This window comes from Spea bombifrons, chromosome 3 (assembly GCF_027358695.1).
Source record: "Spea bombifrons isolate aSpeBom1 chromosome 3, aSpeBom1.2.pri, whole genome shotgun sequence".
Classification (NCBI taxonomy): domain Eukaryota; kingdom Metazoa; phylum Chordata; class Amphibia; order Anura; family Pelobatidae; genus Spea; species Spea bombifrons.
In genome coordinates, this window is record NC_071089.1 from 85,374,242 (window position 1) to 85,446,330 (window position 72,089).

General features: G+C 39.1%; 1 protein-coding gene across 6 annotated transcripts; it reads left to right on the forward strand.

Annotated features, from left to right (window-relative positions):
• Nucleotides 1-3,316: 3,316 nt before the first annotated feature.
• Nucleotides 3,317-41,025, forward strand: OPA1 (OPA1 mitochondrial dynamin like GTPase). 6 transcript variants are annotated; one of them, XM_053458866.1, is made up of 31 exons: nt 3,317-3,449; nt 4,189-4,501; nt 4,805-4,901; nt 5,356-5,463; nt 6,061-6,114; nt 7,086-7,159; nt 10,914-11,024; nt 13,477-13,530; nt 13,629-13,733; nt 14,203-14,289; nt 14,716-14,829; nt 15,095-15,175; nt 15,396-15,470; nt 15,563-15,634; nt 15,949-16,048; nt 16,540-16,670; nt 17,299-17,371; nt 18,519-18,591; nt 19,040-19,155; nt 24,268-24,332; nt 26,340-26,416; nt 26,811-26,976; nt 27,309-27,458; nt 27,697-27,805; nt 28,271-28,350; nt 28,438-28,578; nt 28,980-29,096; nt 31,162-31,255; nt 31,541-31,651; nt 40,833-40,914; nt 41,014-41,025. In XM_053458866.1, the coding sequence occupies exons 1-30, from the start codon at nt 3,433-3,435 to the stop codon at nt 40,895-40,897; spliced, it is 3,030 nt and encodes a 1,009-aa protein (XP_053314841.1). In that variant the 5' UTR covers nt 3,317-3,432; the 3' UTR covers nt 40,898-40,914; nt 41,014-41,025. The 6 variants fall into 6 exon arrangements, with proteins under 6 accessions (XP_053314841.1, XP_053314843.1, XP_053314845.1 ...); XM_053458868.1 differs by having other exon boundaries at nt 4,817-4,901; XM_053458870.1 differs by lacking the exon at nt 10,914-11,024.
• The last annotated feature ends 31,064 nt before the right edge of the window (nt 41,026-72,089 follow it).

The window sequence follows — 72,089 nt, forward strand, 5'->3', positions numbered from 1 at the left end:
GGATTGTGTTTTAATGAAGGAGGCATGCAACAGAAACCTGGGAACAGGAAAGGACCACATTGGCACCAGACTAATCTCTCACATTCAACAATGGCAAATACAGGTGAAGAGATTGGGAAAGTAATACTTGACAGTGAGTCAATCTGAATTCACATAGAATTGGAAACTATGGTGAAAGTACAAAGTATTACAATTTAACCCCTTTAAAAGTAATTGTTAAATTGTAGTCACAATAGTTTTCATATAATGGGTTACAGCATCCATTACAAAGCAATTTATAATGGAGATACACTCTTTGTAAATGAGGTAGCTTTGTAATGGGTGAAATATTTTTGCAGTAAGGCATGCATCCAACAATTGAGGCAACATTCATATGCGTCAGTGTATCAGTGTGACAAACTTACAATAGGTGACGTATCCCATAGTATATGAAGTTGTTGGAATGATAGTATTATTTAAATAACTGAGAAACCTTTGCAGTAAAGGGGTACATAGAGCCATATAATGAAAGGTGAAGTTGTCCTGTCCCCTTAGCAGAAAAACACCCCCAAAGCATAATGTTTCCACCTCCATGTTTGATGGTGGGGATGGTGTTCTTGGGGTCATAGGCAGCATTCCTCCTCCTCCAAATACGGCGAGTTGAGTTGATGCCAAATAGCTCAATTTTGGTCTCAACTGACCACAACCCAGTTCTCCTCTGAATCATACAGATGTTCACTATGCCTTATGGACAAACATCTCCACTCTGTCTTGTCTGTCCAAAGGACATTGTTCCAGAAGTCTTGTGGTTTGTTCAGATGCAATTTTGCAAACCTAAGATGTGCTGACAAGTTCTTTTTAGAGAGAAGATGTTTTCTCCTGGCAACACTTCCAGACAAATCATACTTGTTCAGTCTTTTTTTCTAATTGTCATGAACCTTAACATTTAACATGCTAACTGAGGCCTGTAAAGTCTGATGTGTGACTCTTGGGTTTTCTGCAATATGTCTGAGCTTTGCATGGTCTGACCTTGGGGTGAATTTGCTGGGACATCCACTCAGGAAGATTGGCAGCTGTCTTGAATGCTTTCCACTTTTGAAAAATCTTTCTCACTGTAGAATGATGGACTTTAAATTGCTTGGGAATGGCCTTATACCCCTCCCCAGGTTGATGGGCAGAAACAATTGCTTCTACCCAGAATCATTGCTGATGCGGCAATCGATCCTTGACATTGTGTTAACATACACCTGAACACTCCAGCAAACTGCTAACATTTCAGCTTTTATAGTGGTAGTTACACTTGCTGATGATCAATTAATCAACAGCATTTGATGAGCAGCACCTGTCTGCTACTTAGCATCTTCATTCCTATGGAAGCAGTAAGGGTGTACTATTTTTTTTACACATAGCTTCTCCATTTTGGCTTTATCTTTGTTGAATAAATCGTGACATAGTATAGTATCTCGTGTTGTTCTTCATCTGAGGTTGTTTTTGCCTAATTTTTAGACATGCTAAGGAACAAATGATTATCCTGATATATAAAACCATATACTTCAATGAGGGTGTACTTCTCATTTTTTCACGCATATACATATATATGTGTTTTACTACATTTCTTTGATGAGAAACCACTTGTCTTTTTCCTTTTGAATGCATTGCACTAACAGAGATAGAAATAAATTGAGTCACCTATGCTAATAATTTGTGCTGAAAAATACATACTACTAAACTTTGGGCCCTATTCACTAAAGGAGAAGTTGTTACGAGAATCTGCAGAAGAGTTGTAGTTTTTAACTCCTGATAAGAGGGGCTGAACTGACTCTGTATAATGCATAATTGAATGGGTTAAATAATAAGTATACATTACACATGTATGATACCACAACTCTAACTCAACAATCATGTATACACACGTTTTAAACACCCATCACCTAAGGCAGTTGTTCCCCGAATGAGTTTCTTAAAAACCTTAAATGGTATATTGTTCCTCCATTGCGACACTAGGGCATGTAACAAATAAGCACACAAATAAATCACATTGTTTTCCTTATCTTACTCATCGCGTAAGACATTTACAGGCTGCCAGGGAGGAGGATCCACGTCCCCTGCAGCACTGCGATGGATCCTCCTTTCTGGCAGACAGTGAATGTCTGCGCCATGCGTATGCCATGCATAAACCTCCGCTGCTGCTGGCACTTCCACTGGGGCTTCTATGATGGAGCACCGGAAGTTCATGTTACGTCGGCGCTCCGTCATAGAAGCCCCCAGAGGAAGTGTCGGCAGCAGCGGAGGTTACCAGAGAAGAGGATCCAGGTGTCCTGATTATAAGACGATGGGTTTTTTCAGAGCATTTGCCTCATTGCCTGAAACCTCATTCTGTCCCTGGTCTTGTCTTATATTTAGAATAGCCTTTTCCCTATCCTATGCATGTTTAAATTTCTTCACTGTATTAACCTTTACCACTTCTGCTGGAAGGCTTTTCCACCGTTCTACCACACTCTCAATAACATGAAACTTCCTTTTGTTACATCTAAGTCTCTGAGCATCTAGCGTTAGACATGTCCTAACTTCTAGCCTGTTTTGACGACCAGAGAGAGAGAGAGAGAAGCCAGCTTGATTAGGGCATAACACCGGGGTGATGAGAAGGATGGATTACAGATGTTGGACAAGTTGCGTGTGTTTTTGGTATGACAGAAATAGAATCACTGGGCTCAAGACGAAGCTGTTCCAAATCATGTAGAAATTTTCCAAACGGAGACTTAGCATGCATTCTGCCCGGTTCCTGTACGCCAGGTTCTTAGTGCTTGTTTGGTATCCTTTCAGATCATTTCCTGCTCTCCCGAACACAACTGTCTTCATGTTCTGGTGAAAATATGCAAAACCAAGTTCCAGGAACTCCTAGCTGACAAGTCACAACTCGATATGCCATTAGCACTGGGGTATGAGAAAATATTTGAAAGGGGCATTTTACATGCTATTGGACCTATTAATGCCTGCTTATAATGCATTTATAACAAGAGTAATTAATTTATTTTACACAATTTAATGCATAAGCACATTTTATGTAAACAGATCTTTATGGGTTCTAGGTTCTGAGCTCCTACAAAAGAGAGGTATTAGGAGATGAACACGGGAAAGAGCCCAAAACAGGGTCTGTCTCAACTAAAGAGGGACAACCTGGGAGCTATGCTTGTCCGACACAATAACAAATACTATCATATAAAAATGAAGCAAATATAAAAGATCTACTGCGAATTAATTACACCCCAAACGTCCGTTGTACAAGCGGAACGATTCTGCTCCGGAACTTTAGCACTCTAGTGTCTGTTCCCGTGCGAGACCCTTTAGCGGTACTCCTTTCTTTCCCGGAAGTTCTGCTGGTGACAGCTCCTTGTGCCCTTGTTTCGCTGGTTTGATGTTGGGCATATACTGCCTGCGCCCTGGGATTCTAAGATGTTGCGGGCCTCATGGTGAGTGTCTCGACCGAGCGCTCGTTTCCGAAAGGAGAATATTTAACGCAAACGTCGGGACATTAGTATGTTTCCTTACACACAAGGGCTAGAGCCTCTCACAGCCGCATCTCCACACAACACGTTAAACGGTTAATACGGCCAAAATATATATATATATATATATATATATATATATATATATATATATATATATATATATATATATATATATATATATATAACACGAATGAAAAGTACCTGGTGCAACCAGTATCACTTTGCACTAGAATTTGCTTTCATAGTCAAGGCCCAGCTGTTAGTCCAGCTGATGAAAAACCAATACCAGTATTTTAAAGTATTCTAACTTCAGTTGCTGCTCCTGTTCTGTATATTGCAGTGTTTATGGAAAAAAAATGTTTTTCCATACGTTGCTGTCGTCATGGAAACATTGTAACATGCGGAAAGTTGACCCCCCACCATACATTTGTTCATGTTATATATTTAAAATCAGGTAACTGATCTTCCTTATGCCAATCAACGTCATGATTTAGCCACACATAGGCTCATAATATAAGACATTTCTTTGGTAAAGATGGTTTGACAGTGTTTTTCTTGTTTTTTGTATTTTAGTATTGTTGTATCTTTGTCATAATTTGGGATGCTAAATTATTTGCCATTGCTTCTTTCCTTCATTGCAAACAAAACAGTTGATTTTTTTTTTATATACATATGAAAAATAAGCTTTTATTATTTTCAGCATTGTATGTCGGGGTTTGGCAAACAAGCGTTTTAAGGAAGACGCCAAATATTCCTTGCGGAAGATGCATACCCGAAGAATTCACCATTACTGTTTTTCAAGATTGAAAATTCAGAGGCCCTTACCCCAAACCACGATGTGCTGCTATTCGTCTCTCTCACGAGTCCCATTATGGAGAAGCAGACTTTTAGCTCCTGGTTATGGCTACCAGATAAAACGAAACTTTTGGGTGGCCAGGCTGGCCTCTCGGCTTTTAAAACTCCGTTATCTTGTCCTGGGATCTGCTGTTGGTGGTGGATACACAGCCAAAAAGGTTAGCAGGCCGTGGAAATATTTTAAAGTTATGCAGATAGACATAAAATAAATTAAGTAAATATTATTATAATATTATATATATTTGTTATCTGTGTGAGATCAGCTTTCATTTGGGATTGTTTGTGGCTCTCAATTGCTTGTAACTAGAGGTAACTATGAATATCCTATACCTAACATTATCTGTTTCTTTTAGAGTTCTAAGGCCTGATTGTGAGGCATATGTTACAAACTCATTTAGTATCATTGGACCTATATCTTATATTGCACTATTTAATTACCTTATCTATTACCTATTTTTCAGACCTATGATCAGTGGAGGGATATGTTTCCAGACCTTAGTGAATACAAATGGATTGTGCCTGATTTTATTTGGGAATTGGATGAACATATTGATTTTGGTTCGTAGTCATGACCTTTTGTGAAGGCTTTTTGTATTCTAATAGTTTGTGTAGTAGATTATGTATGATCAATATTGCACAGATGTGTGGTTATATGTATGGTGGTGTTATTTGGGTAAAGGGTAGAAATATGTTGTTATCTTGGGACATGGCTAGTTAAGCAATATATATATTTTTTTAAAGTTAAAATATGTACTAATTCTTGTTTTCTTGAATTCCTATATTATTGGGAATTGATAATTTGCATACACTCCAACTTTCATAGTGAACCATGTTTCCATCCAAAAAAGTTATACTATGCTTACTGTTTAATAAGAATACCAAAGGAGTGGTGAAAAGTATCAAAGTAAACCAAGATCCAACACAAACCTAGAAGTATCGTTTGTAGAATTTTTTGTAGAGAATTGCATCTGCTTCGTTGATGGTATGTAAACTAATTCTTTTTCATTCATAGAAAAATTTAGCAAAGCCCTTCCAGATTCTGAAGAGCTGGCAAAACTGCTGCCTGACTTTGATAAACTTGGAGAGCGTTTCAGTTTTTTAAAAGGATGGCTTTCATCAGGTGAGGGTTTTTTTTGTCTTTGCATGAAAAATAACTGTAGTTCTGCAACTAAATTGCAAAACCACAAATTCTTCTCCCATTGGTGGAAATTGTTAGCTAAAAAAACCTTACTGTGATTAAGGATTCCCTTCCACAGTACTCTGCACATTTCCCCAATCGGGCGGAATAAATTTGACTCCGTACACTCACTTAAACAGAAAGTGGAATTTAGTGTGTGCTAAATATACTGTATCACCGTGTATATGTTTAAATATATGGACTGTTATGTCTAAAACCATAATGCTGATCATCACCAGTCTATGTAGTAGGTACTACATGTACATTTACACTGCTGAAAATTGTTACATAGTTGTAGAAATAAGTATTTAGTTGATACCATTGACAAACATTGTTATACGTTTGAACCTATTGATTTAGTAACAACATTAACCAAGAGATACATAATTTAAAACAAAACAATAAGAAGTGTATTGGTTTGTCGTCATTTCACTTTCATTATCTGTAACAGCCGAGTTCTCAGTGGGTTTCCTTTCCAGGTCTGCTGCCATGCTTTGATACTTCACGATATTTTTTCCCCTTTTTGCTGATTTTTCACAGGTCACAATTTGGTTAGTGAAGCCATAGGATCTTCTGATCTGCTTCTGTTGTTAGGTGTGTAATCTTGCTTGCCCTTAACATGACAAATTAACTTTTCCACATCATAGTTTTTAATAATTCTGCAATATCAGACTAGTAATGGTGAGGGGATGGCACAGATACCGTATTTCCTGAAGGTCACACAATCTTCTCAGTTCAGAAAATGTCATTTCTCTTTGAATGTTATATTGGCTATTCCTGGAAAGGAAGCCTCTTTCATCATCATAACAGCGTGTTCTCTTCACTAAAGGGAGAGTTGTGCATTCAACTCCATGACACTGTACATTATGAAGGGCCGGCCCCAGTGAGCTTCTGCTTTAGAACAAACTTAGCTGGCCCCAGGATCTTGGATAGTTACGTCACTGAGATTTCTCCTAAATCTCCTCTCCTTTGAATTATGCATTATACAGGGCAAGCTCAGCTGTTCTTGATGTAGAAACCTGCCAGTGTTGGTCCTTGTTAATAAACAGCAAAGGGAGGGAGTTAAAACTACATCTCATCCTTTAGTGAAGAGTCCCCTTTGTCTGTAATCATTTCATGTCATAAATTCATTGGATAAAGTCTAAATCTGCAGTGTTCAGTTTTCTGTGTTTTTATAGCGGTCCTTATAGCAGTCGCTTAATACCCTGTTGCTTTAATTACTTGATCTAATCAACAGAACTGCAAAAAAATATCAAGTTTTTTTTCTGAAAAAAAGGGAAAGAAATGGTAGAAATCTTCCAAAGTTTCATATCAGTATAATTATAGCTCAAGGATTTATCTAAGTGAGCCAGGTCACGATATCACATCATTGGGAAAAAAATGAGTTATTTTTAAAGCCTTAATGTTTGTTTATGATTAATCACAGATTGTCATTTAGCTTTTCTGATTATCATCGAGCCTTGCACAGATAAAAACGGAAGAAGTGCAATGCAATAAAACCAGCAAGAGGGTAGTGAAAGTACTGAGCATGCTTGTAACTTGTAACATTATGGTCTCTCTGTTAGGTTCAGGAGGGGAAACTGCCTTCAAAGCCACAGACAGCCACGGTTATGATAATTCTGATAAACAGTACAAGAAGGTGAGACAACATAAGCTTACATTTTTTTATTAGCAAAAATTTAGCACCTATCTGTTATGTGTAGTGTATAAAACAAACAACATATTTATTTTTCTTCTTTGCTTGTCTTACTATATAACATAAAAAGTAATTGTTTGGTTGAAAATAAATGAATATTAGTTTTGTTTTTGTTTTTTAATCTCTGACATGATCAAAATAGGCTAATAGCCTTTATCTTATGCAGGACATCGGCATCTATTCACTAAAGAGGCAGTTCACATGATTTTATTTCTGGGGAGGAATCTAGAATTGGTTGTTAGATCACTTTACAGTGGTTGATTATGTATGATGAATGGGACACAGCATAAATGTTTTATAGAGTTACAGATTTATAGACCGTACTCTGTTTATTTCAGTACTTGTGTGTTTTGCTTTGTGTTCCATATAGGTTATTTAAGCCTCTTCTATTTAAAGCAGGTGCATGGATTATGATGTATATTTGTGATCACTAAAGATATTAACATTTGCTTTCTGGTATTTTGAGCATGTGAAGAAGAAAAGTATTGTTTTGTATAATATGTTTGCTTTGTTACGTGCATGGAGTATGTACTCTTTTTTTGGGGGGGTAATCATTTTTGTGTAAACTCACATTAAAAATGGCCTTCTTCTTTAGGAATAACAACCCTTTTTCAAATATTGAAGTATTATTTTAATGGATTTAAATTTAATCGTTTTGACTGTTTACAAATATATGATGATGGGGTTTGGCATACAGTTATCATTGATGTTATGGTTAAAAATATAGCTTAAGCCGCAATGTGTACTTAAAGGGACAGTTTAATGTTCCAGGAAGTGTCACCAAAGAAGAATTAAAGCACCACTGTGTAAATGAGCATTCTTTGAAAGTTAAAAAATATAGAATGTTATGGAGAAACTGCAGCCCCCCCCCTTCAAGCGCCAATGATTTTCACTACTGATTCAAGCTGTGGCAGAAAATGATCACATTTTAATTCGTAGGAGCAATGGGCGATCATGTGAATTAAAGTGCATATGATGGCGGGAGACTCCCTTTAATTCATGCATGCACAAGAATATAACAGCACCAGAATTCTTCATATCTGTGGTCATTTCAGCTCATCATCTTCTCTATCTCTATACACTATAGTGCCAACCATGGCAAGTTTAGCCTATGAGATTGATGGCCCTGGCCTTGCATGATGCATTTTTCAGTCAGTAGGTGACTGAATTCAAGAAATTGTGCTGATTCAGCTATACAGTGCACAGGGATGGCCATGTGCTGTATAATGTAAAATGAAGTTGCTGAGCTGAAACTTCATATTCCTGTTTAGCGAATAAACCCCCTGTATCTTACCTTGTTTTTGTAAGGGGCATGGTAAGTTACTAATGGGTTCTCGCATGTTACCTGGTTCGGGGAAAGTTTTGTTTGAACTGCAGTCATGTGATGTGCCGCTTACTCCTGATTGAAAATGACCACATTTGCATACCACTAATCTTTATAATTCTAGCAGTATTTGTTTGCGTGATACGAAAGGATTTAGAAGACAAAGTAGAAATAGTATTTAAAGCCCTGTCTATCTTTAGAAGTAACTTGTCCTGCGTTTCTGTTCCGGCAGTAAGTATATTTGCATGTTTGTGACAGTTTAAAAAAAAATCACAGGCTAAATTAGGCAGAAAATTATACATAATGGTTGGCTTACATGTGCTTCGTTCAAGTAGGAGAAGCGCTCACACAACATAGATAGCAACAAGTATTCTGTTAAGCACCCTACAATTTGATGGCTGACCCCCCCCCCAGTCAATAGAAGACACTGATTAACTACAATTTAAAACCCCCATGCAATTTAATAATTGCATGGGGCGGCTGCTGCAAGACTCAAACCTTAATCGTTTTAGACTGATTTAGGATTGAGCCTTTACAGCAGAAAAACAGGCAGACTAGACGGGCCAGATTTAGGCCTTCGGTAATCAAGCGGCATCTAATGTAAATACTTTTGAGGGTTAAGATTTTCTTCATAAAAAATAATTTCTATATACCGGGAGCCATTGTTGCTCCAAAAGGCTGCCTTGACCTTTTTAGCAGAATGTATAGAATTTTCTTATTCATGAAAGATAAACATTCAAGTTACTCCTAAATACCTATACAACTTGGTATGGAACATTCAAAAAATGTCATTTTATAGAGTGGACTATTATGTAATACATCTTTTGGGTGGTTACTACAGTTTCCCAAGCAAGAGAGCCTGTCATGGAGTTTTTCTTTTTTTTTTTTTTTTTCTTTATCATTTAAGTCTTCATTTTTGCTGTGCCAGCTTGCCTTGTGTGTTTGAAAAGAAGAAAAAAAAACAACCCTTGTGACATGCAGTAAAGGCAATAATTAACTTTATTACATTAGCAATTTAATTAGATTTTTGCTTCACTTTTGTATACAAAGTTAGAAACACCAATTCAAACTATATGGCATTCTCATTCCAACGCCTTTTTCCTGACCGTCCACGTTTATTCTTTGTAACTGTTAGCGTCAGGAGACTGTGTGTGTGGTAAGCACAGTAGAATGTTTTCTCCCTCAAAAGCTGTAAAAAGTGAAGCGAATGTTTCTTTCAAATAAATAAAATTATCTGTGTGTTCCTATTAGTTTTAGAGGGTTAAACCTGCCTTTTATACCATAGGGCATTGGGTGGGTATGAGCAGTCTTATAAATCGGCAGGAACTGTACTTATTAAATGTTGTTTAATATACAATGTGTTGCCATTCAAAATGCATGCAGTACTTATATGTCATAAAAGCAATGGCAATATATTATTATCCATTCATACCTCCCCCCCACGCTGTATTCCATTGTCTGTCATGCAGTATAGGTAGTCTTATGTTACCAGATGAAGGGATCTTGGCAGGCTACTTAGAGGAACCATATAGTTCTCAACATACCCATTGTACAGCGCTACAGAATTTGATGGCACTATATAAAACAATAAATAATATGTATATTTGTATTTTGCATGTACCCCAGTGCATTTTACCGCTTACAAATTGGCACATACATACTGTATGTCCCTTAGCATGCGCAAGACGTGTAAAAACAAATGCTTCCAGTAGAGGTAGCTGGGGAGGAATTAAATGAGACAGCAGTCTAATTTTCTAACTCAAATAACTAAAAAAATACCGGCATTGAAATACATTGGAGTCTATGCAAAATCTACTCTGGAGTGGGCTCAATAGGGCTTGAGCTGCCTTTATACCTTCTGTATGTGTGTATATATATATATATATGTGTATGTATATATATATATATGTATATATATATATATATAATTTCTGATGCCAACTTGCCTGCTTAGCTTTAGACTCTATGCACCGTGTAAGTTGCTTTACTAACATATTATTTTTTTGTGTTCACTATATAAGCTTTTGCTACGTTGTTCAGGTCATAATAACAACGTTGTCATTGATCCTGTCTAGCTAATAACGCGACTGCTGGGAGTGAGTGTGACATTTAACTTTAGACTCAAATCATTGTGGGTGGGCAAAAACAACCTATACTCATCAGAGAAACCTGAAGTAGTACCCGAGACATACTGTTTGGGATTGTTGGCTGTTCTCGCAATAAATGCCATACTCACATGTTTGTTTCCATTTAAACCCTAAATATTTATCACGTTTGTCTTTTGTTTGCCCCTTTTATTTAATTGTGTTCCCATCATGGTTTTTGTCTTCCACCTTCACCCCTTCTCTCTCTCTTTCTGTAAACTCATGGCAGGGTTTGCTTGGTGAACTTATTCTATTACAAGAGCAGATCAAGCAGCATGAAGAGGAGGCACGCAGGGCGACCGGGAACATTAACACGGGCACCTCACAACAGAAGCGCAAGGTGATGCTTCTTCTTAGTGCACTGCATACATTGGACATATAACCCTCTCAGTGCCTCGGGGGTGACATTAAACACCCTTCTTCGAGTAAAAGTCATGTTTACCAGCTTTTGTGGGGGTGATAAACGAGGAATTTTGCTCGTTAAGTGTTGGCAACCAAATTAGGTTATGTATCCATACCATTTATATAAAATACAGGTAAGTCTGTCTGCTTATAGTATTCATTCTATCATAAAAAGAAGGATCTCTGAAGTTAAAGACTGCATATAACAGGTGATTGCCCTAGTACAAGTGTAGAAATTGTAAAAAACCTGGGTTCACCGTTCATTGTGGCCTGCACATTAGTAGTTTTACTTCTTAATGTGACTATTTTGCATGCTTAATACATTTTAAATCCTTTTTTTTTTTAATCTATACGTTTACTTTAGATAATGCCTTGGCCGTCCTATGTTTTATGCAGTTCAAACAAACAGTGCAGCTTTAGAAACTGGGCATGCGTTGGCAATAAGTATTCTTTTAAAGCTTTTCATGGCTTAAAGAAGCTCATTAGTAACTTCACCATCCCTACATGCTCACATAATTACCGCGTCAAAGCAAAAAGGAAATCCAAACTTTAAGCCTCGAGATATAGCTTTAAAAGATGAAGCTTTCTAGTTAAGTTGATTGGTTACTGTATTACATGCTCTTACAAGGTCACACAATACATAAAGAGTATGGAAATGCCAGTTCAGAGCCAGCTGCTGGACACATGAACCAGATTCGGATAGAAAAATTGGCTCTGGTTATTGCGTAGGTGAAAACCTGCGTCCCAGGAAGCAATTCATAGCCCTAATGGTGACCTGACATCTAGAGTTGTCAAGCCCTGCATTAGCTAAGCAGTATGGTAACATTTATAAAGGGACTTGATTACATATTGCCATTGGAACAATTTTCTGGCTGGTCCGATGTCATCTTTCAGGTGCATGCAAATACATTTTTATTAAGATTCTCTGAAGAAATCCACATATGCTTGTTTTGGAAGAAAAGTGAACATCGGTACCCTCAAGAAATGTGAGTTAAGGGCCCTTTGTAGGATAGTCACAGCTAGTGAGAGTGCAGGTATCATGTTTTAAAACATAAACATAAAATATATTTATCATCTCTGAGGTTTTAAGCCGATGACTGGATTGATTATATGCTTCCTTTAAGCAAACAGGTCCACTTAGTGGGAAATCTATGTGGACCCCAGACAGTACATGGAGTTTACTCAACGTTCTAGTGGTTTCAAAATAACTCTTCTCTAGTTTTAGTGGATTATCACTTCCCCTTTTTTCGATTTTTTGTAAGCACTAATTTGCAGAAGAAAATGTATTGTTGGTCCGCCTATGTTATGAGTCAAAGCACCAGGGGAGATCTGATAACCTCGTTCCTTTTAGGGAGAATATGGAAAGGACTGTTTTCCCTCCTCTTGGCGTTCTGTATGTTAGCTACAAGATGATTGAAGACTGTACATGCCTTTAAAAAAAAAAATGTTTCCCTTTAAAGAAAATATTTATTGACAATTTATTTTGTGTAGTATTTGCATAGTAGATAATGTGTAAAGTGTGTTATGTAAATGCTCCAATTTCCATCTTGACATTACCATCCTATGGTGTTCTGACACTGCAGGTAAGATGGATCTCAGTAGATTTTAAGCTCTAGAAGGCAGGGACCAAGATTCCCAAAACATGCATACCATATGTACCCTGATAACTACTCCTTTTCACTGCAGTTGTAATACATTCTCCTTACCATACGTTAAGGTCCTAAGTACATCTATTAAACATATGTAAGTAAAAATATAATTGCATAAGAGACACTGCTGGGGTTCTTGATGTCCCCTATTCATAAATGCATACATGTGACCAGATGAAGGACTACAGAGCCCTCCATCCAAAAAAAGGTATCACAGCGATGTTACTATGGCAGCTATGTACCATTTAGTTGCAGAATATATACTTAAAATGACCCCAAGGACATTTCTTTACAAAGTGGGTTGTAGTAAGAGCTTTGTACCTCCAGAACATGAAAAAACATGCGTGTGTGCTATTACTTTGCTTGAGGGAGGGATGTTGCTGCAGATTAATTGAGTTTTTTTCCTCAGCAGGAAATCCTAAACAACATATGGATTTTTATTTTAACTTACACACACACACACTTTTATACGTTGGTCCTAGTGGATGTTGTGTTTTATGTCTAAATAATTCTATAATCTCCTAATGCGTCCTAACTGATCATAATACATTTGTAGTGGACACTATTGCGAAAGGTACATATTTATTAAGATGACATTTAAAGTGGGGTGCTATATAAAGCTTGTTATCAGTATCTAGAGTCATATGTAATAGGTACAATGTGTCCCTTTAATTCTAGGTTATGGCTCTCACTGGCCTACATTATTTTGTACAATTTTACTTTTTTCTTTTTTATAATTAGACATCAGACAAAGAGAAAGTAGATCAACTGCAAGAAGAGCTTCTGAGAACACAAGTATGTACCATCTACAAACCAGTTTGCTTTCGAATCTCATTAAAACTGCAGATGGGAGTCCCCATAAATTCTATTTACATTTTATTTTTTGTTCTCAGATGAAGTACCAGCGGATTCTGGAGCGGCTGGAGAAAGAAAACAAAGACCTGAGGAAGCTGGTGCTGCAGAAAGATGACAAAGGAATTCATCAAAGGAAGTTGAAGGTGGATTTTGTCTGTCTTACTGAAGCAAATGCTATGAAATCCATGTAGTAGATTCACATATCTACTTACAATTTCAAATGATTAAATATGATTCTATGACAGGAAGTTGCTGACAATCTGTTTTCGAAAAAGATTTTAAAAAGTTATACGCTACTAAACAGTATTTTTATGGGACATATTTCTACATTGACTGATACTCTAAAAGTACCACCAGAAAAGCCATCGTGTCAGCTATATTAAGGAACCATATTAAGGAACCATATTAAGGAACTCGTCCTTCTCTGTACCAGGTGTTGTCATATCACAGAAAGAAGGGGAATGTGTTGGTATAGGCACAGATATGTCATTTTGTTGTTAATTGTTTTTCTGTCTGTTGCTTATTGGGTGCTGGAAGTGCGTACAATGCAGAATTCAATGTATTTAATTCCCTTGGAATGAAGCATAACTGTTTTTTGTTTGTTTGTTTTAGAAATCCTTGATTGATATGTACTCAGAGGTGTTGGACATATTATCTGATTACGATGCTAACTACAACACCCAAGACCATTTGCCCAGGGTATGTATGTAATATAAACTGTAGAAAGTACAACTAGAATAACATAATCATCGCAGAAAGTGTTAATAGTAAAATAACTTGTGAGTACTGTGGATCAGCTTTTAAATCTGTGCTGTAATAAAGAGTAATGAAAATATCTCCACGGTTTAAAATCTATAATTGCAAAGAGAAGATGGGGATGTTGAAGTACTTTGTATGAAAAGTAACAACACTGAAATATATTAACGCTTCATGAAAAGCTCCTTGAAATACAATTTTCAGTAGTATGGTTATCCACCACAAGATGTCTCTGCATATCACTAACCAGAAAGCATATAGAAAACAGAGGGTGGGGTTGCCGGATTGTTACAAAAATCATTTAATGTTTGAATTAAAACAAGATCAAAGTAATACATTGTGTGTATAAAATGGACTTCCTTTTCACAGGTGATTGTAGTTGGCGACCAAAGTGCAGGAAAAACCAGCGTCCTGGAAATGATTGCACAGGCCCGGATCTTCCCCCGTGGTTCTGGAGAGATGATGACCCGCTCTCCAGTAAAGGTACTTTGACAAACCCAACGGATTTTCGATTAGAAGTTATCTGGTGTCAGCTGTCATAGGTTTTGCCTAAAATGGATAGCTTATCAGTATTATGAAAGTAAACTTTTCAGTATTAAATGTAATGCAAAATTAATACAGAAATGTCAGCTTAATAGTAGTCATGATCAATTGTGATGTTTCATACGCTTGAGTAAAATCACTGCCACAGATAAATGCAAATAAATGGGTAGTAAAGACACCATAAGTATATTTTTTCTTTGTTTAGGTTACATTAAGCGAAGGCCCTCACCATGTTGCTGTGTTTAAAGACAGTTCGCGAGAGTTTGATCTCACCAAGGAGGCAGATGTAAGTTGACATACTTTATAATCATCATCCACAAATCCTCTGTTATGCTCTTTGTGCACTGTGTTTGTAATCTAAGGGAAAAACATATTTTGGCCAATTAAACTAGTGGGTTATCCCAATCTGTGACTTGTAGTTTCCGATTACTAATGTTGTTATAGTAGCAGTGATCAAATATTATGTAATTTAAAATTTAAGATGTTGCTTAATGTTTTTCTGACAGCTGGCGGCATTGAGGGATGAAATAGAGGTCCGCATGAGGAAGAGTGTAAAGAATGGGCAAACCGTTAGTCCGGAGGTATAATTGCTGTTTCCTAAATCCATTATTTCCTAAATCCATTATTGTGCATTTTCCATGTATTTGTTACAGTTTTGCTTTTTTCTACTTAGACAATCTCTTTAAGTGTGAAGGGTCCTGGCATTCAGAGGATGGTCCTTGTGGATCTACCAGGAGTCATCAGTGTAAGTTGCACTAATGGGTAATGTGACATTGCATGTTGGGACAGTTAGCAAGTGAATAGGATAATCTCAATTTGCAAGCATGATAAGGAGCTGATGAGAAGAGTTATCAGTCCCTTGCCCTGTATCAAAGGACTAAAACCTTGAAGAAAAGTGGGTTAACCACCCAAAAGGTCTTCCATATCCTGATATATGCTTTTGGGGGGGGGGGCAGGGTGGTTGTCTCCACTTCAGGGCAACTCCCTACAGATGGTGAACCTCCGTGAGCAAATGGGTACTTAATCATGTATACTAAACCTAATTTGTTTCTATCTTAGACTGTGACTTCAGGGATGGCTCCAGATACCAAAGAGACTATATTCAACATCAGCAGGGCTTATATGCAGAATCCAAATGCCATTATTCTCTGCATTCAAGGTACAGGTTTACTTGAGTACAATTGTGATCTAAGCCAGACTTTACTAACCAAACACCCTTGATGGGTGGTGTTATATATGTTAAATATTTTTCTCCTTGGGCATAACATTCAGTGCTGTAAATAGTAATTTATGATACCAAGCTTTATCATTTTTTCACAATAAGATTCCTTTATCTGCAGTCATAGAGGCTTTCATTATTGTAGTAGTGGTGTTTTGCATGACTTTCCCTGCTCAAACTCTATGCTCAGTTGGAAAACAAGACTAATATGCAGCTGTCTTAAAACATTATATTATTCAAAAACTGTTTTTTTCTTAAAGAAAATGACATTATATTTGAAAACTTATTTTTTATTGAAATACTCTTAATACAAAAATGTTGGAGCCACCCAATTCCTTATAATTAAAGAAACAATGTAGTAATACCATAATTACTTACAAATCTCCCCCATGAAACATTTAAGAAACTGAGTGTGTCCCTCACTGTTACAGACGGGTCCGTGGATGCAGAGCGGAGTATTGTAACCGATCTCGTGAGCCAGATGGATCCGCAGGGCAAGCGCACCATTTTTGTTTTAACAAAAGTAGACCTTGCGGAGAAGAATGTGGCTAGTCCGAACCGGGTAAGTTATCTAATTTGATATATTTGGCTTACGTTTTCTTTCATTTATATAACACTTGTACGCAATGTTTGTATAGTTACCTCTGTTTTAGAAGTAGTCAATGTAGTTTGTCGTTTTAGGTGTAACGTTCAACTACATTGATATAAATCTACATGTTGCTTGTGCAGTGTGTTTGGCAAACCATTGTAGTTGTTTTGGCAATATAGCTAACATCACAAAAACTGAGGTTTCTTTCTCAGTTGCAGGGCCAGCAATTTTCCATACATTTATTTCTGTAGGTTTTCTCCCTTATTGTCACCAGTCCTAATGAAGGCTTCCTGAACCACTAGTCAACGTAAAGAATAGGGCGAGATGATATAATGGGAAGAAGTAGTCATGCATATCCTGAGACCAGGGCGTTTAAATACCTTTCCCCGTAATATATACATATAGGTTTTTAATACAATGCATTTTATGTATTGCAAATCAGTGCAGGCATTTTTTGTGCTTGTTTTTAATGGGGAAGCGTGGTTAAAAAGGGGTTAATTACTGTGCAGAACTGTAGGATTTGATAAACTAGGTCATTAGTAATTTCCGAAACACTTTTCAATACTATGCGTTTTACAGTACATCTTGCCTGTCTTTTTAGATTCAGCAGATCATTGAAGGCAAACTATTTCCGATGAAAGCCCTTGGGTACTTTGCCGTGGTGACAGGGAAAGGTAATACAAATAATAGGATTTAAAAGATTTTCAAAGGAAATGCTTGTGTGATTATTATCTTTTATTCATATATATACATATATTCAAGGGGTATGACAAGACGGGAATTGACCGACTAAGACAAACCGATACATTAGGTGGAGAGAGCCCTGCTCGCAAGCTGAAAACGTCTGTCTCCAACCATGGGCTCGATTTAATGCTATTGACTAAACTTAGTTATGGGAAACACAGTATGTTCATTTTGTACACCAATGTTCAGGACAGTTTAGTGCTCCTGACTACATGTACAAGAACAGTCGTTCCAAGCCAAAATTCACATGAGCCAGGAAAAACCCCATCGCCACAACGTTGCTGTGAGAATAAGTCTGGGAACATATAAGTTACTATTAAGCCGGGAGAGTTTCCAGTATAAGTCTGGGAATTTGGCCAACTGCTGTGAGCAATAAGTTCTTCCATCTTTCCTTTCATCTCTTTGGTTCAGTGGTTTTGCCGTATGTTGTGGTTAAATGTCCTCGCTGCGGTTCATTTTTGCTAGACTGGGCATGTGCAGTGTGTTCTATCGTCTCTTGTACGGTGTCTACATTGAATTTAGTCAGGTCTGCTGGAAGTTAGAGGAAAATAAAACCTTAATCGTCTGGAATGTACGTGCCAAAAATATATACATTTTACATATATACAAATTGCACACTGAACAGCTTTCAGGGCAGGGTGTTAAATGGTTTGAATGGCATTCTTTGCAGTTTGGTTTGGTCATTGAATTGCTTACTGGAGTGTTTTTTCTATGGGAAAATTTGCAAATCTCACTTTAGTCCTGTTATTGAATCAACCCTGTGTGTCTGTATTCTGTGATTGAAATTGAACACGTCCTGCACAAATCTACCGTTTGGGTAGAGAATGGCATTTCCCTAAACATTTTGGCAGCTACATAGAAAATGGATTTATGAATTGTTATTTTTCCGTAACGATTTCTTGGCCTGGTTACTGGGCTGTATCCTTTTGCCATCCCACAATGCAGCGTGTACGTGATAGTTCAATCTGCATCCTTTATCTACAGTTAACAACCTGAAAACCTTTACGGAGTATTATCTTTTCCCGGCATAGTAACGGTCAATCCAATGCTAAGGTGATTTTCTCATTTTTCTCATAGGCAACAGCAATGAAAGCATCGATTCCATAAAGGATTATGAAGAGGAATTTTTTCAAGGATCATCACTTTTGAAGTAGGTTTTTCTTTATATCTTTTCATTTAAAGAAGATTTTTACTTAAATGCACTTCAAGTTCTCATTGGCAAATGCTCTGTTTGTCAGAATTATATTGTAGACCGCACCTACTAAACAAAAATAAACATTGTTAATATCAATATATGTGTATATAATGGATATTGATTATAAACACCAAAAAAAATAATCTTCATAACTTGGTAGAGTATCTATGATTTAAACCTGCAGATGTCTGACAACAGAACATTTGTATATGGGCTGTAGTCTTGATCTCTTTTAGTAATCCATTTATCTACTACAACTGAGAAAAGGAAAAGTATTGTACTGTGCTTTTTATCATAAATAACACTCTTGGTTTCCTTTCTGCTAATGCAATTTAGAGAATTGGTATTTTTTGATACTTTGTAACGTCTTGCATGTCACTTACTATTCTGTTTGCTTATCCAGAAAAGGCATGCTCAAGGCTCATCAGGTGACCACCAAGAATTTAAGCCTTGCCGTTTCTGATTGTTTTTGGAAAATGGTGCGAGAGTCTGTTGAACAACAAGCTGATGCATTCAAAGGTAAAAAAGCTAATTTCCTAAACGAGCACTTCATCTCTATTTTTCATATTGTAGTTAATTTTATCCTAAAATGCTTCTTGCCCATGCCCAGTAGCACTCCCATTCTGGTCAATGGGAGCCCAATACTATCTGATCACCGATGACTTTTGGTGCTGAATTCAGTTACCAGATGGTAATATTCTTCACATTTCCGAATATGTTCTGTTTTTATTTTGGCTAATTTAATGTTAAGAAGATGGTTACAGATACATTTTACTAACAGTTGTAGCTGAAAATTATTTGATACATTTTACACTAGAAATCTGTTTACTGTATATTGAGATTGGCTTTTTTGATGCTGTCAAATGTCTGAAAACATTTTATGTTGCCTGTTTAGCAACATAAGTACAGGGCCGGACTGGCCCACAGGGATACCGGGAAAATTCCCAGGCACACCAACATTCAAAACAGCGGCTGAGCGGCTACGAGCGGGATTGAAAGCCTCCTTCGGCCACCGGCGCCTAATGAAATTAAAGGGGCCGGCGTGCACGCACCGCGCCGCCAAATGGCCGTGCCTCAGCACTTCGTCCCACGTCTTAAAAGGGGTGGGATGAAGAGCTGAGGCACGGCCATTGGGCGGCACGCGGGCCCCTTTAATTTCATGAACGCTGGCCTCCACCAGCTGCCCCCACCAGACAGCAGGGAGTCAGAAGCAGTGGTTAGTCGGGGGGGTGTTATATGGGGGGCATAAGGCTTTTCTGGAGGCAGAGTGCCCCATGATATGCCTTTTAACCCCCTATATGCCACTCTGCCTCCAGAAATGCCTTTTAACCCCCTATATATGCCACTCTGCCTCTAGGAATGCCTTTTAACCCCCTATATGCCACTCTGCCTCCAGAAATGCCTTTTAACCCCCCTATATGCCACTCTGTGCCATGATATGCCTTTTAACCCCTATATGCCAGAGTGGCATATAGGGGTATAAGGCATTTCTGGAGGCAGAGTAGCATATAGGGGGTTAAAAGACATTTCTAGAGGCAGAGTGACATATAGGGGGTTAAAAGGCATATCATAGGGCAGAGTGGCATAAAGGAGGGTATAAGGCATATCAGGGAGGCAGAGTGGCATATAGGGGGGTATAAGGCATTTCTGGGGGCAGAGTGGCAAGCCTGGGGGCAGATGTGCATAACTGGGGGGGCAGGTTGGCAAATAAAATAAAATAAAAACAAAAATGTCTCAAAAATAGTTTACATGAATTAATAAAGAAATAAAAGTTTCTTACAAGAATATCGTGAAGAATAATGTGATCCCTGTTTTGTTCCACTGAATAAAATAGAACTTTTTCATCTAAAAACGTTTGCAGTAGCAGATGTTTTGATTCCATTATGTCCAATGTATTTCATTTATTAGGGCCTTTTAACACTTCTGCTTTCTGGCATTTTAATACAAATATGTGATAAAAAGAATGTTTTATAGTTATTTGTATGGCAAATAGTGTGACTCGGGTATGTATAAGGGGTGCGTGTGGGTATAAGAGCTCGACCGCGAGATAAACTATATGGGGCTGCTCTCCAAATGTTTCCAGGGCTGCTTTTCATTCCCAATCCGGCCCTGGTATTTAGGGTTACTTTAATGCTGAGGACTGAGGGTTAATTTAATTAATTCATGCAGTTAACATAAGGTGAAGTTAGAGGTAAAGGGGGGGGGACAATCTAAATCCTGGGGGCAGTGAAGATTAATCCTGTATTAATTTATAAAAGTATTTGTCAGTGTGCTGTGAACGAGTCTGTGAATCTAAGGGCACTATAGGATATCTGGGGATATAAGGCATATCCGGGGAGGACGGAGTGACATATCTGGGGGGGGTATAAGGCAAATCAGGTGGCACAGTGGCAAATCAGGGGGTATAAGGCGTATAGGGTATATAAGGCATTTGTGGGGAGGGCAGGGTGGCATATCTGGGAGGCAGTGTGGCAAGCCTGGGCTCAAATGTGCATAACTGGAGGGGGGAACAGGTTGGGAAAACAAGAAATGCATTTTATCAAAGTTTTTTTTATCCTGACATTTGTTTTTAACAACCTATTTATTAAATTATTTTAAATAAATGAAAAATTTACATAAAATTTTTTATCCGATTAATCGAAAAAATAATCGGCCAACTAATTGATTATGAAAATAATCGTTAGTTGCAGCCCTAATTATATACAGTCTTTTTCTTTTTTCCTAAATTAAAATTCACATTTTGGGTGTTGTCTTATAATCAGGGTCATCTTATAATCGAGCAAATACTGTTTATCTTTAAAATATTTAAAGCAAAAAGACAAAATAGACATAGATAGGTAGTTACATTTCATGATATATAAACAAAAATCCTATGTTATATTTGATCTTTCATTAAATGATTGAATGAACAGTTAAATGTACATCATGATATATATTAAATGCACACATATATATATTTTAGTTAACCCCTGGTTTAGAATGTGCATTAAACTGTATCATTTAATGAATTAGCCTTTGCTGATATTACATAAGAGCTTTGCTCCAATTTCCTTTTTTAACATGGAATGGATGCATTTTTATTACTGAGTTTAAAGGTAGACTTTGGATACATTTTGTTGTTTTGGAGACTTCTTGTCAGTTGTAAGGTTTTATGACATCATAGATACTGCAGCATAACAGGCAGTGCATGCCAGGCACGGTACATTCAGTTGACTTGCTATCAGTTGGACTGGTTGCTGTATTCTGAGTATTTTGGTATCGACAAACCGCGATCAACAATGGCTGAAGGAGAATTTGTCAACGAGCCTCCTCATCTGCCTCTGTATGATCGAGATGGTGATATACACATGAGGTCTCTGTCAGAACTGAGCCTGGAAGTGAATTCATTTCCAGAGATGCCTCCAACGCCCCTATACGATCGGGATGGCAACATACACATGGAGACCGTGTCAGAATTGAGTTTGGAGATGCATTCGTTTGCCGTGATCCCTCCAACTCCTCAAACGCCTCTATACGATCGGGATGGCGACATTCACATGGAGACCATTTCAGAACTGAGTCTGGAGATGGATTCCTTTGCCGTGATACATCCAACGCCTCTATACGATCGAGATGGCGACATTCACATGGAGACCATTTCAGAGCTGAGTCTGGAGATGGATTCCTTTGCCGTGATACATCCAACGCCTCTATACGATCGAGATGGTGACATACATATGCTGAAGGTGTCAGAGCTGAGCCTGGATATGAGCTTACAAGCCGAAAATCCTCCAGCCAGAGTGACAACAAAGGAGAAAATAGCCAGTTTCTTCAGGAGACTGTTCAAGCCACGGAGATGCAAGGCAAAATTCATCTGCATTTGCATTTGTGAAGTGGAGTAAATTTCCTTTGAAGATCGGGGAAAAGTTAAACCTCGTAGATTCTTCCCTGTGCCCCCCCTCCCGCATTATCCTGTCCCCAAACCAAATTGTTCTATTAATAAACAAAAATGACCAAAATGTTAATGTATTACATTTTTCTCTTACCGTCTATCATTAAAATAGTTTGTTCTATTATCTTTCAAACCCTTTGAGTTCAGCAGCACTAGGATGAAGTCTAAATATAAATGGATGACTTCTTATTCTACTTAAATGGATAATTTTGCCCTCGATAATGTCTTGTATTAGTCACTGAAATCATTAGCAGTCAATGTCAGTTGCAGCATCAAAGGACTCACTTGTATACTAAGAATTCTTGGGGCCCTACAAGACATGGGGGGCTTCATCACAAGGTTAGAGGGGTCATTCTTTACTCCTCCGTAATGACTATATGGGATGTTTCTCTATTGGTGTGAGCAGTGTACAGACCATAGTCTTCCTTCTACCTGTACTATACCTGTGTAGACAGATGAGGAATGTAATCCATAAGCACTCGAGAAGTCCCCCGCCATATGGTGCCATGGCTTAAAGGACTGCCACCCTTCCCCCAGGGTTCAAGAGGTTGATCTATTAACCAGAAACACACAGATTCCTATAAGGTTGATCACAACATATATTGTTTGCAAAGGTCATGTTCCTTTCCTCCATCACACCCTTGTTGGCTCCCATTTCAAAGATGCGCATGCGCACAAGAACGGTTGTGATGTTCTTGAAAACTATGACTACAAGTATGCAAACTCCCCTCCTAATTATTGAGTTTAGGTGTTTCACTCACACTCATTGCTAGGTGTATGAAATTAGCACAAAGCAGCCATCTCCGTAGACAAACATTGGCAGTAGAAGGGGTCCTACTGAAGATCTCAGTGACTGTGAATGTGGCACTGTCATAGGATGCCACCTTTGCCAGTTGGTGAAATTTCTGCCCCGGTCCACTGTAAGTACTGTTATTGTGAGATAGCAAAGTCTAGAAGTAATAACAGCTCAGCCATGAAGGGATAGACCTAACACACTAAAAGAGCAAGGCCAATGAGTGCTGAAGTGTGTAGGGCATAAAAATTGCCTGTCCTCTGCAGCATCACTTACTATAGAGTTCCAAATGGCCTCTGGAAACATCAGCGCAAGCACTGTGTGTCGGGAGCTGGATGAGTTTGTTGTTGAAGAAGTTGACTGGCCGTGCAGAGCCCTGACCTCAACCCCATCAAACACCTTTGGGGTGAACTGGTTGAGAAAAATATTTTTCTCAATCACAGCTTTTATTAAATATGAAATAGTTTACATGAATTAATAAAGAAATAAAGTTTCTTACAAGAATATCGTGAAGAACAATGTGATCACTGTTTTATTCCACTGAATAAAATTGAACTTTTTAATGTTTTGATTCCATTTTGTCCAATGTATTTCATTTATTAGGGCCTTTTAACACGTTTGCTTTCTGGCATTTTAATACAAATAATGTGATAAGAATTTTATAGTTAATTGTATGGCAAATAGTGTGACTCAGGTATGTATTAGGGGTGCGTGTGAGTATAAGATCTCGACTGCGAGATAAACTACATGGAGCTGGTCTCCAAATGTTTCCAGGGCTTTTCAGTCCCCGTCCGGCCCTGCATAAGTAGTGACGTAATGTTGTCCTGTGCAGTTTTTATATTGCTAGTGTAAACCTATGCTACCAGATTTATTTTTATCATTTTATTTTCTTTTTTCCTCCCCACAGCAACTCGTTTCAATCTTGAGACAGAGTGGAAGAATAACTATCCACGGCTGCGTGAGCTTGACAGGGTATGTTTAGCGTGGCTGCTTTGTGCAGTATTTATACTGGATTAATCCAAACTGAAATTACGTTCAGAGAGGATCATTAGTTTCATTTGTGTTTTGCTAAACATAAATGTTCCCTATGAATGGTTATAGAATAAAGTGACGTAAATCAGCAGATTTAGACCTTATGTGCTTACTTGTAATTTTACTTGCACGGCACCGTATAAGCTATGACAAAGCTGGTAGAAATTAAAATTGTATTACGTGGCCAATATACTTATATTAACAAACTGAATTGTATATCCTTTAATCGGCACTTTGATTTTAACTCTACGCATAGCATCTTAAACTGTGTCTTAATTTAGAATATGAAATACCGTATTTGCTCGATTATAAGACGAGGTTTTTTTCAGAGCAAATGCTCTGAAAAATACCCCTCGTCTTCTAATCGGGGTCGTCGTCTAATCAGACCTCAAATAGAGGTCTGATTAGGAGACTAAGATCCAGATCCCCCGCACCGCTGCAGGGGACCTGGATCCTCCTGTCTCACCCGACCCCCCCCCATCACACACACACTTACCGGTGCTTCCTGCTGTGTTGCCGGGGCAGCGGGTTGATGTCTACGCGATCCGCGTAGACAACGTCCGCTGCAGCCGGAAGGAGGTGTGGCTAGCAGCGGGGGTTGTCTGCGTCCGCCGCATAGACCGTCCCCGACTGTCAGAGATCGGAGTTCGCCGCACCGGTTCCGCACCGGTGCGGGGAACTCTGATCTCTGACAGCCGGGGAAAGTATACGCGACGGACGCATACAAACCCCCGCTGCTAGCCACACCTCCTTCCGGCTGCAGCAGAAGGCGACGTCAACCCGCTGCCCCGGCTGGAAGCACCGGTAAGAGAGGGAGGAGAGCGGGGGAAGGGGGGAGAGAGAGTGTGTGTGTGTGTTTGTGTGTGTGTGTGTGTGTTAGTGTGTTAGTTAGTTAAATGGGAGTATAGGGTGTGTGTGTTAAATGGGGGCATGGGGCATTTCTGGAATGCCTTATACCCCTAAATGCCACTCTGGCACTTAGGGGGTTAAAAGGCATATTATGGGGCAGAGTGGCATATAGGGAGGTATAAGGCATTTCAGGAGTCAGAGTGGCGTTAAGGGGGCATTTAATAGAGCACTCTGCCTCCTGAAATGCCTTATACCTCCCTATATGCCACTCTGCCCCATAATATGCCTTTTAACCCCCTAAATGGCAGAGTGGCATATAGGGGTATAAGGCATTTCTGGAGGCAGAGTGCTCTATACAATGCCTTTTAACTCCCTTAATGCCACTCTGCCTCCTGAAATGCCTTATACCTCCCTATATGCCACTCTGCCCCATAATATGCATTTTAACCCCCTAAATGCCAGAATGGGATATAGGGGGATAAGGCATTTCTGGAGGCAGAGTGGCACATAGGGGGTCAAAAGGCATACCATGGGGCACAGTGGCATATAGAGGGTTAAAAGGCATATCATGGGCCACAGTGCCATATTGGAGTGGCAAGCCTGGGGGCAGATGTGCGTAACTGGGGGACAGGTTGGAAAATACAAGAAATAAAAACAAAAAAAATATTTTTCTCAATCATAGCTTTTATTAAAAAAAATAGTTTACATGAATTAACATTTACTGGTAAAACTTTTTTCCTTTGGGGTCGTCTTATATTCAGGCTTTTTCTTTTTTTTCTAAGTTAATAATCAGATTTTGGGGGGTCGTCTTATAATCAGGGTCGTCTTATAATCGAGCAAATACGGTACATACTAGTTAATTAGCATGTAAATTAACTGCTCTCCACTTTTTAAATCTTTCAAATAACAAAAAAAGACTTATGGAAGCCAAGTTTTTTTTTTGCGTCATCCATAAGTCACACACTCCATTCCCAACAGGAATTAACTTAAAATATGGGTTCTTACTGTGTCAAATGAAACCATTTACTGAACTGTGTGTGGGCACAGAAATATTAATGTAATGTGGTTCTTTATTCATTTTTTTCCCCCTTTTCCTAGAATGAACTTTTTGAAAAAGCGAAAAATGAAATTCTCGATGAGGTTATAAGTCTTACCCAGGTGACACCAAAACATTGGTAATTATTTGCTCTACTATTTTGGTGGCATTGGTGTTTTTGTTTATGGAAGGGGTCGTCTTCAAAACTGATGTATATAAAGAAATCTAGGATTTTTTTTATTTGGCTTACTGGATAGATTAAATGGCCAGTTAACAGCATTTGGAAAAAAGATATTTATTTGGAAAAAGTATTATGACCCTGTCTACCTGTTTAATAAGCTCTTCTCAGCATTGATAGGGTGCGGGTCTCTGGAAGGGAGCATTCAGTCTCCTAATGCTTGTTGGCATGAACCTTCTGGCCAGCTTCATTCATTAAAGGGGGGCTTGCATATGTAGTTATTAGGCTCTAACTGCTTGCCATGATACCTAAGTGGACTGTTTGATTTACTGACCGCTTGTTGATTTTGTATTAGGGAAGAGATCCTTCAGAAGACTTTATGGGAGCGAGTCTCTACGCATGTGATTGAGAACATCTACCTCCCAGCTGCACAGACCATGAATTCGGGCACGTTCAACACTACTGTGGACATAAAGCTGAAGCAGTGGACTGACAAGCAGTTGCCTCATAAGGCAGTTGAGGTTTGTATACCTGCAATTAGTGTTCCAAAGCCTGCGTATATATTATCTGTATGAGCAAGGCTGTCACAGCTAATATACTGACCTGCTGTGTATGGTAAAGGTTTCATTGAGTACGTTCTATCTCATAGACGGGGTTCTGTTTTACTTTATGTACTGAAATCTTAAAAGTTACAGAGCATATATCACAGTGTATGGCCAACAGGAATATATGCTTCCGAAGATATCACGCTAGATTCCCCCACTATCATAAACATTAATTTATCTGTTTTATTAGGCAGCCTGAATCCCATCATCAATTTATGTATTTACGTTTCTTGCTGAATCCTTTTTAGGTGGCTTGGGACACCCTTCAGCAGGAATTTTCCCGCTTCATGACTGAAAATAAAGTCAAGGAGCACGACATATTTGACAAGCTAAAGGAGGCTGTCAAAGACGAGAGTATTAAAAGACACAAGTGGAACGAGCAAGCAGAGGATAGCCTGGTATTTTACTTATGAATGCATTTCTATTCCTGTGATGTTTGGATACGTTTATCTAATACATAATAAGATAATAAGAATATTCTTTGCCTTTCAATATGTTGCTTTAAATGAGTTTGTATGTCCTGTTTGTCTCAGCTCTGCATCAGTAACAATATTTTGGATTTCTTGTTCAGCTGTAGTTTAGTTTAAATACCGTACGGTTTTGTAAGAAAAATATGGTGTCTTTTTGGCCATGTAGAGAGTAATTCAGCACAATGCTTTAGAAGACCGATCCATCTCCGACAAACAGCAGTGGGACGCAGCGATCCATTTTATGGAAGAGACTCTTCAGAGCCGCTTGCAAGACAGTAAGTCTGGAACATTTGGGGCACTGTGTGAAATGACATGGTTTAAGTGCCCACATGGCAGCGAAGAAATATATCCCCATTAAAGTGTTTAATTCACTAAAGTACAAGTAACATTTCAATAAATTAAGCCATTTATCAGTAAATGCTCAGTAGAGTCTTTATATGGTTGCTTTTTTCCCATTACATATAAATGTTGAATCTAACTGCCCTATTTATCTAGCATTATTTGCTTTTTTGACGTAAATGTTATTCCTATGTGTGTATATATATGCAGATTAACCTGGAACATTAAATAAACGTATGTTATTAGGAAGACACCTCCAATTTTAAGTGACATTATGCAAGAACTTCGGATGGTGTCGCAAATAATTATTTGCCTCGCTAATGCATGACCTTGGATTATACCCTTTCTAGTGTGTATGAATGAATATGAATGAATTAATAAATACTGATTCCTTTATACAGCTGAATCTGTCATACGAGACATGGTGGGTCCAGACTGGAAAGAGAGATGGTTCTCCTGGACATCTCGTTCTCCTGAACAGGTATTTTTTCTGCACACTACTTTTCCACCGTTTATCTGTAGAATTGTATAACCTTTCCACTTAACTAATCTTCTTTTCTTGCTGAAGACTATACGGAATGAAACAAAAAAAGAACTTGAAAAGATGCTGAAAATTAATGAAGATCATCCTGCATATCTCGCCAATGACGAAGTCACAACTGTCAGAAAAAATCTAGAGTCCAGGGCGGTAGAAGTGGATCCAATATTGGTGAGCAGAATTGCAATAAATAATTGAATTGTTTTCAGTGACTAATATATTTAATATTTACATTGCCATGGCTGTCCTCTGGACAGTGTATAACAATTCCTATCATGTTAATATGCCATGGGTCAGATTAGTGTGATGAGAGTTGCACTAGACAGAGAGTATCTGAAGCTTATTTAGCTTGAAGTAAATAATAGCAAATGCCCAAAATCATTCCTGCCACATGTGCCCATTAAATATAAAGATGGATGGTTGATAACCTTACTTCATCAATTTAGTTATAGCATGTTCTTTATGGCTTTTTCTTTTTGATTAGAAATGTGTGCATTATATTGAATATGAACTACAGCAGTTCATATAAGCTGTGGACATTAACTTGTACCTTAATCTTTGATTTTCTCCAGATAAAAGATACATGGCATCAGGTTTACAGAAAGCACTTCTTAAAAACTGCCCTTGGCCACTGTAACTTATGCAGGCGAGGATTTTTTTACTATCAGAGGAACTTTGTAGACTCCGAGGTAAGTGCAACCAGGTAGTCTTTTCACACTTTGGAACGTAATGGGACTTGCAATAAGTTTTAATTGTTAAGCCAACTAAGAAAACACAGTCAGAGCTTGGAAAAATGCAGTATTCGTGGAACTAGTTAAATAAGTAATAACGTCTGGTTATCCTGGATGTATTGGCACAGTCAAATCTCAGAAACTATTTAATGGTTGGTTAGAAAATACCAATACTCAATTGTTTTTAAAATGAGCAGCTGATGGATCAATATCTACCAATAACTTGTTTGATAAAAAAAAAAAAAAGTATTGCAATCCAAATGATGGGTTAAAACTCCATATACCTGTCTTACAGTGAAAGGAGAGGTTAATACACAAGATACAAAAGGGCTTAACAGTGTATAGAACATCTCTTTATTGCCAGTACGCAGGCCTGCTATGCTCACCCTGCCAGCTTGGGTGAGTTCCAGCGGGTCTATCGTGTGCATGCGCCGACAGTCCTCCAATTTTTGACTTTGTTGTCTAAAGAGACTAAAGAAAATGTTCTATTTTTTAGTTTCTTATCTAGTTGTGGCAGTTCAAAACCTTTATGCAGGAACAACAGTCTGGTAGTCCTAAATAGGATTGACGTATTTCTGTAGATTTGTGATTAACTGGAAATTCAGCATCCGTATTGCTTTTGAATTATTTCTCAGCCGTAACTCTTAGTCCAGCATCTTGGCTGTGCCGGCACCCTTGCTAAGTGCTGTGCAGGCTATAAAATCATTAAAGACGTGTGTGTATTAAAGGAAGAAAATAAAGCAGATCTGTCTTTTTTATTTATTTCTGCCCCTCTCCTGATCACACACAATCTAAATAAAAAAAAAATCCATGGTTGCTCCAGCAAAGAAGTACTGTCTAGACAAAGTAGGCTATAGAGACAAAATTAATCTGGCTACAGAATTACATCAGTGCTTACATTCACAGCTTGTAATTAATACATTTAGTTCTGTCTGTGTTTTGCCGCAAAAAAAAATGTTCCAATGTCTATGGTGCTTTTATGTGCTTTTTTGAACAGGTTGAGTTAAAAAAAAAAAAAAGTCACAAAATAAAGGTTTGGAATGAAATTAAATATCTATATTACTATTACACATACTTCACCCTGTCACATTACCATTGTTAAGGCGACCAAAAGGTGCTTACTCGCCTTGCAAGATGGCTTATAATGTGTGTTCAGACAGTTGGGGTTTGCTGATACCTTGAGAGGCATCACTTGTGGACATATTTACTAAACTCAGAGTCTGGAAGGGAGTTGAGTATTTCAAGTTACTGATCCCATTGTGAATTTTGAGAAGACAACCATCTTCGTTCTCTGTAGTGTATCACTATTCCCACTAATATAACTAACACACATATATTGGAGTTCTTCAAAGAAACTACATAGTTAGATGTATCGAGTGTTCCCATAGCTTTCCCAAGACACTACGTCCTGTCTGTGTTAAATATTGGTGAATAGTCTTGTGGAATCCATTTCTGGGAAGAATTCTTTCGGATTTTCAATGAGCTGCGCTTGATAAGAAGCCAACGAGGGAGGCATTTGGAAACCATTGCGCTTAAGTTTCTCGGCATTGTTTTATAAGAGCTCTTGATTACTGCTGACTGCTCAGATTTCACTTATCGTGTATTCTGAACAAAAACAAAATCTTACCCACATATGAACACAATTAAGCCAACAAGCCTGTGTTTCTTCCACATCTTGGTAGCATTTGGAGAACACTTGACCTGCCACCTTTTGGTACTTAGGTGGCGCCAGAGTACCATTAAGTGCAGTTCAAATGGCTTAGCCTGTCGGGCTAGTATGATGCGTTCTAAAGTGGTTTACGTGGAGTGTGTTCAACATATGGTTTATACATTATTTTGTGCATCAAAAGTCATAGATCATGGTTTTGTGAATGTTGCAACGTTTTGGTTTTTTTTCCTTAAATTACTGTTCTGTTATCGTTTTACTTAAGATTGCTCTACTCTTCTGATTTTTCTTTGTAGTGAATCTGGCTGTATTTTTTCAGATCCGTAACAATAATTATAATGTACGTTAATATTTTAGCTGGAGTGCAACGATGTGGTCCTTTTCTGGAGAATACAGCGAATGTTGGGAATCACTGCCAACACCTTAAGGCAACAGCTCACTAACACAGAAGGTATAGAGCAAAGATCAACATTGTGTGAATGCCCTGTAATGATACATGTTATGGATATGATGCTTATACAAAGAGTTTCTTGGGATGTCCACTAGAGATGTTTCTTATTTATAGTAGAAAACTCCACGGCTGTCTTGTCCATGTTTTTTTTTTTTTTAATATACTTGCGTGCAAAAAAAAGTCATATATATATATATAATATATAATATATAATATATATATATATATATATATATATATATATATATATATATATATATATTTTATTATTTTTTGTTGTTTCAGTAAGACGTCTAGAGAAAAACGTAAAGGAAGTATTGGAAGACTTTGCTGATGACAGTGACAAAAAGCTTAACTTGTTAACTGGGAAGAGGGTCCAACTAGCTGAAGATCTCAGTAAGTAGAGAGCTTTCCTGTATCACTTTTCTACTGAAACTACTATGGGAGGAACGCTTCAGCATAACCACACAGGGGTTTTCCTGCAGGACGTGCTAAGATGGCTCTTATAATGCATAGTTTTATCAGTGAGAGATGGCTTGTAAACTTATAATGCTTAGTCAAATCAGTGAGCTGAAATGCTCAGCTCTTGTAAAAATCCAGGTTTAGTGAATAAACTGCTAAATATGGGTGGGACAAAACCCATATGTTCCAAGCGTGCAGATACAAGGCAGTTAGTTACACTCATGCATAGATAAATCGATGTTAATAAACTAGTTCTGCTGCTGGATTCCCTCGTGTAACTATGAGAAAAAAATGCTAGTTCTGGTTTCAAACTATAGATGGCAGTGTTCCCCCTTTTTTATCCTTTTTTTCCTTTTTTAGAGAAACTTTGCAAAGCTAGTGTTTTGCCTTGTTACCATTAATATTTCTTTAGAAATAGTTTATAAAAAATATAAAACTGGGTATCACTTTCTTAAGATTCATGTACACGCTTTCACCTACGTGGTTATACGTTGGAGTATGAACTGATTGTGTCACCCTGACACACACACACATCCCCTTTTAATCAGAATTTGATGGCCTATATGAACTAGTCTGTCTGGTTTTTATGTAAAAAATCAAACCTTAATCAGTACTTGGTCTTGTCTTAGATTCTGGATATTATGTATGTTTCAATTCATTTACTTGTTTTGTTTGTTTACTTAAGTACAACTTTCTTACATTACATCTAAGCCTCTGAATCTCAAGTGTTAAATTTGTTTTATTCAAACATTTTACCTCATTTGAAGATACCCTTTCAGTAGCCTAGAAATACATACACTATATATATATATATATATATATATATATATATACATAGCAAGACTATTATTCTATGAATCCCTGGCCTGTGACAATCCTACAAAGGAAATGAATATTCTACATTTTAAGTGCAAACAAAATCAGAAAACTTGTAGCTACAGTCCACTGTGATTAGTTTGCATGCTGCCATAAACTATTGAGAGCTTTACTTCTCTCTCTCTCATAGCCTCTTAGCGCCGACCTTTGACTTTCAAGGTAAGGTAGTATAATTCAGGAGGAATCCTTGTTTAAATGGAAGTATGTAGATATGAAAAGAACTCCAGGTTTTGCTCTGTTCTTTTCACATTCTGATCAACATTAAGAACAATACCCCCCCTTTTCTCTAAACACTTGTCTTTTAATTTGTGTAAAATTGAAATGTATATAGTACACAGTAGTAGGTATTTCAGTGAGGATGCCATGCTTGTCCAGGCTTGTCCGCCGTGCTGCAGACTCCTTGCCACCGATAACAATTAACACGGTCGCTATGCTGCTTTTATTATTACTCGGTTCTTAAAGACTGTGTGCTGGTTACCAGGCAGTTTTATCGGACTTAGCATTGTTCCCTCATTTCTTTGTGAAGAGCACCTCTGTCACGTACTTTTTTATTTGTGTTGTGTGTCGTTCTAGAATTCACAATATCCACATTGGAGACAGCAGTGTCTGCGTATTTGAATTCCTTTGTATGCAAGTAGAGCGAAGGGAGCTTTATTCACTAAAGAGTGAGACACAACAGGAAATTGAAGTGACCCCAAACTTTTGAACAGTAGTGTATGTATGTATGTCGGGGATTCGGTCTGCACAGTCCTTGGTGTACTGCTCACAAGTTATATATAGGTAGTAGAACCATCTACAGACACCAGACAAGCCAGAAGGCTTGTTTTTTTTCCCTCAGAAATCTCATGGTGCTGCCACAACTACAAGGGATTCTGGGTAGGCGCATGCAAATAAGGTCAACAATAAACAATATATATATATATATATATATATATATATATATATATATATATATATATATATATATATATATATATATATATATATATATATATATATATATATATATATATATATATATATATATATATATATATATATATATATATATATATATATATATATATAGATTTTGTTTTTTTGAGGACCCGGGGGGAAGAGAAGCATGGCCAACCTCCTCTGTTTACTACTCTATACAGCTGAATGCTACAACATTGCCAAGGTAGCAGCCGTTGTCTTTGCTCGGAGTACACAATGCACTTGTCCAGACTTGTCCTCTCATTCTTCCTTTCCTTATCTCTATATATTGCGCCGTTTCCATCAGGTTGGTAACGGAATTTCCTGGCCAGTGTGGCTGTGTGAATCTGAAATTTTGGGCTGAACCAAAGCTTGAACCGCAAATCTGTAAATTTAAAACCCATAACTTAATGTCTTAATAATAGATTGGGCCAATGAAGTGCAGCGAGCGGCCACGATTTATGGACCGGTATCAGAGATGCTTCGTAAGAAGCTGCACCAAGCAAGCGGTATGATTTATGTAACTTAAATAAAAATACGTGGGTCTTTCAAGGAAGAGTTAATGGATAGACAGAATGAGTTCTAGAAGAAGAAAACTATTTTGGCTCTAATCTAAATATAATACAGGTTTGAGCAAATTATGTAGTAGTGGTGAGTAAGGAGTTAAGTATCCCTTCTACTTTGGAAAAACTCCTTGTACAAAGCATCCAAAATGAATGATCAGGGTCACAGCTTGTCCGGAGTAACTGCTGATTGTGCAATAAAACCCGTTCATTATGAAGCATGTGACCAGTGACTCCACAGCGTGACTTCCCTTCAGTTCCACTATATTGGCAATACATAAAGACATCTCTTGTTAATGCCTTGGCCACAAATATTGAGCACAGGGTGTCAGCTGCCCCGGACCTTCTATCCAATTAAGCTCTTTGAGGAAGACAGACTGCTTGTTATGTGAGCTGTCTGTGCAAGTAAAAAAATACATACATTCCCAGACTGCGGCTAAAATATGCAAGCAATGATACAGATTGTTTACTGAATTTTATTGTTATCACTGACTTTTACTAGTTGACCGTTTCACGCATTGATCTTCAGTAACAAGCTTTTCTTTGTTGAACCTAGGGCTTGATAAATCCCCGGAGCGTGGTAGGCATGACTCTGAAATTTTACGTGCCATTTTATATTGATCGATGTGGGTGTACATCTTTCTGGCTCCTAAAAAAAACCATCATGCTGACTCCCCAGATTTGCCCGTCTGCCTCCTTTATGTACACAAAAGTGTCTTATTTACCTATATTAGCTAGTGGCCCGCAGTAACTTGACTGTGCACATTTTTTTGCTTGCTCGTGATTTTCACTATACACTTAAGGATGAGTGTAGAGAGTAACATTTTTGTCTTTAAAGTCCTTAAGCACTAATAACATAATTGTAGTAAACTTTTAATGAAAGGATATAGGAAATAGCTTTTTTTTTTTTACGCTGACCCTGCCACTGTCCACATTTGGCCTCAGTTTTGTTTTTTTTGAAGCGGCTAATTCTAGAGCCCCAACACAAGGAGATACATTCAGTTTAACACAGATAGGGAGGGCTGGGGAAAAATTTTATCTTTTATTTATATAGCGGCAATAACTAATGCAGCTCTTCTTACAGTACATATGTTTAAAGGATCTGCCAAAGACGAGACAATTTTTTAGGTAAAGAGGGTCCTGATTGTAAGGTGACAATCTAGAGGGAATGGTGTCTAGAAAACATTAGGTGCAGAGGAAGAGTGGGAGAAGTTGTGTCAGATAAGTTTTAGCTACATAGGTTCTACACTTCTCTGAAAAAACTGTTAAGTTGTGCATGTGATGGCTGGAGCGTCTCTTTAAGTCAGACTTTCAAAAAATATATAATAATCATGAAATAACACTGATTTATGGACTTGCCAGTAGTCTGAGCCATAAAAGGGTTAAGCCGAACAATACATTGTTTATCTTTCTAAAGATAAAGGAGATCCTGAGATGTTGCAGGAGAGGAGAAGCTTTACTGAGAAATCATCCCCTTCCCTGGGGGGAAAGGCCAAGAAACATCGGTAGCATACCTCACATGAACATGTTTGGCTTACTTAACGTGCAAATCCCACTTTAAGAAAGGCTCAAGTGGTTCTGTGGTTTCTTAAAGTTATTGATGGGGAGCCAGACTCAAAAAAAAAGTGGATCTCTTACAGCTTTTAGTGCATTCTTTGTAGACCAGACACGTTATTTGATGTCAACACGAGAAGATTACGATGGAGTGATACCAGGCTTTCTGTGCATCTATATCCTACTCTTTAATGTATGTGTAGCTGGTCAGCATTTCCTGATAACGCTGCTTTGAACCGCTTACTGCATAAAACAAAAGTTGACTAGTGATTTAGACGACCGTAGTTTTCTATATTCTACTTCTGCATTTGCCTCTCCATATAAAGAACCAAATTTATTGTATTTTACATTTTTTTTTATTATTTTTTTTGCTATTGACATTTATGGCAACTTGCCTTGATTTATGTTCTTTGAGGACACCGTCCCAAAGTAGGACCCTAAAATCACTGGCCTTATTAGTATTTATTGCCGTTTTAACAGCAGGATGAGGGGCTTGGAAAGGGTCTTTTCCAGCACCCAGCCATACTGTTTCAGTCTTGACCCCTTTTTTTGTACGGGGAGAAGGCCGAGCTCAGACGGCAAACTCCTCCCTTGTGTTTTCCTGACCTGCTGGGCGTCCATTCACTCCCCATCTGTTTTACTGTCTTATAGGAAAAGGAGAAGCCCTCCTCTTATAAATCTCTCTTTACAGGTGATAATTGATGCCCTGTCTCATTGAGGGCTGCCTGGGTGGCTTCCTTTCTTTAAATGTTTTCCCTCTGAAAATCGTGCGTGGGAAATGCTAGTCTGTGAACTTGGTGCTTAAAATGCTAAACTTTTCCTTATTCTATAAGATTAGTTTTGCCATCTATTGAGTTAAAAATCACTGTATCATTTTATTATGTAAAATCCAACATAAGTGGCAAAAACTGCAATATGAAAGCTACGGAAAACACATTGGACTATATCCAGTTTTTTTACCTCTGCGATACCTTCTCTGATTAATACTGGATGTTAAAGTTTCTTTTGGGGTAAAAACAGAATGCAGACCCTAGAAGAATGGCTAAAATAGTGAGGTAATTCCTGTAAGCACAGTTATACACTATATATATGTAGTACAGCGGTACAGAATTTCATGGCCCTATATGAAACAATAAATTATATATATATATATATATATATATATATATAATTTATTGTTTCATATAGGGCCATGAAATTCGGTACCGCTGTACTACATATATATATATATATACCGTATTGGCTCGAATATAGGCCGCACTTTTTCCCCCCACTTTAAGTCTTTAAAGTGGGGGTGCGGCCTATATTCGGGGTCTAGCGCCCTGACGCCCGGGACATGCAGTCCCGGGCGCCGGGCAGGCAGTGGGGTTAGGATACAGATCCCCCGCAGCGGTGCAGGGGACCTGCATCCTACTCCCCGATACGCTCAGACAGCCTCCCCTGCCAGCACTTCCCACGGGGGGGGGTGCCGGCACTGGAGGTTGTCTAAGTGCATCGTGCGGAGCAACACCCCCCCCCCCGGACTTACCGGAGCAGACTCCCGGGTGTCTTGCGGGGCCGGTGGGGGACGTCTACGCAATACGCGTATACAACTTCCGGTGCCGGCACCGGAAGTTGTATAGCGTAGATGTCCCCTGCAAGACACCCGGGAGTCTGCTCCGGTAAGTCGGGGGGGGCAGAGGAGGACAGTGGTAGCATATCTCGGGGAGGGAGGACAGTGGCAGCATATCTCGGGGGGGGGCAGAGTGGCAGCATGTTTTTTGGTGCTTTTTTTTAAAGAAAAAAACTTTTTCTTTAAAAAAGCACCAAACTTTTAGGGTGCTACGGGGGCGGCCTATATCCGAGCCAATACGGGGTGTGTGTCTGTATATATATATATATATATATATATATACACGTGGACCAACCGTATTATGGGATTTTATGAGTGCCCCCAGCAGTGGTGTTGGTGGCTGTTGCTATAATTTTGAAAAAAGGGGCTACAATTCACAAAGCGGTGGGCAGTAGGAACTACTTGTATACTGTATATTTCAAAGGTGGTTATGTCATCAACTCTTTCGGCATCAATCTTTTTATATAGTTAAAAAAATTTATGTGAATAATAATTTCAGTACACCGGATGAAGTATGAAGAGGGGAGCATATTACAGAATTAAGGACTGCTAGAACAAAAGTGTCCTGTTCACAGGGCATTTCCCTCCAAGATTTCCTACAAGGATTGTTTTTAGTCAGTGCGCAGATAGACTTACAATATGATGTCTTTAAAGCCCGAGAATAAACTTGTTGTTTTGGGAGCAATCTGTCGTTGTATATTTAATAGTATTATTGTTTTCATTGATAAAGGAACTTAAACAAAATTTAAGTTTTAATTACTCTTTTTTAGATTCTAGATGACTTCTAATACTGTTTATTTTTCTTTTTAGATGTTTAAAAACACCCAAGTTCTTTTTTGTTGAACGCTGCCATATTGTCCCCTTGCAGTTGGCTGGCTGTGATATTAGTTTTGTAAATAACCACTAAAACTAGAAATTCATGTATAGTCTATATACTGTATTTGTTCGAATATAAATTTAAATGAAATTGCATCGTGCAGACTGGGGGGGCAGAGTGACATATAGGAGGGATATAGGGTATATCTGGGGGGCAGAGTGGCATATAGGGGGGATATAGGGTATATCTGGGGGGCAGAGTGGCATATAGGGGGGATATAAGGCATTTCTGGCACAGAGCGGCATATAGGGGGGGTATAAGGCATATCTGGGGGGCAGAGTGGCATAAAGGGGGGTATAAGGCAAATCTGTGGGCAGATGTGCGTAACTGAGGGGCAGGTTGGCAAACAAAAGGAAATAAAAACAAGAAATGCATTTTTCTCAATTGTAGTTTTTATTAAATATGAAAAAATTGTTTACTAATAAAAGTTTTTTTCCTATAGGGTAGACTTTCAGTCTTTTTCTTTTTTTTCCTAAATTAATATTCAAATTTTGTGGGGTTGAGCAAATACGGTATAATACACACAGAGTAAAACTTGCATTAAATCCTCCTTCTTGTGCTGTCGATATGGGATCATGGCATACGGAGAGAAAATGAAATGGTTGATCTGGAAAATATAAATCTAACTTGTCATTGTAGTAATTTTTGTTGCAGTTATATACAGAAATTGTTCTGTAACAAGTGAGTTGTAGCTATTATCTATGTTTACCAATTTACATAATTGTGAGCCTACCCACTTCATCTACCTTTATTACTTTAGTTCCTTTACACCTTGGACAATGCATAGAAACTGTGTAATATAATGTTTTCTATCAAACAGTTTTGTTTATAAATTCAGTTGTTAGTTTTTAATAGGTTTGTGATTGTGCGTTATTTCCTAAGCAGTCGAAGCATCCAAGCATGTCACACAAGGAGCACACCTCTGTACTGATGCAGTTTCCTATCGCTTGCACAAAGGGTAAAGGTATCCTCTCGGCAGGATAAGCCCGGGATGCTGTGTGTAGCAGCCAGCTGCTGTTTGCCGTTACGTGGGTGGCAGCGACCTTCCTGCTTTAGAGATGGGACTGAATGCGCTTGCACTGTTTAGTCACACACAGGACGTTTGCCGACTACGCTAATGTTTCAATGGCCCGGCATTTACACCTCTAAACTGCAGTTTTTATTCTGTTCAAACAGCAATAAATATCACGGAATGCCTTTGGCGGTTTTCTTAAAGGCCAAGTTGCGTGTAATCAGGTGCATTTTGATGAGGTGTAGGTAGGCAGTGGGCTTTTTTTACTTCATTCCAATGAACAATACAGGAAGTACTAAATAATCAATGTATTTAGACAGATAAAGATTTCAATAAACCCACCCACACATCCGTGATAATTGTACAGATATCTGTTAATTTGCTCTGCATGGTGGATATTTCTGTATCGTGTTGCGGTATATTTCAGATGTCATCTTTACAGTATTTCTAGAGTACCTGCAGATTTTATTGTGCTACCTGATGGTTTCATATGTTTTGCTCCTGTTTAAAATTTTAAAAATACAGGAAACTGTACTTTAATATTATAAAATAGTTTAAAAAAGTTCTACACTGGAACATGCCTCTTCCATTAACAATGTTAACTTATCTCAGTTTGTAAGGCCATGTTCTTTGATTTTGCTGTGTTGGATCAGCAACTTTGACCTTTTGTTTGGGTTGAGAGATATACATTTCTACCACCGATATGCAGAATAAGGCTATTAGGTTAAAAGCAAACTCAAGGATTACTAATCATTCTGGAATGGATGACGACCAGTGTGCAGTAACAGGTGCACCGCAATCCAGACGTGATTTTTGGGAAACAAGAGCCTTGGTCTTTGCAGCTATATAAGCCCTAAGGACCTAACTAGCGAATGGAAAACCTGCTTCAAACAGTTCTTTAATACTAGAAGGCACTTTCCCCCTAATAGGTCATACTATTTACGGTGAAGTGGGTCTGACAGATATGAGCCAAAGCAACTCAACATTCAAAGAGAAGGTTGTTGTCATTAACCTTTCACGCACAACCTACAAGGTTCCCCTTACAGAACATTTTATTATGCCACTGACTAATAAAACCATATCATGAACAGAAACATGAACGTATGCTGAAATGAATTTTGCTGCACTTTGTACTTACTAAGTAGCGTGGTGACATAGAGCATCTTAATCGGTACGGTGTAGAAAAGAGATTTCCCTTTCAATCTTTTTATATTGAATTTAAAATTGCTATAGCCATAGTAGCCCAAGAAAAAAAATAGTCTTTAGTTGAAATTTATGGGGGGCAAAAAATGTGAAGTTGCGTAAGCTTTTGGGACCTCTGGTTTCTTCTTCAATTGGGTGCAGAAGGCAACAATTTTGATTAAAGCATGGTGTCCTCTTAGTTTTCTAGACAAAATCTAAAGTTAAACATGCATTCTGGGGTTTATTTAATTGTCTATTAGTTGCAGTGGGTTGAAGCATTTAATCTGCGTTATAGTAATGTTTATCAGCTCTGGCCTTCATGCAAGAGAGGCTCACCAGGGTTGGCCCTTCATAATGCGTAAATGTGCAGAACTCCTTGGTTAGTGAACCACCAATATAAAGGATTCAGCAATAAGTGTTTACGATGTTGATGAATATCTGGCAATTAAAAATTATTCTGACTGTTTCCATGTATTTTCTAGAAAAAGTTCGAGAAATACAGGAGAAGCTAGAAGCATTTATTGAAGCGCTCCATCAAGAAAAGTAGGAGCATTTTCTTAAAAGGTAATTAAAAGGCATCTATACAGAAACTATCTTTTTTGTGCAAATGTATAACTTTTACAAATCAGCATCTCCTTTTTTTTTTTTTTTCTCCTTTCTCAGATTATTAGGAAAATGATGAATTTTCGTGAATCATCTGATCTCTTGGGGCATTTGCTGAAATTCAGAAAGAAGACAGTAGAAGCCTTTGTTCAATCTACCAGAAATTGAAAAGGGATACTTAGCTTTTATTGTGAAGGAGAAGGCTGCCTGTTCCTGCTGGCCTGTGTTTGTACTGCACTTTCGTCTACTTATAGAAGAAAAAACCTGGGGGAAACAGTGTCCATAGAATATGTATATAAATAATTAGCACTATTTACAATATGTTTTTTGGTGCTGTACATATACATACTGCACACCATCTACATCGCTGGTCAAAGTGCTTGCTCCTATACAAAGTGAAGCTCCCCGTCTTTAGTGTAAGCGTGCGCTGTATTGTTGGTTATCTAGAAAGAAGGTACTCAATCTCTGATGGGCAACCATAACGCTTATTTTAATCCTGTTCAGCCCATCAGGCACTGAATGCACGTTACCTTGGTTGTGTGCCATATTTTCATTTGAACTCATATATAGTGATGAATTAAGGTAAATATCAAATTAATTTATTGAACATCTAAATGTTGGGCCATTTCCAGAGGATATGGAATTGTATACTCCTTCAAAATAGCACATGTAAACTTTGCTGTTAACACTGAGAGCCTTCCTTTAAATTACAATCCGATATTTCTTTTCCTTTGAGTGTACTGCAGAATATCATATTCTTATACAGGTGAGTTACAGCACATGAATGCTTGCACCACATTAACAATGTCTGTATGTGTACAGGCTCTCACCTAAAATGAAATATTTCTTTTAAAAAGACCCACAATGTCTATCTGTCGCTGGTGTATGCTTATTCCTGCAGCCGTGCAAACATCTTGCTTTATCCAAGTACATATGCACTTAACATTGCTGCTCTTTAGAAGACGTTGTAAGGTCATGTATGGAGCTGTTTATGCTTTAGGAGTTCTTATGGAGTACAGACTTGAATGTTCCTCTGACTGCTTGGGGGGAATAATTACATTAAATATCATAAAAATCACTTTTTTTATATATACACATTTTAGAGACATTTTTTCTTCAAGACTAGTTAAAAGAAGAATGAACTATGGATTCTTTATTTGCCCTGCAATGATTATATTTTATTTTTACAACTGAAACGGCACATATTTATTGAAGTAACGCTCTTATTTTGCATAGTGCAAAGGGATAAGAAACAGGCCCACTAAACCTACATTAAAAATGTGCATGGTTGGTCATAAATCCTAAAATTACCCAGATTATGTATTTTGTGTCCACTGTTTTACAACTTTGTGCAGAATATTTCAGAGCCGGCAGTTGCAGACTAATGTGATATAGACGGCTGGGAGTCTATCCATGTTTGTGTAAATTTGACATCATAATGAAATGTGTTACATATAACCCCCAGAACGTTTGTTTTATTAGTACCCAAAAAAATGCATTCTGAATACTCTGCAAGATGAAATATTGTCTAATGTCTAGTGTGACCTTACTGATGTACACAGCATGATGAATTTAAGAAAGAAAGGTAAAAAAAATCCTGGGTATTTATTACATGCAATGTATTTGGTCAGAAATTGAATTAAAAATGATAATGAGAGCTCCTGTCTCCTGTTTGTTTTACGTATAGCGCCGCTCCACCTTCTTTGCTGCACTCAACAGATTTTAAATCGTTGTCTTATCTTTCATTATTTGTTAGGGAATGATTAATATGTTGTTTTAGAAGTAAACAAAATACCGTATTTGCTCGATTATAAGACGACCCTGATTATAAGACGACCCCCCAAAATCTGAATATTAACTTAGGAAAAAAAGAAAAAGCCTGAATATAAGACGACCCTAAAGGAAAAAAGTTTTACCAGTAAATGTTAATTCATGTAAACTATTTTTTTTAATAAAAGCTATGATTGAGAAAAATATTTTTTTTGTTTTTATTTCCTTGTATTTTCCAACCTGCCCCCAGTTACGCACATCTGCCCCCAGGCTTGCCACACCAATATGGCACTGTGGCCCATGATATGCCTTTTAACCCTCTATATGCCACTGTGCCCCATGGTATGCCTTTTGACCCCCTATGTGCCACTCTGCCTCCAGAAATGCCTTATACCCCTATATCCCATTCTGGCATTTAGGGGGTTAAAATGCATATTATGGGGCAGAGTGGCATATAGGGAGGTATAAGGCATTCCAGGAGGGAGAGTGGCATTAAGGGAGTTAAAAGGCATTATATAGAGCACTCTGCCTCCAGAAATGCCTTATACCCCTATATGCCACTCTGGCATTTAGGGGGTTAAAAGGCATATTATGGGGCAGAGTGGCATATAGGGAGGTATAAGGCATTTCAGGAGGCAGAGTGCTCTATTAAATGCCCCCTTAACGCCACTCTGCCTCCTGAAATGCCTTATACCTCCCTATATGCCACTCTGCCCCATAATATGCCTTTTAACCCCCTAAGTGCCAGAGTGGCATATAGGGGTGTAAGGCATTCCAGAAATGCCCTACACACACACACACACACACACACACACACACACACACACACACACACACACACACACACACACACACACACCCACTTACTTACTTACCGGTGCTTCCAATTTCCTGCTGTATTGCCGGGGCAGCGGGTTGACGTCTCATTCCGCGGCAGCCGGGAGGAGGTGGAGTTGGCAGCGGGGGTTTGTATGCGTCCGTCGCAAATACCTTCCCCGGCTGTCAGCGATCAGGAACTCTGGAACTCTGATCTCTGACAGTCGGGGAAGGTATTTGCGACGGACGCATACAAACCCCCGCTGCCAACTTCACCTCCGGAAGCACCGGTAAGTGCGTGCGTGCGTGCGTGCGGGGGGGGGGGGGCGACGATAGGAGGATCCAGGTCCCCTGCAGCGGTGCGGGGGATCTGGATCTTAGTCTCCTAATCAGACCTCTATTTGAGGTCTGATTAGAAGACGACCCCGATTATAAGACGAGGGGTATTTTTCAGAGCATTTGCTCTGAAAAAAACCTCGTCTTATAATCGAGCAAATACGGTACTTCTTAAAAGTTGTTATGCTGATCTTATGCAATTAAACATTCAGTGTAAAGAATACAATTACAAATGCTAGAGAGTTTTCTTGTCTAAGTGGAACAGCATCTTTAGTACTTCATGCCAACGGATAATCTTTTTCTGTTATAAAGCCACATGCCTTACCTAGAATTGCAAAATGCGTAAACACCCAAACATATTTATATAATATAATCCTAAGCAAGTCATCTTTGACTTATAGTGAATAATTTTAGCCACTTTTAGACATAACATTCAAAGGAGGAAATGTTGCACCTCGCTATTCCAAATGAGAAAATGTTAATCTAGCTCTGATACGTGTTCTTCTAGAATTTGGGGATTTCATTATTAAAGAAAAATCCACAGGGATTGATGTACGAAATCCTTGATCATATATCAAAGACCTTTTAACATTCTTTTGCTTCTATCATGTAACCATTTCTCATTTGTTCTAAGATGACAATGTTCATTTAATCTTCTAACCTCGTCTCCCATACTTTGATAAAAGATTTTAGCATGTGCAAAACGTTACTGGACTTAACAAAAAAAATCTAGAAAATCAATTTGCACGGACGCTATGGAAATAGTTGAGCGTAACAGGTGCGTTATCCATGTATTGTGTCTTCAGATTTATTGGAATTATTTGTGATATAATTACACTGACATATAAGCAGAATGCCTCCCTTTTGAACTACTTACTGTATGGTGGGGCTTCTAGCTTTAGATGCCCTCAGTATATATATATATATATATATATATATATATATATAATATACACACACTATATATATATATATATATATATATATATATATATATATATATATATGCTTGTTTTTTAGTATTTTTCAGTGAGCATTACTATTTCCCTCATTAACAGTTTCTAGTTGTAGATGATACCATTTATTTGGCCAAAGTTTAGTGACAACAGCTTTAAGGATAGCGGTTAATTTGGCCTTTTTGTTAGGTATACATTTTACTAGTTAGGTTTTTTCCTATTGCATTACTCAATTTCTATTTCAGGAACCCACTTTAGACAGTAATATCACTACTATAACAATAAATTGTGTGATTTTAAGTGATTAAAGACCTTTGCAAACGGCAAACAATTGTTCCATCCATCAGCTACTTTTAGAGCATTTCCAGTAACTTAAGTGAAAAATGTCTTTCTTTGCAACGGTGTAGCTTGCATTCCACTGTTCACTTCCTTAGATGTGTTTTCCCAGCAGTACATAACCAACCTATGGACTCCAACATCTTAAATTTGGCTACCTTATACAATAAAGAATCACCATCCTCTTGTGAATCACAACCTGAATGCTGCTGATTGTGTCAGGAACCATGAGTATCACTAAAATTACCCTTGCATAAATTGCATGGCACCTTTATCATTCTGTAGCTCCTTGTCATGGCACATCACGTACTTAAATTTACTATTCCCTGTAAAAGACAACGCTGTTTTCTTTCACCAGAGGCAGTTGAAGATTTCCATGTTCTAACAAGTCTCACCCATTTATCCAAACTTCTTAATATTTTGGTAGCCACTCATAAGATGCAACAACACTACTAGCACCTGTTTATTCTGGCCTTTCCTTTTAACAGATGAAAGCAAATACATTTGTTTATAATCTGACAATGTTCAGATTTGAAGTGATATTAAATACTAAAGTTGGCAGATCAAAAATACAGCTTCAATCTCGTGCTACTGTATAGATGAGCCACCACAGGTTACTTCTAGTTTTGGCCCTTGGTGCCAAAAGTTGTTTCTTTCACAACTTTGAACAAAAATGTGTTCTCTAACTTTCCATTAGTGAATGTTTTATTCAGAAATATACTGCACTCAGTTCTTATTTATATATGTAATCAACATGTATTATAGAATGATCTCAGTATAATGTTCACTTTGACCTAGTATAGTGTCTCGAGCTCTGGCTCATGTGAAAATCAGTTTTTGTGGGCTTTTCTGGTACCGTTCATTCACAGCCGTCTGCAATACTATTAGCATATTGAATAGAATGTGCTCTGTCTTATAGCGAAACTCAGATCCTAAGGCTGCTCAGTTTGTGTTTTCCTATTATGTACATGACACAAAGAAACTAAAGGCAGGCAAAGTCCTGTCACATCTCACGTTGTAGTGGCCAACCCCAAAGCTTCATTCTGCTTTATAATATCCGTTGTTCATTTTCCCTGAATGTGCACTGAGGTAGGTAAATGAATTCAGTGAGCTGGTGGGTGTGTGATTTCTTTCTGACCTCATTTCTGTACCATTTGTTTCCCAGCTTGTAACGGGCAAAAAAGGGCCATTTCTCTGTGTTTTCTTTTAAATCATTTTCTTACTGGCTTGGGAGTTCATGGAGCTTGTCCTTAGAACTGAGACGAAGGGAGGTTCTACTGGTGTTTAAAATAAGATAATTGGCTTCTTCTTTGTACTGGTAGCAATAACGTGATATAGTAATGGTTCTAAAGTTAAACCGTTGCAGCCGTTATAATTGTCCTTTATTTATCTAGTACCACCAAACTCCGCAGTGGGGTGCAATAAATTATATGGACAATGACAATTTTAAGCAGCGGGTATAGAGGAACCTGGACATTAAACTATTTGCATAATGCAGAGTATATGGATATTCCTAACATAACTAAGGATTTTGTGAACAGGACATTTTGTATTGAAAGTAAGAACAATAGATAAATCAAACTAAAACAAAATACACAAATATCTTTGTAAAGCATGTCTTTTTTCAGCTTTAACCAGTAGCAAATACTTTTGTGTGTATTTTCTACTAATTTATCTTTTATTGTCCTCATTGCGGTTTAGCTCACGTGGGCATCGTCTCCCTAAAATTTTCAACGCATAATGGCAGCTATGCTAGTAGACAAGCTCCCGCTGCTGAAGCATTTAATTCGACATGAAAGGCTAACTTTCTTGTGATGTTCGAGGGTCAGATAAGATGCCAAGGACCTCAGCATCCCTTGAAAGGAGAGACATTCCCAGAGAAAAGATTTCTGGGATACTGAACAGGGGGATTAGAAGAATATTCATGACTCAGGGGATCAGAAGATGACACCTAAGGCCTAGCAGTTTATCCCTTTGGCAAATAGTAAATAAAAGCCATTGGTTACCAGGATAAAAATGTAACTACAAAATCCTGGCTCTTTTTTTTCTGCACAAAAGAATGCTGCTGTTTGCCACTTACTAAGAGTAGAGGCACGGAGGATTGCTTTCATTTCCAGGCATCAGCTTTGCTGGGGAAACACAGTTCGTGTGACATCACTTGAGTATGAGAATGATAAGCCCGTTTTACTGGTCCCTTAGCACTCATCTCACAAAGACAAACAACATGAGATCCTTGTGACAGATGGGAATTATAGTCTTTTATTCCACTTTGCAGCAGAAAAACCCAACAAGGATTCCAGGTCACACATTCCGCAACTGTACATGCTAAACTGTCATGGACAGCAGCATGGAGAGCGCTAAATGTTCACTATAGTTTAATGACTGCTTTTAATGTTATCATTTGAATTAGTAACTAAAGATGTCACCCATCTTCACTTTACATATCTAGAATAACAATAGTTTACGCTATTTTGTTATTAGAAATTATATATTATGTATTAAACATAAAGGTGTGAGCTATTACATTTTATTTGTTACCATGCATGGTAAACCTATTAGAAGGTTTACATACTATGCAGTGTCTTTACTATAAGTTTACTTAAGATCTATAAATAACAAGAATGCTCTATGCGTAATCTGTATAACACCTTGATATGTTATATAGATTCTAGAATATAGATTCTATTGACTGCAAACTGTATTTGGTATCTGAGTGCATATCAGCTTTAACAGAAATCAGGCAGGATTGTTTTTTTAACAATATAAACGTAGAATTCAATTTTGAACTTTTTCTATTAACCTTCCACAGAATGGAATACAAACAGTGAAATATGTGACACTTCTAGTGGCTAACTAGATTGTGATGCGTGATGAGGTACACGAATGAGTAATTTTTCATTCATTGATTTGCATTCGTAAAGCATGAGAAAAAGTGCAGGTGCAAACAACTTTCCATATCTGCACTAGTTATCAAAACTTCAGTTCCTCCAGACTAAAGGAGGTGGTATTCCAACCTTTCTAAAATATGTTTAATTCAAAATCCCCTTTAATTTTTTTTTACTATTGCTGTATCTAGAACAAAGCACACTTTATGGGCTGTAGAGCATAATAACAGGTAATTCATTGGTGACCTTCCTGCACGTGGCAAGTAATCTATCCAAGTCGGCAAACAAAATGGACGTGCCCCATTTGTTGTTTCACAAATATTGAACCAAGGTCTTCAGCACTGTAACTCTGTTGACTGTTGGAAGATAATGCAATTGTCTTTTTTGTTACCGTGAAGTACAGCTTGTGGCCTCTGCTATAACACTCTAGGTAAACATGAGTGATGCTCTGCCCCTGAAATGTTTGCTCTCAACACAAACCTGAAGCCTGCACTCTTGTCTTAAGCATCATCCCTTAAACCATGGCAACTGTGAGATTCTGTTGAAAGAGCCTGACGTTTTGCCTTTGAGAGGTTGTTTGAGTGGCAATGTGTTTTTTATTTGTTTTTACCAACTTATATCATAGACACATTACAAAATCCTATTGTTCTTACCACTGTGCAATGTGCCTCCAAACTAAGTCATGTCAATGAACTTACCAATGAAGAAATGTCGACGTGTCAAATGCTTGGGGCTAATAAAATGATAGAAACAATATATTCTTTCTATCCTAAAGTGTACCTTTGAAGCTATCCAGTGTTTACTGACTTTGTAGCCACTCTAGTGTCATTTTGGCTGGGTTTGCTACATTCTAATGAAGAAGCAGCAACTTATGAGTTGATGTGGTTTCTCTCCCCATGTATATTTTAAGTCCCATGTCAGTTTAGCACCTAAGGGTGTTTCATGGAGTTAGAAGCACCCATCCAGGGGAATCATTTCAGTGCCTCCATGCATAAAGGGTAATTTGTTAGACAGTTTCATTGCAGTCCGTATTTTACATACCATGTAAGAAAGTTATGTGCATTATATTGTTGTTCCAGAAATGACGGCAATTCTACAACAACATAACTGCAGTGGTGATGGACTTCTCTGGAAGACGAAGAACCACACTTTTAGGGGGAGAGCAAATATTAAAAACCTCATCATATGTCATGCTCTGGTTTTATTATTATTATTTATTGTTTCATATAGCACTATCAATTCTATAGCACTATACAATGGGTAGACAGGACATAACAAGTAGTATATAACATAACAAATTGACTTACAGAGACATCAGGTGAGGAAGGCCCTGCTCAAACGAGCTTACAAGATTAAACTGATTATGCTAGGTCTCTCAACCACCTCTGATGACTGGAGTTGTGTTGCTAAATAAGGAATTCACTCCACACTGCTTGGCCAACTAGCACAACCGGTAAGGACCAAGAGACAAATTTATCTGATTATAAATATTGTCGATCTGTGTCATGCCTATTACAGTTACAGCACCAAAAAGAAACCAAGGGGCACATGTTTAAGATTTTACATGGAAAGCATGTTTTCTGGTTCCTCTGCTTTAGAAGACTGTGTTCTGATATATGTCATTAGGAGCAGAGCCCCATCAACTTGGAGCCGCTTGGTTAATTCTTTCTGTATTGGTATCTATCCAAAAATCTCCATTGATCATGTGGGAAGCCATCATTGTTGCAGATGTCAAATTAACACTTTTTGCATGATTGGCCTTTTGTCTTAAATGTTTCTCTTGCCACAAAAGCGTCTGCTGGAGCCTGTGTTTCTTCTGAACACAATGTAACAAGGCTTTGAAAAAGAAACAAGGGTCTCACTGTGAGGATACATCCACCAAAATTTTAGCAATGTGGGAGGATGGTCCTGTTGCTTAGCAGGTTTTGGAAGAAAATGAATGGCCAGCCTTTGCAGGCTTATGATTTCCTAGTATATCAAAAGGGAGGAACAAAAGGGAGAAAACAAGAGAAAAATCTACACTATGCTGTCTGGTAAAAAAGTGTATCAAGAATGTGTCCAGGGAATTGGACTGAATAAGCTTGCATATGCATCTGGTTTTTCTTTATTGCTGCTTTGTTTGCAGTTGAATTAAGGTATCGTTTATTGTGCCGCTGACAATTCTAATGCCTTTTTGTTGTGGCTGATCCATTTGTAAGTGCCAGGCATGACATCTACAGTTTATGATGCCACAGAATGTCTAAAAGGAAAGATGCCAAAACTGGCTAACATCTTAAATTGGTAAGATACGTTTTCTGGGGGTCAGTTGTATGGAGTGCGCAGGTGCGCCTTAATACATACAGGGCACACATTTTGTCAAACAAGGTTTATTTACAGATCACTAAACTCTACCGTAGCAGGATTTTCCATGGTAATATTGAAAGGTAAATTCCACGTGAAAAGAGAGTTGTAAAAGAACGTAAATAAATCAGATATAATTAGATACATGGATACCACCACAATAGGTCTCTTAATACCAAAATTTCGGTGAGGACTGCTACTCTTTTCCTTTCCTCAACATAATGTACGCCATTAAAACAGGACAGGTAGGACAATCTTGTTTTGTAAGATTCAATATTCAATCAATATTGTAGTGTGTTTCTTTTTTAAAAAAAAAATTCGTGTACGCATACTGTGAGGATGAGGGGAACTCTGTAAAACACTCTACAACATAGAGCCTCCATTTCTGTGGTGCCAACAACAGTTGGCTCTGGCACCCTTTGTGATGCCCTTTACTTAAAACTATTTTACCCCAGTGTCTCTAAGTTCAGGAATGATTTTTTTGCAACAAGTCCAAAGGTTCTCCCATGTGAACTAATCTATCATTTTTATCAAAGAAAATCAGCAGATATAGTGGGTCAGAGGTTAATCCCAAACACCCCCATGTCCAGCATCCCTGTAGTGGGCACTAATAGGTTTTACTGGAGAACATTTTACTATGGTGATTTCATCTGACATTTTGATAGCTTCATTTACAGCTGTCTGTGACACCAGAAGAGAGGGACTTTGGTGTAACCTTTCTGGGGCTTGCCTAGGCAATGCGGCAGAGCATCATAAAAAAGCAAGCAGGGCGCTGGGTTGTATAGCGAGAGGAATTAGTAGCAGGGAGAAGGAGGTGGTTCTGCACTTTACAGATCTCTGGGCAGATCTCACCTATATGTATTGTGTACAGTTCTGGACCCCATCTCCAGAAGGATATTGAGATATTGGAGAGAATTCAGAGAAGTACTACGAAAATTGTAAGTGGTTTGCAGGATTAGAATTCATTGGAAGAAAGAAGGAAGATGTTATAGAAACTTTTAAATATATAAAGGGATTTAACAAATTACAGGATGGAAGAGAAATGTTACAACAAGGTCATAATCATCAGAGGCTTAGCTACAATGTAAGGAAGTTTAACTTTACTGAGAGAAGAGCCTAACAGCAGAAGTGATAGAGGCTACAGTGAGGGAATTCAAACATTCATGTGGCTGTCCTAAACCTAATAAGACCGAGGATTGATTGAGCTTTGAGATCTTTACACCAGAACCAGACCGATTTTTTTTTTTATCTGCCATCAAATTAACTTATTTAATGTTATCGGCACATAAAGGAAGGAAGGAGTAAGGGGAGTGAAACCCCAAAAGAAGAAGACTGAGGACCTGGTTTCCCTGTGGCCTTAAATCCACTTGGAGCACCAGCACCTTTTTCACAGCGACGGAGGAATTACAGTTTACCCTGGGCTTCAGAGATAATAAAAAACTGTCATTAACATATGTTCCGTGCCTCAGTTTGTATGAAAAATATTATAATTGCATATATATATGGAAAAATAGCAAACATTAACAGACAGTGGAATACATGTGTGTTTATTGAGCTGTCTGCTCATGTCATCATAAATCATCATAGTCTCATCAAGATTATTGAGACCGCTAAAATGTTCGTTTAAGGTATCTGCCAACAATGAACTCACCCAAATTTGCATACTGGTAGCACCCAGGAAATGCTGCCAGTATGTAAATGTGTTTATATGTCACCCTGAAAATGTACTTAGCAAAATAATACTTTACGCAAAAAAAGAATAATAATGATAAAAATGCCTCCTCTATATAAAAGATCGGTCCAACAGTATAAATATAAAAATGTAAACTGTGCGACAGAGACACGTCAGGCACGGAGCAACACACTTGAAAGATTTCACTGTATTATAAACCCTATTGAGGTTTCGAAGGGGAGTTTGGTATTTTAGCTTCTAGCAGAGTGGATGAAAGAGGTCCACAGAGCACTGAACACTAACACTAGGATAGTGGGATTGAAAACAAAGGTTTTGAGATTAAGTTCTACAAACTCTCGTGTCTGGCTGCAAATACAAGATGGGGGTTATGGGATGCCCTGTATTGTACCGGGGTCATACAATCAGCTTATCAGAATCCATGCTGGCTAACTCAGGCTGATAAATGTAATAGATCAAAGCAATCCATTAAAACCATTGACACGAAGGACAATCACATAGGTGTGTATCTCTATTTGTAAAGCTGCACCATCTACGCTAAGACTTCACAATAAGGAACTCTAAATCACACAGCAATCACTTAAATTACTATATTGTTGTTTGTAGTTCAAGAACTTGCAGTTTAATCATTTGTGTACAATGTATAAAATTCTGACACTGATATGTTTGACACGTGAAAGATATAAAATACAAGATGATTCCCATGAATAAACAAATAAAGGGATGATACATATAAATCCGTAGGCTCATAGGCAGAGGTTTTTGTTATGCAGTGTATTCACAAAAAGTATGCGCTTGAATGGGTTGGCAAATACAGCTCACTGGTGCCATTAAACCTTTTGAAGGGCCAATCCCAGAGAGAATCTCTTAAAAAAGGCTTAGCTGGCCCCATAATGTATAGATCAATATGTAACCATCAAGATTTAACTATAGTAGGCATTATACACAGAAAGCTCAGTCCTTCTTGCGGGTAAATGTGAGTTGACTCTTCATAATGCATAGTAAAGGGCCATTGCAGTCATTGCTATGATTCATAACTTTCCTTGTCACTTTCCTAAGAGACATGTTAAAGTATTTTCTTTTTGACAGCTTAGTCTGCAGTTCCATTGTGATCTATAGTGGAATATCTGGCCTCTGATGATAACACTATATCAGACAGGTTAAAGTGCCATCATTTCTCTAAAATGCTTATAATAAGTGGTAAAATGAATTATGAAGGTACTTGGTTTCTTCTGGGGTCTACTAGGAGTGTGCCATACACACCGGCATGAAGAAGAGCTCTATATTTTCTTTCTGAAGCGGCTTCCCTTTTTATTTTTATTTATAGGTCCAGGCACACAAATCCCTTAATCCAACAATGACAGTTCCTCTAGATATTCTCTAAACAGCATTCCCTTCAGTGGCACAATGTAGATTCCAAGCTTCAACTTTGTATATGAAATGCCTGCCCATTATCAAAGTTTTAAACGAGTTTGATATTTTCATAAAAGATATGAAGTAATTGCAAGTAGTGGGCTTCCACTGGTGCCACCAACATGAAGAGTATAGCCAGGGTAAAAAGAAAGCGAAAAAACCTAAATTCCACGTGTGAAGTAAATAATAATAATGAACAAGTATAATACTTCCCAAATGTAAGCAGCTACCAATGACACTATGCTCTGGCTATACTCTTGAACTGCTGTTCGAGAGTATAGCCAAGGCCTGACTGGCGATGGCACTTTAAGGCCATTGGACACTTGATGTAAGTGAGGCTGACCAGGGCCGGCCGAAGACTTAACGCCGCCTGGGGCGAAGTTTAAAATGCCGCCCACACCCACACCCCGCCGACGGGGGGGCGGCATTTTAAACTTCGACGACGCCATTATTTACCCCCCCCCCGGTACTTACCTTTAAAGAGTCCTGCGGCGAGTCTCCCTGCTCTGCCACGGTGCCGGCTTGTAATGCTGAGCGCAGGAAATTGACGCCACTTCCGGCGCCCAGCATTACAAGCCGGCACCGAGACCGAACAGGGAGACTCGCCGCAGAGGAGAGAGAGAGGGGGGCGCCGAGTGGGTAAGCGAAAACCACTCGGCGCCCCTCTCTCTCTCCTCCGCTTCAAAACGAACAACAGCAAAAAAACGCTTGGGGCGGCAAAGTGCCGCCCCTTCTAAAGTGCCGCCTGGGGCAATTGCCCCAGTCGGCTCCATTGGAGGGCCGGCCCTGCGGCTGACGCTGGATTTGAATTTCCCGGTGTGCCAGATGGCCAGTCTGGGCCAGATTATACCAACAGTCAACATAGATGTAGTTACCTGTGGATGTAGTAGGCATCATGGGTGAGAGGTAGGTGAGGTTATAATGTGATAAAGCAAGCAGGTAGGCGATAGGCAGCCAGAGGTCAAGTAAAAGTTCAAGTGAGAGCGTCATGCGACCAAAGATAATTCTACTCATCAGCATTTTTACGTAGCTTATGGCCAAAGGAAAAGGCAATCACCGGCTAACAGCCTGTACCTGTAGGCAATGTGCTGCCTTTTGGCTTCTGTGCCTCCTTGCGTAGAAAGCGTTTGTGCTCTTGGAAGGAAGTTTATCTGAGCTCCACCAGTAGAAGTGTCGTAATAAAGGTTGTGATTTCTGCCCAGTGACGGCTGCTTTTGTAAGTGTGATTGAAAACAGAATAAAGAAACAACTGAGCCAAATCAGAATGATCTTTTGAGAAATGGATAGTATCCAAAAAAAATAAAAAGACATGAGTCAGTGAATAAATGAATGTACCCTTTGACTATTGTTCCATCTTCCAATATGATGTACTTATCGCAAATATCCATTCGAGATACTAAAGTTCTGAAGAAAATGAGGGGGTGGATATTAAAGAAATCGAAGTGATTACATAAAACCAAACAAATGGCTCTCTGGTTAGATTTGCTTGATGTGCTTTCAACTCATAAAACCCTATTTTGCTCACATGCCTTAATCCAACCATGAGAGACCGATTCATTGCGCTACTTTAGCCACGGGGTGCAAAGGTTTGCTTCATAAAGGCTTAGACTAACTTAACATCTGCCCTTTCGGATTTGTGATATTGTTCATAATCTAATTCCTATAAAAAGGTGTTATAAAAGAGAATCCAATAGGAGAGATATGTAAACTAAGATTATGCTTTCCTTTGGCTTCTAATCAGATGCATTAGAAGGTTTTGTAAAGTTTAGTCTGAAAGAACCAGTGATTTTTAACTCGAAGACATGGTACAGAGGGAAGACCTCAGTAGTCACAGCCATTCTTCAAAGTACAGCTTAAGGGATCTTAGGTTTCTGTGTGGGCTGGGTGGGAGCATGAAGCAGATATTGAGATTCCTGGTGACGTTTTTCATTAAGTGTCTTTATTCAAGGCTCCTCACATAGTGAGTCTTACTCTGCGGGAGAAACAACAAGCTCACTACATGTCTTATTCCAGAAATCTAAGCTGGATAAACGAAGCCTTTATGCGCTGGTCAAAGTGCTAATACCAAACCTAACACTAAGAGAAACAATATTACATTGAAATTATGCATTTTTTTAGAAAAATATAATCATATTTGTCTAAGCAGAATTTTCCAAAGAAATCATATATATTGTTTTTTCAAGGATTTCTGTCCATATGATTTTTAGATGGATAGATGTAATGGCTAAAAAAAATTCAATTTCTGTTTAGCAACATCCCATGAACACAGTAATATCCCACGGTTCATGGGCAAAAGCCTGCATTACACATTAGGCTTTTTTATTATATTTTAATGTTTTAAACTTTTGGCTTGGGAGACAGCATAGGGTTTATTTATTTGTGCAAATGGGCCAATTTGTCCCCCCCTTTTACTTAATAATAATAGCATTATATTATTTTATTGATTCATATAGCACCATCTGTAGTGCTGCATTTTTTTTTTTACTAGGGATCCATTTGGGGCATCTGCAGACTTCAGGAACCACTTTTGTAACTAGATAGTGACATAATCATTCTATTTTTTATTGATTTAAAAAAATATATTTTTATTGCTTTTTATATTTTTATCTCCCTTGTAGCTGTTCATAGTCTGATCAGAAAGCAGTGGGGGCATTGAAGATCTACTACAGAGTTAGTGCTGGGGCATTGAAACAATGCAGGTGTCCCTGGAGACCTCTCATCCCAGAGTGATTCTGGCATCTGCTGATCCGAGATTCTGAAATCCCCCCACCACCACCACCACTGCAAAAAAGCACAGGATGTACTGTTATGTCATATGGTCATTTGAGATATTTTTTTGTAATAACTTTTTGTAAACAATACATATTGACACACGCAACCAAATTAAAAATATAAACAATACAAAAAATGAAATGCGGAATACAATGACTACATCCATCTGTGATGCCGCAAGTGTTAGCCCAATTATATAAGAAAAACGACTTGTATCTAAAGCAATTACAAAGAGAAATGCTAATAATAACATTAAAACAATGCAAAATATAATTTTTAAATCTGAGCCATTGTTTTAAGGATGAAATAGTTATAGCTACATATCCTCACCCATCAGCTCAATTGCCTACCTTTTCTTGAGGTGCAGACTATTTTACATTTCCTTCCTTGAGAATAAAATGTACCTAGAGCTCTCTTATAGGTGTCCACAGTACCTTTATTCACTAACTTCACTTTTTATGTTCTCAAAGAGTATACTGACATAAGTTGGGCTCCCTACTGAAATGGTTAACTGCGTTAGGTATATAACTCCTGGTTCCTTGTCAGTATAGCTAATCAGTCCGGCTTCTCCTTGTCACTTGGGCTTAAGCTTCCTAATTACTTAATGTGCCTCCCCAGTCAGGGCCTTGCTCATAAGTCTTCCACTGTCCCTTTTATACAAATAACTCTGTGACTAACCACAGCAAAGCCATGATAAACCTGTTGGAATCGTGCATTTATAGACGGAATATAAAAATGAAAGTACATACACAAAGTTGACACATGGCCGGGGTCCCAGGCTGTATCCCAAAGAACAGAGTTCCTACGCATACATTGGAGCTATTCTGTCAATACCAAACTGCAGCTATTTTTCAGCATTTGTCAATGTCTTTAATTGAAACAGCATGAATTGTCCTCAGGAGACTCCCTACTCCTCTGCATTACCATCCCCGATTTGGCAGTTCTATGGGCTCACTCTAGCCTATGTATCATTTTTCTTCAAATAACCAGTTAATTACGGAATAAAACAAGCCAGCTTTCAACCTGATTGCCCCAGATTAATGACTAGCAGCATGTTTCACTCTTCCCTACCATTTATCATAGAAGAGGAACATGTCTAATGATTTAGGTACTAGGCCTGTGGAGGCTTATTCTAGTGTCTGCAGCCACCAATTTGATGTAATTGTTCTTCTAAGCTTCTGACCTGGAAAAGCCCATGTGACAGTTCCTATTAGTGAATCCACATTCTAACTGGCCTTCTCTTTTTCAAAGGCTCTCTGTGTCTTTCTATGCTGACTTCATTAAGAAGATATATAGAGGTTAAGTGGCATTTTGGCACAAAAAAATCTCTGGGTAACAATGGCCAAATATATATTTCATTTATTTATTCAGGTATATTGTATAAATGTATTGTAGGTGTTCATTTTTTCAATATACAAGTGTCTTCTGTGATATCACAGAAGCTGCGCTGACCTTTCTCTCCAATGAGAAAAAAATCTCACTGGTTTAATATATCTATTTAATCACGTCTCTCTATTCTATAAAATACAATATGAGGTTTCACACTAAAGACACATGGCTGAATCTCAACGTTCACCTTTGAGTTTTGGTGTTTATTAATGTATGTTAGACTGATTGACTTTGTGATTTTTTATTTTTCAAGAATGTGTTTATCTGGAAGTATTTATTAGATCAGAAGTACATTTATTTTTACGACATTCTGCCACATGCATAACTGAATAAATTATTCACTGTGCTTTGTGGCCACTGGAACATACCGATCCACCTAGGACGAATGGGTGAATGGATGGAAAAAGGTGAAAGTAAGCAGGAAGTGGGCAGAGTATAGGTATCCAGGGATCACACTTAAGTATTCAATTGAACTTACACCAGAGGGGAATAAATCACTATAAAAGAAATATCAAGTCAAGAATGCTTGCGGTAAGGTAAGCAATGACATGTCCACATTGTCTGATCCACACTTTGGTGATATCTTTCATACCCAATGCTAACAACTAGGAGCTCTTCCTCTCATTGTCAAATATCAGTTAAAATGTCAGTTTTTCTTGTAGGTATATTGCCACCAAATGCCATCGTCTTGTTTCAATGAGGGGGGATACAAGATAATAAGCATTCAACATACTGGTACCCAAGGAGAGGAGAATAGAAGGTAAGGGGAATTTAGTTTGATTTTAGAGAAGGTCCATTTGGGGAAATCTGTCATTTGGAGATTTAGAAGCTGGAGAGAAGCAGACATTTTTCAATCTGTTATGGAGATTGTGAAGTATTAATATAAGCTTCTCATAACATGTTGGTTTTTAGGAAGTATTTATAACTTGAAAACGTATGGGAGACTGCAGCAGAATGAGATAAGGAATCCCATACAATAGGTGCCTCATAGGAGACACAAGTGGGAAGACGTATTTTTAAAAATCAAGAGCAAACGCTGTGGTTTAGGAGAGTAGTTAGAGATAGTACCAGAAATATAGTGAGGTGTAGTGTTGTTTGGAGCCCTGTTAATGTATGGTCAATGCTTTTTAGCCTGGGGGTGTATGGAGAGCTAGTGGAAGCACTGGGAAGGAAAAAGTGGATGAATCTTTTAAAGGTTTGGCTATCTCAGCTCATGCCCTGCTCCCCAGTATTTGCACGTCTGATGCTAACAGTACAAATAGTTAGGTCAAATGATGAAAGGCAATTTGTGTACTTCCCTGGCTTTTCAAGGAGGTCAGAAGGACCATGGACACCAACTCTTCTGTTTGAGGTTTGACACAACATAACCCAAGCCAGTACTTTTATATGGTGGTGGGACATTTTGGTTGGAGGACACTTGCTGTTTTATATTAGGCTACAGGGAGAATCCACCTTCCTCAGTCAGGTGGTGCAGAGCCCTGAGTTTCTCAGCTACTAGCGAACGATGAACACCTCATCATTAGCCAATAACTAACTATAACTGGCTAAAACAAGTGGTACCCCACTATAATAGCCTATACATAATTACAGCTATATTAAGCTATAACTACACATTCCTTTTCATTAACAATATGACTAAGCTAACAATAATAATAATAAAATAATACCAGCTTTGACAAACTACAAGTATTACAAAACCAAACTATTTCTATTACTTATCATGTGTTAAACAACAGGTAGGAATTATTCTGTAACTATCATTTATTCAGTGATTTCTTCAGCATCCCTTCAAAATTGTAAAAGCAATAAATGGTGTGGTTACTTTCAACAGCGGGTAGTGTTTAATAAAAGGCTTTGTTTCAATCACCAAGCAGCAACCTGTATGTCCTTTTTACAGATTTCACAAAAGATGGACCCTTATTTCTGCAGACTCCCATAAAGAACAACAACAACAAAAAGTCAACACTTATAATAAACAAGAAGTCACTTCACACCAAGAGTTTGTTAGGACAGAGACTGTTGAAAGCTATAGAGGTTTAGATACTCCACTAAAGATGGTGCTAATTCTTTGTGTAAACCCTCCAGTGTGGAGTATCTCAAAGTTTGCACTTCTCCATTGGACCCCAATTAGTCCTGTTCTCTAAATTCTGTTTAATGAATCTTATCCAACAAGCACATTTCTCTCCACTTTCTTGGAAGCCATCATCTTCAGCAAGACTGTCTCCATAGCAACACTGTCTCAATGTATCTGTATAGACATTGTTCTGGAAGATCCCACTGAATGGGCTCTGAGGTAGGTAAATGTATGCAGTGACACTGAGCGCATGATTCTATTCTATCAGGTCCCTAAACCATTTGTTTTCAGGCTTGTCTTCGGGTGTTGCCTTTTTGTCCAATGCAATGCCATCACGATCCTGGAGTTAATGGAAGTCTTGTCTGGGATCAATGATGCAGAAATGTGTGGCTCGGAGAGACAAAGCCTGACCAGGCCACCTTAGAGGTTGCAATTTGTTGAATAAAATTTGTGAAATTGGACAGAGACATCACACTAACTTTATGAAACTGTTCTCTATTGCTGCTAATGGGTGGTTATATGACCTCATCTGTAAATATCATGATAAATCACAGTCAGTTTATAGAACAACAAATCAGAAGGTACTTGCTTGTGGATGGATCAAATGGGGTTTACAGTATCACGCTGAAGCACGTACAACACAATGTCACTATTTGCTTTTGTGGTTTTGATTATGCGCATAGATAAGTGATACAATTTATTTAAACTTTTGGACACTCCATCCATTATATGCAATTTAATGCCTATGGTAGCTGTGAACCCCTTAAAAATAATGCAAATCCATAGACGGATTCATCAGAATACTTTTCTGCTATGGACTGGCTGATTCAAGCAGCTTAAAGTGACACAAAAGAGCAGGGAGGAGAGTATACTGTAGCTCTGGGGCTGCAGCTTCTTAGGAACTGAAGTGCATTTCTAGTAGAATGCATACTAAATTATTTCATATGCATTTTTCATTGTTGAGGTTGTATGGGACATAATACTGTTTCTTTAGTACCACAAACTGGTGTAAAGTGGATATCACTGGGGTAATTAATCAAATTGTATGTTCTTTATCTATTTTTTTAAATATTTTATAGAGCATTACTGAGAAACAGAAACAGAACTAGCAAAGCTGCAAATGTTCATCACTGGTGCCACTCTGTGTAAGTCTATGATTTCATTTTCTATAAGCGGATACATATATATATATATATATATATTATTTGGATATTCTCTACAAGCAGTTTTGGTCATCACACACAAACAGCCGGATTATTGTTAGTAATGATCAAACTGGGTATAACATGTACAAGATGGACATGAACATGTCACATGTTTGACCCAAAAAGGCGATCTGGGTTTCTAAGGCATGGCACAGAGATGCAGATATTGCTTGGAGTTGCGCTGTATGTGAATGAAATGCAAAATATCACAATATTATAATAAGTGTTCAACAGACAGACGGAAAAGTACAGGGAAGTTTTGCAGATAAAAAATATTAGTAGAAATGGAACCTGGCTTTAGAAAAGAGGAAGTTGAATGAATGACAATATTGACAAAGGCCCACTGACTTCCCTTTGGCTCTCACCCACACATCTCATAAGCAAACAGTACATATATTTTCCATCTAAGCCCCAGACTGTCACATTCTCCACACCCACCTCAATAAAATGACCGTGGGGGGTCTAGCCACATTTCTTCCAGAGAGGCTTGTGCCCATAAGGGGACAGATGGCTGTGACCGCATTCCTTTACAACATGCACAAACTAATAACAAGGTCTAGGTCACATCACATAACCCAGGATTAGACTCCACTGGAGGGATAGCGTCGCTAGCAATCAGATTTTAGTTTTCACTCTCTCTCGTTTTGTGATCATGGTGCATGGATCTGCTTGATTAGTTGATTTCACCAGATTACCAGAGATGATTCCTTAAAAGTAAACAATAACTACTGTCAGAAAAGGGGTTGTATTAGTTATGTTTAATGCACACACACACACATACACACACACATACATACACACAGCTGTGTTTAAAAGTAGATCATTGTGCTTGTAGAACAATGGCATTGTGCATAATGTTAAACAGTGCATCCCAAGCGACCGTTAGATGGACCACAGACTATTGTTTGCAAACATCCTTTGTTTTGTTTTTTTTTTCTCTTTGGAATGTCATACTTTTCATTTAAAATGTTGTTTATAAAAAAAAATATGTGGTTGCTGAAACATGCAGTATTCATTATAATCAGGGCTGGTCTTTGTATTAGCCACGCAGTTGACTTGGGGGTTGGGGTACCTACTAATGTGGCCCCAGAGGCATTTCTACGTCACTTTAATGTAACGTGTACTGAGCTAACGGATGCAAGAGTGGAGTGTTAAGCGAGAGCGGGACCTGGTGATGATTCTCACTAATTTGCCTATAATTGATACAGCTTAAACCGCAGATTCTACACTGACATCTCAGGAAGGTAACCTCGTGGCTTGCAAAGCTTATATAGTCAAACACTGAAATAATATATTCACAGCAGCCACTCACAATACATACTAAAGAACCACAACTGGTTGCGGTTAGCCACAAGCAGTTCAGGAAAACCTAAATAAAGGGGATATAGCTTGTCCAACACCTTTTTGCAGAATGTCAGGTCACTCAAGAGAAATGCAAGCCTTCCAGCACCCTTCCTCTGTCCATGGTACTGACTGCACTGCCAGCTAATGGCAAGTTCACACAGCTGTCTCTGCAATAATAACACTACTTCTCGCAGATATACTAATACCCCCACCAAGCTAGTGGCATTATTTAGTGTGAACACAATAGGCTTCCATCAGGCCCAAAAATAAATCAAAATAAATTCAAATTACCAATGACAGTGAGGATGAGCGTGTTCATAAATGAGAATTATCAGGAATCTTCACAGATTATATATTATGGATGAAGATTTTTTGCAGGCATCAAAATGTTTCACAGATAATACAGATGATGCATTTATCTATGCACACGTGTGTTTTATGTTTCCGGAGCAAAGAAATATGTAGGTAAGTAGATAAACGTTGTCAAAGGTCACATGTAATGAATTCAAATTATCATTGTTTGAGAGAGACCTTTGGAATATACAGTTTGCAGTATTCAATTTGGCCTGGTATTAATTAACAAGTATGTATGTTTGTGGTTTCTTTCTCTATTTACACCATGTGCCCCAAGTTTGCGTGTTTGTTTGCCCACAATGAACAAAACATGTATTTTATTTGTGTTATTGGTAGTAATACAAATTGTGGGGGACAGCTCACGCATGGGGCGGCAATGACAGTTTCACACAGGTTTCCAACGTAAAAGCGTGTTTATTTAGATGTTGTAGTCACAGAGCACCTTGTAAACAAAACAAACTATAAGCCTGTCCGGCTCTAACTAAACAGCAGGATACCTCTCTAGCAGCCTAAAGTCTGACGCAAAGCAAAGTAACCAGTTTTGTATGGGGTAAAGCTTCATACCTGGTGGGCTGCAGCGCTGGCTGTAGCTGCTCCTTCATTCAGTTTCTCCCTCCCTCTGCAAACCTAACAGCCCTCTCTTTTAAGGCTTCCTCCCCAGTAACGAGCTTAGGAAGCCTCACCTGAGAGCACCTGGGTTTGCTACCATGCCTGGCTGAGGTAACCAGGTGAGATATATATCCCATCAACCACTCTCCCATACACTTTACCACATATCCCCCCCGTCGACTCCAGACCAGGGGTCTGGACAGCGTCAGCACCCATACAGTACACCCTGGACAACGCATCCGCATTCCCATGTAACTTCCCTGGTCTATGCTCCACTGTAAATCTAAAATTTTGCAAGGAGAGAAACCATCTGGTCACTCTTGCATTCCTCTCCTTATTCTGTTTCATCCATGCCAGAGGAGCATGGTCAGTCACCAACACGAATTCCCTGCCCAGGAGATAATATCTCAGGGACTCCAACGCCCACTTGATGGCGAGACACTCCCTTTCCACTATGGCATAATTTTCCTCGGCTGGGGTCAGTTTCCTACTCAAGTACAGCACTGGGTGTTCTTCCCCATTAACCACTTGTGACAAAACTGCCCCCAAACCTCTAGCAGACGCGTCTGTCTGAACCAGAAATGGTTTCCTAAAATCAGGGGAAACGAGCACTGGCTGGTCACACAGGGCAGACTTCAGACTCTGAAAAGCCCTTTCTGCCTCGGGGTTCCACTTTACCATCACTGACTTACCACCCTTTGTTAAGTCTGTCAATGGTGTGGCCATGGAGGCAAAATTGGGCACGAACCGACGGTAGTACCCGGTTATGCCAAGGAAAGCCCTCACCTGTTTCTTTGTTACTGGCCTAGGCCAGTTCTGTATCGCCTCAATCTTATTGATCTGGGGTTTAACCAGCCCCCTACCAATGATATAACCCAGGTATCTTGCTTCCTCCAGACCCACTGCACATTTTTCAGGGTTTATGGTTAGGCCTGCATCACTAATGGAGTCTAACACGCCCTGTACCTTACCGAGGTGACTTTTCCAGTCAGACGAAAAAATTACCACATCGTCCAGGTAAGCAGCGGCATAATCACGATGTGGTCTCAAAATCAGATCCATCAGCCTCTGAAAGGTAGCAGGGGCCCCATGTAACCCAAATGGCATCACAACATACTGGAACAGGCCCTCTGGAGTGGAAAAGGCAGTCTTCTCTTTAGCCTCCTCAGTTAACGGTATCTGCCAATAGCCCTTTGTAAGGTCAAGTGTTGTAATGTACCTTGCCTTCCCAAGCCTCTCAACCAGTTCATCCACTCGGGGCATGGGGTACGCATCAAACTTTGAGACCTCATTTAATCTCCTGAAGTCATTACAGAACCTCCACGTCCCGTTGGGTTTTGGGATTAGCACTATGGGGCTTGACCATTCACTAGTAGATTCCTCAATAACACCTAATTCACGCATGCGCCTGACCTCCGTGGATACCGCCTCTCTACGGGCTTCTGGTATCCTGTATGGCTTCAGGTTCACTTTACTGTGAGGCTCAGTTTTAATATGGTGTTTTATGAGGTGGGTACGGCCAGGTTGGTCCGAAAACTTGCGTCTGTTTTCCTGCAGGAACTCCCTCACCTCCTGCTTCTGGGGCACTGACAGTGCCTCTCCTATTGTTACTGGGGGAACTGGTTGCCCCACTTCTTTGACCCCTGCCTGGGTCGCCCCCAAAGACTCCCGCTCTTTCCACGGCTTGATCAGGTTTACGTGGTAAACCTGGAAGGGTTTTCTCCTGCCCGGTTGATGGACCTTGTAGTTCACCTCACTCATCTTCTCTACAACCTCATAGGGACCCTGCCACTTGGCTAAAAACTTACTTTCGACGGTGGGCACTAAAACCAGGACCCTGTCCCCAGGATTAAAGGCCCTCAACCTGGCAGATCTGTTATAAATTCTGCTCTGGGCCTCCTGCGCTCTTTGCAGATGCGTTTTAACTATAGGCATCACCGTCGCTATTCGCTCCTGCATCTGAGCCACATGTTCAATAACACTCTTATATGGGGTGGCCTCGGTCTCCCAAGTTTCTTTGGCAATATCTAACAAACCCCGTGGATGTCGGCCATAGACTAACTCAAAGGGGGAAAACCCTGTAGACGCTTGGGGCACCTCCCGGATAGAGAACATGAGGTAGGGTAATAGACAGTCCCAATCCCGACCATCCCTTTCTACCACCTTTTTTAGCATATACTTTAGGGTTTTGTTAAACCTCTCCACTAACCCGTCTGTTTGAGGGTGGTACACCGAGGTACGGAGGTGAGTGATTTTAAACAACTTACACAGGTCTTTCATGACCCGTGACATAAAGGGCGTACCCTGGTCAGTAAGAATTTCTTTAGGGATCCCCGTGCGAGAGAACATGTAAAACAATTCCCTAGCAATATTTTTGGAGGCCATGTTTCTTAAGGGTACCACCTCTGGGTACCGGGTAGCATAATCCAAGACAACCAAAATGTATTGGTGTCCCCTAGCAGATTTGACAATGGGCCCTACCAAATCCATGGCAACTCTCTCAAATGGTACTTCAATGATGGGAAGTGGCACCAAGGGGCTACGGAAGTGTGGTGTTGGGGCACTCTTCTGGCATGTGGGGCATGACTCACAATACCTTTTTACTTCTTCATATACCCCAGGCCAATAAAACCTTTGGAGGACCCTCTCTTGTGTTTTATTAGTCCCCAAGTGCCCCCCAAACACATGGTTATGGGCTATGTCCAGCACCAGGTGTCGGTATGGTTTTGGCACCAGAAGCTGTTCCACAATTTCCTTGTTAACTTTGGTGACCCGGTACACTAGATCCCCATTCATGGCAAAATGCGGAAATTTCTGGTCAGCTTCGGGTTCCTGTGGTACCCCATTTACTACCGTGACATTTGCCCGTGCAGTTCCCAGAGTGGGGTCTCTCACTTGCTCGGTCCCGAAGTTACCCCGAGACATTTCTAAATCTAAGACCTGTTGGCCGGGTAGGGAAGTTTCTTCTTCTTCCTCCCCAGCTAACACCTGCAAGGGGAAAGAATCTTCACTATACATTTCAGATGGGCCTAGATCCTTTTCATCATGCCCCTTACTGGTATCATTGTTCCCAATGGCCGTCTCACCTGACCCATTACTTACAGGGAGGGGTACAGACTCTGCCGGAGTTTGTTCCCCAGCTGCAGAAACGTTCCCCCTTCTCCACAACTCCCAGAACAAGGGGAAATCGCGGCCTAATATAACCGCATGCATAAGTCTTTTTACAACTCCGACTTCATAGGTCACAGTTCCAGATGGGGTCACCAACTTAATGGGGGCCACAGGGTAAGCTACAATATCCCTGTGGATGCATAGCACTCTTATGTGCTTGTTCGGCACGTAGTCCATAGTCACAAGGCCGGCCCGAACCAAAGTCACCAGGCTACCAGAGTCCAAAAGCGCCTTCACGGAGCAGTCACGTATCTTCACCATACAAAAATGCGGCTCAGTCTCTGATTCTGGAATGGCTGCACAAACAGGTTCTGCAAACAGGGACTGACGCCGACTAGCGTCACACACCATGGGCTCTGAGTTAAGAGGGCAATAGGCGGCTATGTGTCCCCACTCATGGCACCTCCAGCACTGGGGGGTCCCTGGCCTCCTTAGTAGGGAGCCCTTTCTAGGATTGTGGGGTCCCAGGGGTTCAGGATCAGTCTTTTGCCCTTGCCCAAACTCTAGAGCCCTGCTCTCTCTCACATTTTTCCACACACCTCCAGCTGGAACTCTCTTACCCAAAGATGTCGCGGGTCTGACAGTCTTGGAAGGTGTTGGTGCCGCAGGAACCTCACGGAGGAAGTCCTCGGTTGCTATGAACCTTTCCACCATGTTGACCAGCTGCTCAGCAGTTCTGGGGTCTCCATGCCCAACCCACCGTTGTAGCTCCGCCGGGAGGGCGCGGAGGTAGTGGTCCACTACCACCTTTTCCACAATCTGGGCTGGTGTAGTGGATTCTGGTTCCAGCCACTTGCGTACAAGATGAATCAGATCATACATCTGGGACCTGGCAGACTTGTCCATGGTGTATTTCCAACAGTGGACTCTCTTGGCCCGAACAGCGGGCGTAACACCCAGGCGAGCAAGGATCTCCATTTTTAGTTTTGTAAAGTCCCGGACATCCTGCTCCCCGAGGTCATAGTAGGCCTTTTGCGGTTCACCAGTCAGGAAGGGTGCAATCACTTCTGCCCACTCTGCAACTGGCAGTCTCTCTCTCTCCGCCACTCTCTCAAATACGGTGAGGTAGGCCTCAACGTCGTCGTCGGGTGTCATTTTTTGTAAGCCCCGCTGAACGGCCCTCCTCACGTTAACAGTCTCAAGGGGGCTTGCCTCCACTTGTTGGGGCTGAGCCACAACAGTCTGTCTGAGCGCAGCAATCTGCTCCATTAACAGGCGATTCGTTTCCTGTTGTTGGGCCATAGTCTGCTGTTGCGCATGTTGCTGGGCGTGAAAAGCCTCTGCATGAAACTTCCGTTGCTGTTCTAAGGCCTGCTCATGTCTCAGGTTGGCCTGTATCAGCTGCTTTATCACTTCCTCCATTGTGCCGGATGGGCCTTACAGTGCTGCAGCCTTCACTCAGGACATATGCTTCCGGCCCTTTAAATGTCCACAAAATTCAGATGCTGTGTTTTGTCCTGCCGTTGCTCCTAGCACAACTGTGCCCGCATTCTCCACCAATTGTGGGGGACAGCTCACGCATGGGGCGGCAATGACAGTTTCACACAGGTTTCCAACGTAAAAGCGTGTTTATTTAGATGTTGTAGTCACAGAGCACCTTGTAAACAAAACAAACTATAAGCCTGTCCGGCTCTAACTAAACAGCAGGATACCTCTCTAGCAGCCTAAAGTCTGACGCAAAGCAAAGTAACCAGTTTTGTATGGGGTAAAGCTTCATACCTGGTGGGCTGCAGCGCTGGCTGTAGCTGCTCCTTCATTCAGTTTCTCCCTCCCTCTGCAAACCTAACAGCCCTCTCTTTTAAGGCTTCCTCCCCAGTAACGAGCTTAGGAAGCCTCACCTGAGAGCACCTGGGTTTGCTACCATGCCTGGCTGAGGTAACCAGGTGAGATATATATCCCATCAACCACTCTCCCATACACTTTACCACAAAATGTTTTCATTTTTTTTATATATATATATATATATATATATATATATATTAACAATATGATAAAAAAATAGTATGTCAGCCTTAAAAGTATTTTAATGTTTGAACAACTGTAACATTTTTCTATATATTTAGGATTGAATATTGATGGTGGTAAAGTATATTAGACAATGCACTTAAATAGATCTTAGTGGTGCTGACTGTTACCTGTAATGTGAGACTTCTTTAGAGATTTTTATTTTAACCAGATCAACAGGAAGCAGAACCAACATGCTGGGGGGCTTCACCGATGATACAGGCGAGTACTGGATCACCTGGTATTAGAGTTCCTCCTGGACACCATTTCTTCTAGGATCATGACCTGTGGCATTTCAAAAATGGAACTGTCTACCAACTGAGCTACTTTCACAATTACATTACATTTATTTGTAGAGCACCATGTAGAGGTATTCCAACAAGGGATCTGGAAAATTAGTAATACTATTAAAATTTACAATATATAATATGACAGTAAAATGAAGGCATGCTGGCACAGAAGGAGATGAGGTCTCATTCGTCTAAGATTACTTATTAATTCAATTGCCCCCAATATATAGAATAAATATTATTCCTATACGAGAAAAAAAATGTTAAATACTATCAAGATTGTTAGAATCGTTCTTGGTCCATGTCTAATATTGTTAGGGTCTCTGACATAACCTTCTCATGGAAAAAACTAGCAATGATTATCCACTCAGCACCTGTACTTATCATGAGAGTGTATTCAGTAAAAGAGTGCAAGGCCTATCAGTCATCTAACATACTGTATCCACATCAATATAAACTTTAGCAACACTTCGCAAAATACACTTCATTTTACTTCTAAGTTGTATACATGTAAATACGCGTGAATAGGTTTTATAAAATAAAAGGATCTACATTTTGGACATTTTTATACAGCACTGCTGGGTTGAATGATAATAATAATAATAATAATAATAATAATAATAATAATAATAATAATAATAATAATGCAAGTTAGTTATTTCGGTGTTCCGAAATAAAAGCAAAACAGAGTAGGAATTCACAGCAAATTGACTTAAAATACTGTCCTGGTTTTTTTTATAATCTGAAAGTTGTGGTCAGTTGAAAAATCTCATCTTGCATTAACTGCTTATACATTTCACATCTAAACATAACAGTGTATGCCACTTTTATATATATACTTTATTATATATATATATATATACAATTTAAAACTTAGTCAATTTCTGATAGCTAAAGCTAGGTGTTAGACAGCAAATATTTCTAATCAAGAGCTTTCCCAGCTATACCTGCAGATCCACTTAATATCACCATTATCCTGTGGAACATACACATTGGATTTGTATCATTTTAACCACTAGAGGGCCCCCAATGACTTCAGAATACGGTAATTAGAGTCTATGTCTGGAGATGACATCATACTTCACCCAGTGCTGCACAACTTCATTTTATTTTGCATGCTAACTCCATTTACTCATTTAATTCTAGACCGTTATGTTCTTATGCTCAAATTTTAAAAAAAATAAGGAACCTTACAATAAAACATTTTTTAGAATCAATTTTTAGACACACACTCCTCTAAAAAGTCCATGTAAAAGTCAACCTTACACAGGTTAAGAAGTAAAAAAAAAAAGCAGGAAGGTTAATTGATATATTGCTTTTCAGATGAATGTGTATTGCTGCGTATAAAATGACTGCTTTTCCTGGAAAAAAATAATTTCTCTTAAGTAGTTGTAGTTTACTTTGCATGATCTAGTTTTAGTACAGACACTTAACAAAGCTAGGAATAACAACAAACCTCATAGGTGTCAGAGGCTATAAAAGAAAATTGATTTTCCAGGTAATTATCCACCTGGCTCATATCTTCAGATATAGAATAATCAATAGGAATGTATGACTGCAAACCATTGAGGTTTGCCAGAGGGAACTAGGTTGCAAGTAACACTAGAAGACTTAATACTCTCTCTAGCCTAAAAAAACCCTAGGCTTGTACATCTACACACACCGCCTTGATTTTTGGGTGACCTGCGGACATAAATAAAAATATATATTAATCAGGCAGCAATGATCTTAATGCAGTCCTGAAGAAGACAATTTTCTGAACGTCTGCCAAGCGGCAAAGGAAATCTCTGGTTAGCCTCTTTAATATGTATAAGTAGATATAAATGAATCATTAGATTTTACAAATTGGAAAATCAGCTTTTGCAGAAAGAGATGGCAGAGTTGTGACTAAATCGTGGAAAACGCGAGACTTGTGATTGTCTTTCTGCGGAGGTGGAAGGAGGAAATAAGGTAGAGATTGTAAGGAATTGTAGGCAGGAAAAGGGTTTATGAGTCGCAAGTGATATCACAGACAGACTAGACGAGTTTGTATCTGCTGTTAAACTACAGACGTTAAAACATTACGTTACGTTAAGACATTAAAATACTCATAAAATTAAATACAATGGGCTACTTTATTGAAGTACATTAAGTTATAAAATGTTTATAGCATGTATTCTCAATTAAAAATGTGGTAAATATATAACATTTAGTTTTCAGATTATTTCAACAGCGTATAAGGGGAGATCTGTAAAAGAGACATGAAGAAACACCTCAGTGTTATTCTCATGCAACCAGGGCCTGGCGTTCTGAGGTGATCCGTTCTGAGGTGATTGCTCCAGGTGTTCTGAGGGCTTCATACCTTTTGTCACACAAAGTGGTTTTCAAATCCATTCAATCGCAACGTGATCTTGGATGCATCTCCAGCAGGGCCGTCTTTAATGTTAATTGGACCCTGGGCAAGCAAGTGCTTGCTCCACCCCCCCCCCCCCCCACGCTCCCTGGCATGCAACCAAGCCCAACACCACAAACAAAAGTCAGTGCGGATCTTTCTCCTTCTGATCCTAGCATCACTATGTGCGAGATGTCCTCTCGCCACACATGCAGGGCAGGCCCAATATTATGTCAATCAAATTGCAAATTAATGGTGTAGGTCCAGCAACTAACTTGAAACGGGCGTGTGAGTCGTGATCAGGGCCAGCTTTAAGATGTTCAGAACGTCCTGTGCTGGCCTATCTTTGTCCCCTCCTTCACTGTGCCACAACTCTTTTTTTTCCTCCCTCATGTAGTTCAGGTATAGATCAAACAAACAAAGGCCAGCCCTGGCACCTAGATTGCACATTTATGACTTGCCCTGGAGCCCAGATTGCACACATAGGAGGTGCACCAGCACCCAGATTGCATCAACAAGACCTGCCCAGCACACAGATTGGATGCATAGAACTTTCCATATTTTCCCCCAAACAGCATGACTGTGCCATCTTTGTCCCCAAACAGCTTGTCTGTGCCACTAATGTGCCCAAACAGCTTATCTGTGCCATCGTTGTCCCCACAAACTGCCTGCCTGTGCTGTCTTTGCCCCCAAACAGCCTGCCAGTGCCATCTTTCCTAACAAACAGCCTTCCTGTGCCATCTTTGCCCCCAAACTGTCTGCATATTTTGCCATTGTGTGCCATTTTACACCCCCACAAAAATTATACATTGATGGTCATTGCCATCTGCTCAATCCACAATTCCTGACATATCACTTACCGTTGACAACTCCACTAGCCAAGTATCTGCCCATTCCTCACACAAGAAACGACCAAAATACTAATGCACTCCCTTGTGATATCCCCTCTGGACAATTGTAACTCCCTAATAACTGGTCTCCCCCTCTTCCGCCTCAATTACCACTCCAATC

Excerpts from the sequence above, each read along its gene's own strand:
- OPA1 (XM_053458866.1), top strand. Across the intron at positions 11,025-13,476 it reads CCTCACAACAGAAGCGCAAG|ACATCAGACAAAGAGAAAGT; the intron begins GTGATGCTTCTT and ends TTTTATAATTAG. Across the intron at positions 26,417-26,810 it reads CAGGTGACACCAAAACATTG|GGAAGAGATCCTTCAGAAGA; the intron begins GTAATTATTTGC and ends ATTTTGTATTAG.